The following is a 70,420-nucleotide window of genomic DNA, read 5'->3' as shown; positions in this document are numbered from 1 at the left end:
CCCCAGTGCGTAGTGAGTAATTAACTATTAATAAAAGCATTACTGAGTTAACCAGGGGGCATGTTTAATTCATGGGGCAGCCCAGGAACAGGACAGGGAGGCTTGGGCTCTGTGGGGGATTCCTCCCAGAGCAAAATATTGCCAGCAGGATGCTGCCCCTGCTGGACCCTCTGGTCCCCTGAGGACGGCCATTCTTTTCTCAACCCTAACTAGGGGAGCCTAATCCTAGGAGGGTAGTGAGACCAGCTGGCATCCCAACTAGAGGGCTGCAGACTGGAGAAGTAAGGAGAGCAGGGACAAGGAGGTGTGAGCCTCTGGTGGGAGGGCTCCCAGCTCTGTGGTAATGAGCTGTGTGACCTTGGGCAAGTCACTTAGCCTCTCTCAGCCTGTTTCTTATCTGGAAAACAGGGCTGCTGATAATAACGCCCTCCGGAGGTGGACTGCAGGAGCATAGGAAACCACAAATGGAGGAGGACATAGTGAATGGCCCACTGCACTTCACTTTTATGGTTTCCTCTTTAGAACATTCTCCCCAACTTAGAGATATACACACAATTGTCGGGTGTTGTGGTAGGAGAGGAGGATATCTGCTTGTTCAAGAGCAACATGGTGGAACAATCTCTATCAGGATACCTCCTGGGGATCTGAGGGCTTTTCAAAGGTGGGTCCCTTGGTGTCCATCTTCTTTCCTCGTGTGCACCTCTGGCCAGCCACAGTGAACATACACTTACAGTGCCCGAAACATACCACACTCACTCACCCATACCTCTGTGCCTTTCCATGTGCTCTTCCCCTGCCTGGGGTCCCTTTCTCCATTTGTGTGATTGGAAAATTCCTATCCAGTTTTCAAGACTCAGTTCAAAAGGATCATATCTCCCTGGAAGTCTTTGCTCTTCTACTGCCCCAGGCAAAATTGGTTGCTCCCTTTTCTGTGCCTCTCATTCATTCTTCTATTATAGCATCCATCCAGCCATCCACCCACATAACCACCCATCCATCCACTCATCCACTGACCCATCCATTCATCCACCCACCCATCCACCCATCTATCCATACACGCACCCACCCACTCATCCACCCATCCATTCATATTTATTGAACACCTACAATGTGCATCTCTGATCATGCCATTTGGAGGTTTTGCACAAGTCAAGCTTTCCCAGACCACTGGTTTTTAATCTTTTTTGGGTCAAGGACACCCTCTTCCAGAAAAATGCACATTTGCACTTACGTGCCAGATGTTGCTTTCCTATTCAGGGATCTATGATCATCCCTGAAGCCAGGACCCTGGGTGTGGTTGACCCAGTGACATCCTGCTCAGTTTCCCCTTTGGGAATGAGGACTTAATCCCCAGCTACCGGGAGTGTGGCTAGAAGACAGCTCTCAGCTCTCGGCCTTCTTTGGGAATTTTCTCACTTTGAAGAAAACTGCCTCACCCAAATTCTTGCCTCCATCCAACAGGAGGTGCTTCCAACAGACCAGTTCCTAATGACAGACGAACTTGTGATTGTAAAGGCCCGAAGCCCTCACCTGACCTCGGGACAACTTTGAAGAACTATCTTGATCCAGAGTTTCCTCTGGGGCTGGCTGAGGCCTTTGCTGGGACTGCCTCACAGCTTGGCTTCTGCCTCTGCTCAGTCCTGCTTCCTGTCTTCTCTTCCACTGGTGTTTTCCCCAATAAACATCCTACTGGATGATTTCTATCTGAGTCTACTTCCAGAGGGGACCTACTGGGTTAAAAGTCCTGCAGAAGTTTCTTGAGGACAGGGACAATGTTTAATCATTTCTCTATCTCCAGGAGCTAGCACTGGGCCTAGCACAGCGTAGATGCTCCGGAAATATTATCTGAACACATTTTAATGCATTTTCTTCTGGTTCTCTGTTCTGCCCCTCTGTTATCCCCAGTCGGAGAGTTCTCATCAGACAACCAGAAGATGGACAACCCTGGCAGTAAGATGCAGCAGGACCGGGGCTTGGGGTCTGTTTCTGGAAAAGGTACTCATTGCCAATGAAGCTGTAAATAACCATGGGAACAGAAGTCAAGCTAACCGGTTACAATAAAGGAGGGGCCAAGGGTCAGCTGCTGTCAGGGCTGTGTGTTTAAGGTGGAGGCTCCATGAGATGGCTGGAAGCTGGAGGCTAGCAGCCATGGGTGGTGGTGGTAATGCAAGGAACAGCCTCTTCTTACAGGGAAAACCCTTTAGAAGTCAGACTATCTCTGGAACCTGTAAAATCCCCATTTACTCTATGGGGAATTATTCCTTCACAGAACGAGTATCTATCGTGTCCTCTATGCCAGGCACTGTGGTAAGGATGGTGGCCTCAAGAGGCTGAGGTTCCAATGCTTCCTCCTCTCTCGTGCTTTGTCACTTGGGCAAGTTATGCTACATCACCATCGCTTACATTTAAAACCCAAAATCAAACCCATTGCTGTCAATTCCGACTCATAGCAACCCTATAAGACAGAGTAGAACTGCCCCACAGGGTTTCCAAGACTATAATATTTATGGAAGCAGGCTGCCACATCTTTCTCCCGTGGAGTGTCTGGTGGGTTTAAACCACCAGCCTCTTGGTTAGCAGCCAGGCATTTAATGATTGTACCACCAAGGCTTACTTCGTTTACACTAAAAAAAAACAAAAAAAACCAAACCCATTGCTGTTGAGTTGATTCTGACTCATAGCGACCCTACAGGACAGAGTAGAACTTCCCCATAGAGTTTCCAAGGAGCACCTGGCGGATTCAAAATGCCGACCTTTTGCTTAGCAGCCGTTTGCTTACATTTACTGAGTGATAATTGCTATGCGCCTGACACTGTGCTAACTGCTCCACGTACATTACTTCATTCCATCAACATTTTCATTAGGAGATATATATTATTGTTATTATTCTTTCTTCGTAGATGAGGGAACAGGCTTGGGGTGGGGGGGATTTGGCAACACGCCCAAGTTCACACAGCTGTTAGGGGACAGCGAGGAGATGCCAATCATGCCTGATGGAGCCCAGGGTCTGAACCACTAACCTCTAGAAGCATAGTTTCCATAGCTATGAAGAAAGTACAATTGACTCCACTGTACCAAGTTGTTAGGGATTAAACAACATATGTGAGAGGGCCTAAAGGGTATTTAGTGAATGGTCCACCTCGCCTTCTCCTCCCCATTCCTCTCTCCCCTGGCCTCAGCAAGCCCCTGGGCTGGCAGGAAGGGGGGCTCCATTTGCCATCTCTCCAAGGACAAATGTCTCTGTCCCTGAGTCTAGCACAGTGCCCGGCACATGGCCAATACTCACTGACTGCTGTCAACTCAAAGAGATGGGTCTGGGAGTCCCACCCTCAGTTCTCTGGACTGCATATCGGAGAACCCAGCTCAGTCCATCATTAGTCCCTGAAGCAGAAAGCTGCAAGTACCCACGAAGAGAACCCTCTTGGCGCCATGTAACTCCACTCTCAAGCCACTGAGAGTCTCAGATTTTTCTCAGCAGAATGGAGCAGAAGCAGAAGGAGCCAACCCCCTGAGCCCTTGAGGCAGAGAAGGGTAAAGAATGAAGATAAAGGTATTCCAGGCCCTGCCTGGTACCTCAGGTCTCTCACACAGCCACCTCCAGCCCGTTCTCATCCCCCAACTTCACTGTCGATGTCCTCAGATATTGGGGGCCTTAACCTTCGTCCCACCGCAGGCTCCTGGGAGAAGCGGTGGGCATGTCCACACTTAAAGCTCAAACCTGCAGGTCAGCTGTCCTCCTTCCTCCCCCTAGTGCAGAAGCCCTGGAGCTGGAGGCTGCGTGGGGACAGGCACTGCATCCTTCGAGAGACAAGTCACATCCTCTCAGCTCCCCTCAACCTGTGCAAGTGCCGAGTTGCCATGGCGACGCTGCAGCCCTGAGATGCAATGGCTGCAGACAGCACGGGTGTTCCGAGGCTCAGAGCTGAGGGTGGACACTGTCTGGCCCCGGAGGCCAGGCGATTTAGCGGCCAGGTGGGGAGAAGGAGAGGGAGCCCTTCTCTAGCCTGGCTGGTAATTGCCGCTAAGTGAGGGGCTGTCACTGAACCCAACATGTATGCAGCGAGGGCCCCACTCTGTACCCTGTCATTACTGCACCAGACAGCAGCCGCTTGGTCCTTGTGCAGGGACCGGTGGGGGATAGACAGGAAGCGCTCCACCACCTGAGCAGTGGGGCTCTGGCAGGCTCTCCACCGCCCCAGCATCCTGCATCAAAAGCAGCTCTCAGGCAGAGGTGATGAGGCCCCTCCTTGCCGCGCTCCCCGTGTCATCCAGCGTGGAACTCGAGCCGCCTTTAATCCTGGCCTCTGAGCTTGCAGAATCCAAGGGGGGCAGAGGTGCAGGAGCCAGAAATGGCGCTGCTTCAGACGAGGCCTTGGTGTTTCACCCCCATTTGCTGAAGAAGTCTGCAGTGTGACTGAATCACAGGCAAACCCTGGTCCTAATTCCGCCTGAGCACCAAGACTCTGAGGACCTTAGACTAGTCCCAGCCCCTCCTGGGCCTCCGTTTTCCTATCTGTAAACTTGGGAGCAGGACTCAATACTTTTTTAAGGATTCTGCTACATCTGAAACCCAAAAAACCAAACCCATTACCGTCGAGTCGATTCCAGTTCATACGGGGTCAGGCCAAAGCCTGTCTGTGTAAATCAGGCTTCACTGGAACCCCATGCATGGAGGAAAGAGGCCTGGATTACAACCGGTTGTTCCCACACCCGCCCTCGTTTCTGTGTTGTCTGTGGCTGCTCTCACATACAACGGCAGAGTTGAGTAGCTGTGATAGACACCACATGGCCCCCAAACCGAAAATAATTACTATCTGACCCTTTGCAGAAAAAGTTTGCCAACCCATTCCTAAAGTATTAAGTTCCCTAGGCTTAACCGAGTAAGCTCTGGTGGCGTCAATCTGATTAGAACAATTTTTAACAAGCCGCATCCGGGTCCCCCTAACGAACTCCTGCTGCCCCCTTCCCACGACCCCTTTTCTCAGCAGGAACCCGCCTGCATTTAGGTCAGGTGAGCCCCTGCAGGCCGGGTCTGGGTTCCCTGAGCAGCAGTGGTACAATGGCGCCACCTGCTGTGAGTGCCTGAAATCACCCTTGCCTGCAGACTTCGGTCCCAAGGGCCAGGATTTCCCATCCCAGGAGAACCAGCTCAAAGGGAGCAGCCAGGGCTCAGACCACAAGCCACCAGAGCCGGGGTCTCCCCCTCCCCTTCCCATTTTAGGGAGGACTTGTCTGAGATGGGCAAGCGGAAGGCCCAGGACCCAGAGGCCCATAAACCCAACTAGGAGGCAGCGTGGACATGGGATATACATGGATGCTGGAGGCAGACAGACCTGAACTTGAATCCCAGCTGTGCCACTCGTTTAGGAAGTTCTTTATCTTTTTTAAGATTTCTTGGTTGTTGAAAAGATTTTAAAGATGAACACCTAACATTTCATCTGTTACCAGTATTGACTCTCTTAATCTTCAGAATGACTGAGATACTATCATCTCCATTTTACAAAAACTGTGGCACAGAGAGGTTAAGTAACTTATTTAAAGTCACACAGCTAGTAAGTGACCGAGTCGAGATTCAACTCCAGATGTGAGAACAGGTAAAGTTTCCAGACTGTGGTGCTCAGTAGCCACTCCTTTTATTCCTGCCTACAGGAGTAGGGGGCCCTGAGAGGGCACAGGGCCTCAGACAGGAGTCAAGATGCTGGAGGCCTGGATTAGGACCGCTGCTTTCCATGACCGCCCTCCCTGCCCCTACACCTCCAGAATAAGTGAGAATGGGTTTCAGGCAACTCAAGGTGGCCAGTGGAGCATAAACCATTTATTTCCAAACTATAAATAAATCTGCTCTTTGAGCAAAGACGCTCTCCAGGTGATGAGGCCGCAGTCTCTCCATCTCCCTTCACAACTGCTCTGCAGTCCAAGCGCAGGGCCCTCGGAAACCTGCTAGGCCTCTGGAACCATGACCTTGGCTGTCGGGCAGACACTGAAGAGAACCGGCCGCTCTTTCCCCCGCAGCAACTACAGCAGAGATCGGGCCCAGCCCGGGCAGGTCCTGGACCACCTGGCTTGGGGCTCACCCCGTTTGGCCAAGTTCTACAGGGAAGCCCTGGGTCCCTCTAGCTCCACCACATGGTGACACACTGTCCCTGAGGCCCAGCCGAGCAACTCTCCACCCCAGGTTCCCAGCTGCCGTGAGGAGCCATCAGCCCAGCTGCCTGGCCGACTGTGAGCTGCAGCCCAGGCAGGAGGTGAGGGGGAAGCCTGCTTCCAGGGGCTCCCCCTGGCTGGTCACTGCTGCCCCTGGGCCACAAAGTACTGTTCCTCCTCGTTGTCCTCTTCGTCCTGCTGGCTGCTCCGGAGCAGCAGCTCCAGGTCGGGGCTGGAGCCCAGACCCTTCAAAGGTTTCTGGCCACCATCACCTTGGGATAGAGAGGTCGCAGTTACAGACCAATCATGGTTCTCTTGGTCTGCCCCGATTCAAGTGTGCTGAGGCACAAGGACCCACCCACCCCTCTCTGGAGTCGACCTGTCTTCCTGAAGAAGGTGGAGGCAGAACCACCAGGCACGCTCCCTGGGCTAGAGGCACGGCTAACACAGAGGTAGCTGAACTGTGGAGCGACCGGGCCGGACCACCGTGGGGCAGCCACAAGCCACCAGGCTTGCTCTTCCTGGCGAGGCCCAGGGATGGGGTGAGGGGAAGTCTGAGGTCACAGGGCGAGCACATATCATCAGAAAACCAGACTTCAGGAAGTGGCCACGGTTACCTCTGGTGTGCAGGGCTTTCAGCCCGACGTGCAGGGATATTCCAGAGAGGCAGAGGGCAAAGCCCAGCCAGTTCAGGAGGCTGATCTGGTCGCCCAGCAGATGTGCCGCCAGCAGCAGAGTGCAGACTTCCTGGGGCAGAGAAGCAGGAAGGGAATGTCATCACAGGAGGAGCTGGCTCCTGTGTAGGAGGGTGGGGGCACTGGGCACACTCAGAGGACAGGGCCAGACCCGCCAAACGCCCAGGGCCCAGGAGGCGCAGGCTGTTCTCAGTGCAAAGGAAGGTTCTGTGAGCTTGGAGGACCTGGTCTGTGTCACTTTCCTGCTGGTTTCCCTCTGTGTTACTGAAATGCAACAAACAAAAGGGGCTTTTCACAGAACTCTGTCAGGAATAGACGAGGCAACCCAGAGCCAGGGCTGGGAGCAGTGGGTCCGGCCCACAGCCGTCCCCCAAAGTAAGGAGAGCTGCCCTTCCATGGGCTCTGGCCCATGGCAGTGCACATTACACTGCCCTGCAGGCTACATACAGGTCACGTGGCTCTTCAGAAACAGTGACTGTCAACGGGACTAGTGAGACAATTCATTCCGAGAACCACAGCTTGTGCCTGACTCGCTTGGCTGGCAGCCAGAAGACCCTTGAGGACCTGCATTTCTGGTTTTAGGCAACGCTGCACTAGTCTTGGCGCCTGCCTAGTCAAGGAGAAAACCTCTCCACGACACTGAGCAGGTAAGGGTGAAGAGGTGATGGGGAGGGAAAGGGCAGAAGTGAGGAGGGGGAGGAAAGCGAGAGGGGAGAGAGGAAGAGGAGAGGCTGCTAGGTGGCAATAAAGGCAAAATGTGCAGATACATGGCAGTTGCACTGGTAATGTAACTACCCATTTCTGTACCCATGGCAGACATTGCTAATCAATCATGCATCTCTTTTATGCTGAGTCTGGATGGGGGCTTCTCAACCCATGGCTGCAAGCCACTGCTATATGATCAGAGTTGGCATTCAAGGAAATACGTAAATACATCCCAGGCCTAGTGGAGTCAGACCTGGCCTTGAATCCCAGCTCAGCCATTCTGAGCTGCGTATCCTTGGGTAGGCACAGCTTGTGGTGTCTGTTCCCCTCTGTGAAACGGGGGCGATCACCTCCACCTCACAGGCTGCTGTGAAGACTGCGGGGAGCATGGATGTGGGCATGGCACTCAGCTCAGTGTTTGGCACCAACTAGGCACCTCAGTTTCTTATCCACAGGGCCCTGGGATGCAGGAGCTGAACAGAAGCTGCTGAGAAACACCCTTCAGGGATGCCCTCTAAGACAGGACGGGGGTCGCCTCCAGGTCTGTACCTTAAAAATGCCAGCAATAGAGAGCGTGAGGCTGGAGGTTCGGGAGACCAGAAGGAACTCGGAGAAGCCCAAACCGAAGGCGAGAATCCCGCCAAGGAAGAGGCTCCCAAGAACCCGCAGAAGCAGTCCTGTGTCCTGGAAACGGAAGATTTTCTCAGATGTGGACAAATGGAGACCTGGAAACAACAGGGAGAGAGAGCAGGAGGCCAAGTCCTGGGTGTGCCTGCCTGGTGGCCTGGTCCAGGAAGAGGTGCCCCTGCCCTACCCACCAGCCAGATGAGGCCTGCCATCAACAGTGACCACTTCCTGTGCACCTGCTGACTGCAAGGCCTGAGAAGGTGGGTGGGAGGGAGACTAATCGCACACAGATGGCCTGAGACATGGGGAAACCGGGACGCGGTGACGGCTGCCAGAGAGCCCCAGGGCAGAACAAGGCAGCGGTCCTGATGGGGAGTGACAGGAGGGCTTGTGGAGTCTCTGGGCTTGAGCAGAGGTGGGTGGTTTTCTGCTCCACTGGACGGAACTTTCTACTGGTCTTTGGGGAGGGTGCGTGGGCGGTGGTGACCTCGTGCAGCCTTTACAGAGGTGACAACTAGGGGGCTGGAGAGAAACGGGGCAGTCCGTCAAGCGAGGACAGCCCAGCCATGCAGGAGTCCCTTGGTCTAAATTTCTGCTAGGCTACCTATAAACCAGGGACAAAACTCCATCCCTGCCAACTTCCACTGCTTTAATCCAGGCCTTGCCAGCACTGTGGGACCCAGGCTGGGTCTGTCCCCTCCCTGGACCTCAGTTTCCCCACTGATAACATGAGAAGGTTGGGGCTAGACCATTGTTCCTCAAATAGGCACCAGAATTTGATGAATAGTTCTCAAAAAGAAATAAACATATACATATATACATTCTTAGTTATCTAGTGCTGCTATAACAGACACAATTCAATCCTTAACATACGCACACATCTATAAACATCTGATAAAAGCTCTGGCCCCTTGCTCCAGAAACATGCGCGCGCGCGCTCGCGCACGCACGCACGCACACACGATTTAGCTTAGACTTTCAGAAGATTCACGGGCTCTCCAATGCTGTCCATCAGGGAGAACAACCCCTGGGGTGTCTCCCAGCAGGAGGGCTCTGACTCCCCACTGTATGGATGGTGTGTAAAGGTGAGCCCGGAACTAGGCACACGGAGAGGCCTCTGGTGGCCCAAGGCTGGAAGAGCACTTGCAGAATTTTGGAGGGAAGCACCAAAGAAATGCTGAGTGACAGCTCCCCTCAGGCACACAGGCGCATGATGTAGGACATCTTGTTTGGTGCTGGGCTCAGCGGTACTGCAAAGGCATCGGCAAATTGAAGGGGATTCGGGCAAGAGCGACATCAGTAATGAAGGCGCTTGGGGGGTTAATTTACCAGAAAAGATTAAAGGAGCTAAATCCATGCAGCTTTGCTAAGTGATGACTAATATGCTTTCGGACAAGGGTTTGCAGAGATGGGGAATGGTGTCAACACCCCAGAATGAAGGAAGTGTGCTGTGTTTGGTGCAACGGGGTACACTGAAGGAATGGGGACAGACTTTTAAAAGGAAAAAACGAGGCTGCAGAAGAGCAGTTTCCTAGACAACGGGCTGCGGAATAATTTTCTCAGGGAGGTTCGAGATGGTTCACTGCTTGAAACTTAAATGGGTGTGGGTCAGGCTTCTCTGTAATGACCCTGCAGACAGACAGGACTGGGCAGAAAGGATAACTGAGAGGGGACGAAGACTAATCCCTAAACATCGGAGGGTGGAAGGTGGGTCTGCATCTCTCAGCCTTGGCACCCTGCTGTCGCCCCCTCGCCTCTCCTCTCCTCTAGGAAGGGAAGATGAAGGCGGGACAACAGATGCCCACCTCCCCAGGCTCTTGTGCCCCAGCCCCACACCCAGCCCCAGACCCACACCCTCAGCCAATCCTGAAGGGCCTATACTCCCCAGAAGACATACTTGCTGTGACATGCCTCGAAAAGTCTAAGCCTGTTCCCACTTCTTGGGTGCCCGGCCCCCATCAGCCTGTCCAAGTCCTGTTCATCTTCCAGAACACTATCTGGGAAGCCTTTTTGTCTTGCCCTCCCCATCCATCATCCTGAAATAATTCACAACTCTCTGCTCCCTCTCAGAGGCCACAGAGCATAGTAAGAGGAGGGACTCTGGAGCCAGGCTGCTCAACCCAAATTCTAGCTCATTTACAAGCCAGGGAACCTTGGGCAAACTATCTTTACTTCTCTCGGCCTCGTTTCTTCCACCTGTAAAATGGGGGCAGTAATGGTACTGGCACATGAGGGTTTTTGTGAAGATTAAACAAGTTTGTATGTTTAAAACAATCAGAATACTCTAGAGTATCTTTGGGGCTCTGTAAACATTTGCTGCCACAATATTTTCTACGTAGCATTTATCATGCAGATCCTAGCCATTTTGTTCAAGTGTCTGCCAGCCCCACGCTGTGCCTGCTGCCTGGGAGGAAGGCCTGCGGCTTTGTGGGCTCAGAGCAGGGATCTGGATCTGTTGTACTGCAGTGTCCCTGAGGTGGATGCCCCAGCATACCTTCAAATACAGCAAAGAGAGGGAAGAGCCCCAAGAACATGAGCGGCTGCAGGTGGAACATGGTGTCAATGGGGTTCTGGAGTCCTGCAGGGTGGGGAGATGGGCAGACTGTCAGGGCTGGCCAGGTCGTTCTTGCTTCTCTTCTGCACACTGCAGCCTCCACCCTGCCCGGGCCCCTCTCTCTGGCACAGCAGTCGTGCTCACCGAGCTCAGCCTTCTGCAGGAGGATCTGGGTGAGGGTCCAACGAATGCCACCGATGAAGGAGGCCCCCAGCACCAAGGCGAAGCCCTCGACGTTGAACTGTGTGGACTTGTAGGTGAACATGAAGAGGCCCCCAGCGATGAGGAGGACTACCAGGACCAGTGCCGCTCGCTAACAGAAGAGAGAGAGGCTGCAACTAACTTGGGGGTCTCCAGGGCTAAGCGCTCATCATACCCAGAGCTTGGGAGTCAGCAGCCTTCCTGGCTGTCCCTGGAGCATGAAACCCTCCCACTGCCTCTTGCCCTGGGGGTCCGGGCCAGGCTCTTGTCCATCAAGGGCTGATATTCAGCCAAATATACTCAACAGCTCCACCTGCTGTAATACTGAAATGCTTTCCTACAACTGCCCTAGGACCCAAAGTGGCTCCCTCCCCTAGACCTAGTCAACAAAGGGTTAATGCCTCCAGCAACAGGGAGCCCCCAGAACCCTGCTCTACCTCATCCCCATCCTTGGATCCTTTCTTCTCGGGTCATACCCTGCCACGCCAGTTCTCAAATAGCCTGAATCTTGCCCCTGTGCCTAGGTCCCTTCTCCGAGAAGGGAACTGCTGCCCCCTGGGCTGGGCATGTCTCCTCTGTCACACACAGTGACAAGCCACTGCTCAGATGCCCTTTTTTGTTGGGAGCCTCTGCGGGGACAAGGGGGACAAGAGGGGAGCTGGGGCCTCACCAGCTCCTCCAGCTTGAAGACCAGGGAGAAGACCAGGATGAAGAGGACGGCTGAGGATTTGGTCATTGTGTACCTGGAAGGGAAAGTTACCCACGATGCACCATGGGAGCCCACAGCGCCGCCAGTGGGCCGGCAGAGAAGTTGGGGGAGGTCCCGGCTTCCCTGAGGAAGCAGTGCAACCTGGATACAAAAGGGTGGAGAAGCTGGCCTGAATCATCTGGGTTGATAAGTCAGTTTTTTTTTTTTTTGGATAAGTGACCTTTAATCAGAAGAAATCTCTGGCTGAAAGGCCTCTGATTATCGCCAGGGAGAAAAGGCTGCAGGTCTGACACTGAGCTCACGGAGGCCTATTATTTACCTACCCCTCTGTTGAGATCAGGCTCTGGGAAGAAGATCAGAGAAGAGGAGAAACAGAGAAGGTGGGGATTTTGCTGTCTGAAACAAAAAGCCAGAGATAAGAAATAACGATTCCGTGTGCCTCTATGGACCCACACGGGCTAATGCGGCTGTGAGCGTTGCATGCCAGTTTCTCTTCCCTGTGGCTTTTGCTGCCTTTCGGCCGCCGCAACTGTAACCACTGGATCTGAGTCCTCTGGCTTTCCCCTCCTGCCGGGCAGGCAGCACAGATCCCCTCTGCGCTGGGCTTACAGGAAGAGGCTGGTGATTTCCCAGGAGCTGCTGGGTGCCAGGGAGGAGCTGAGAGAGAAGGGCTGGTCCCAGAGAGCAGAGGAGTGGCTGGCCCTTCTGTGAAGCGCAGACAGCCAGTTGGACAGAGAGCGTGAGCCTGAGGGAGGTGGCGGGTGTGGCCGGTACTCACAGAGAGACGGTGATGTACAGGAAGCTCCAGTTGGACAGGCCCACATCAAGTGCCGTTGCCAGTGCTGTGGAGACAGGAGCCCCCACCAGACAGTGCGAGCACGGTTACCATCCAGTCAGGGTGGGCCGGGAAGGCTGTGCCGAGTGTCAAAGACTGCCTCTCCCCCACCTCTGGCCCTTTCTCTACAGCCCTTGGGACCTTCCTCTCTACCCAGTAACTAGAGGATTAACTCCTGGCCAAAAAGAAGGAGAGGGGCTCTGTACAGCATTAGGGCTAGAGCCCATTCTGACTGGTCTGATATTCTCCATATTCCCCAATGGCGTGTTATCTCATCACGTCAGCCTGGTGGCCTGAGGTGGAGACCGCTCAGCTCATTCCCCCACTTCCTCTCCCCGGCCCTGGGCTCTCGGCTTACTGACACACTTTCAGTTCCCTTTCAGACCTAAACCCCCTTTGCACACTGAGGTCTCCCCTTCCCAGGCTGCTCCTTTTTCGGGTCTCAGCACATGCTCTGGGGAATCCCCGACAGCACCCACCCCAGCCTGCGCTAGGCTCCCCTTCTAGCATGCCTCCTGGAGGGAGGGACGCAGCTTCAATCCCCACTGTGCCTCCAGCCTAGTGCCTGGCTCAGGCTGTCTGCTGACAGGGGAGCGGACTACAAGGCCACTGCCATGTTGGGGACTTTTCTGAAAGTGTGGGGGGCAGATGGGGATATGTAAGAAGCAGAAGTGAGATAGGGTAGGGCAGGCAGAGATAAGTGAGGAGGCCCAGAGTGGGAGGAGAAGGGTGGCTGAGCTTCAAGGCCAGGAAGGCTCTTGGCCTAGGGTTTTTCAAGCAATGCCTGCCCCCCGCCCCCCGCCAGGGCACACACCTGTGGGAGCCACTCTCCTGAGGTAGTCGGTCCAGCTGAGCACCACACGGGCCCTGTGGCTGGAGCACTGCACCAGTGCTCGGGACAGGGCGGAGAAGAGGAAGATCACAGCCAGGTGCAGCATCGTCATGAAGAGGGGGAAGTGGAAGCTCTGCATGGAGCCAAAGCACAGGACCAGCCTGGTCAGACGGCCGCCCCCAGCTCCCCACACCTGGCCTCTCTGTGGATGGTGCTTCTCGGTGCGTGAGCACTTTGCAGTGTGAGGGCCTTCCACCTGCAGTGCAATCACTTGGAATGTGAGATTATGGTCCCATTCTAGAGGTCGCACAGATCCCAGCTTGATGTTCTCTCCACTTCCGCTACCTGCTCCAGCTCCTCCCCACAGCCTATACCCAGGAATTAATAGTTATCCGGTGTGGGCTAATATAGCTGTACCATTACTAAAACACTGAAATACATCTATACCACCTGGTAAATAGCTGCTGCCACCGGAGCCACCTAAGCTTGCCTGCCCATCCCTCAGCACCACTCCCCAAGTTCCTGCGAGGCAGGCTTTGGGGGTCCTGGTCCACCCCTAGGTGTGGCTGGTTTCCAGGGGACTGGCTGGAGCCCAGGCCTCCCTGTGGTTAAATATCAGGAAGCTCCAGCAGCTTCCTCACCACCCCTGTGCCAGCCAGGCCTCCAGTTACCTTTGTCAGCCATTTGTTGTAGAAGGTGATGCCGATGGAGAAGCAGTAATAGAGGAGGACCAGCCCCAGGGTTAGCACTGCCTTCCACACAAAGGCCACGTCGAGGGCCCACCGCCCCATCCAGGGACGCCGAACGCCGGAGCTGGCTGGGTGAAGACGGCGCACAGGAGCCAGTGGAGCTGGGTCCCAACTCTCAGCAAGAGCACTTCCTGGCTAGAGCAGTTCTCTTCACTTCCATGATTCAGAAGGGTCAACGGCGCCCCAGGCAGGGTCCTCCCTTATGGGGCTGGTGGCCTGATCTTACCCCTTCCACAGTGAACTGGAATGCAGGGCTCACAGGGCTTCAGGTCAATGCTAGAAAAATGAAGAGGCAGCTCTGGTGACGTGGGCAGACCATGCCTCTCGACTCTGGAGCTCCACAGGAGCAGCGTCACCACAGGCACTCAGAGAGCTCTGAGCCATGTCCAGTCTTGTCCCCTCAAGCTGTTCTCCATGAAGTGCCACCAAAGTGACCTTTTAAAAACACAAGTCTGATCTTGTCAGACCACTGCTGAAGATTCTGGATGCCTTCCAGTGGTTTATGATATAGACCAAACCCTGCCTGTGGCTAACGAGGCCCAAACCAAGCCCTGCGCCTCTCCAGTCTCAGCTGAGTGGCTATCAGGGCCCTGGTCCCACTGGTCGCCTTTTTAGTTCCCCAAACACACCAGGCTCCTTCCTGCTGCCTGAGGGGACTGCATACCCTGCCCACCCTTCATTCTTTTCTCAGAGAACCCTACTTTCTTCAGCTCAAATGTTGCTTGGCCCCCAATGAATCCCCCTGAGCAACATGCTGCTCTCACGACCCCTCTATTTTTCCTTCACAGCACACGTGTCAGGTGTGACTGTCTGGGTAATGGCTGTACTCCCTGAGAGACTGTGAGCTCCTTGGGGACAGGGACCCCTGTGTCCCCACTGGTGTGTACAGACCTGGAATACCGCAGTTTTCCATAACCGTCTGACGACTTAAGGCACGAGGGCATGCACCTCATGATTTTCAGGGGACTGGTCTGGTCTGTAAAGGGTTAAAAATGAACCAAGAACCCAATACCTACCTTGCCCGCCTCTCACAACTACTCCAACAGAGACCACTGCCCTAGAGTCTTGCCAAACAATAGCTCCCTGCTTCCCTTCAACCCTGCCAACCTCAGTGAGAGCGTGGGGGTGCTCCGGCCCCATGTAACCACACTGGCTGCTTCATCTGTGTGTCCCCCCGTACCCCAGCTCCTCCTTTGAGACTCACTCTGCTGAAATGCCACTTCTCGAAGCCCTCCTAGAACTGTCTGATGAGACATAACCCCGAGCCTCCTTCGCCCCCAATCCTTTCTGAAAGGAGTAATTACATTCTGTCCTGTACTCTGGTACGTGTGTCGTCATTTTCCCTCCCCCAAGGTAAACTGAGAGCTGGCACAAGGCTCTGTCCAAAGGATGCCCTAGGGCTGAGGTTCTCTGCAGGGGAGCTTTGGCTACCAGTGGGGGTGCTTTGGGGGGACACTTCTGGTGTTTAGCAAGCGGGGACCATGAGCGGGCAGTCCCACATAACCAAGGATGGTTCTGCATCCTGTATGACTCTGACATTCATGTGGGTGAAAGATCAGCTTACAATGACCTGATCCTAGAACCCAATTCTCCTTTATATGTAAACACAAAGCCGTTTTCTATGTGGTTTTACTACACACTAAAATTTCCAATGTACCCACCACGTACACTGAGGGGAGACTGAACTGTTTTTGTCAGAACCGTACCAAGAGTTGTCATTCTGGGAAAACCACGTCATTGACAACAATGGCACTCGCGGTATTTGAGCTGCCAATCCATAGGGCTGTATCCGTCCACATTTGTGGCTATCACATCTCTGGTGACGCTACTCATAGCTCACGGCCATCGACTTCACTGTGACTTCTAGTATCACTGTGCTGAGGAACTTACATATTAAGCACATTTATTAACTACTTTTCATGTGTTTCTCTTTTATATATAGTTAAGACATCGTCATTTTTTAAAAAATTATGTGTAGGTAGTTTTTAATTAATCATAAATTTCACTTCAGGATGATAAGGGGAGTTGTTACAAAATATCTGTTATAAATAGAGTACTGTATCCAGTGGGTTGAGAACCACTGTGCACATGAAAGGAGCCCTGGTGGCCCAGTGGTTAAGCACTTGGCTGCTGGCTGAAAGGTCAGCAGTTCAAACCCACCAGCTGCTCCATGGGAGAAAGATGTGGCAGTCTGCTTCCGTAAAGATTACAGCCTTGGAAATCCTATGGGGCAGTTCTACTCTGGCCTACAGGGTCGCTATGAGTCGGAACTGATTCAACGGCAATGGGTGCTGCATGACCTAATGCAGTTCCACTGGTTTAAACGCCTTCTGTAAGCCAACACCTCGCAAATGTGTATCACTATCTCTGATCTCCCCTCAAGCCTCAGAAAGACATCCAACTTGTCCTCTTTGCTTGGATGTCTACTACTAGGATGTCACACTCCGTTTGTCCACAACAGAACCCCTGTCCCACACTCACCCTTCGTCCAAACCTGTGACTCTTCCTACTTCCCATTTCAGCTAGTGGCACCTCCATTCACCCAGAGGCTCAGGCCCAAACCTTGTTCTCACCCTTAAGTCCTCCGTCCCTCAGCCCACATTCAATCGACAAACAGTCAGCTCTACCTTCAAAAAATATTCCAAGTGTGGTCCACCACTACCACCTGAGCCAGACACCTTTCTCCCCCCAAACTACTGCATCGTCTTCTACATGTTCTCTCTGCTCCTGCTTGTACCGCCCACAGCCAGACGCCTGCTCACGTGGCTAGAGAGTGAGGACACAGCATTAAACCTACGCCGAACAGACCTCAGCGCCCACACTCTCGCCTCTACACCAGGGTTTCTTCACCCTAGCACTACTGACATTTTGGGTTGGATCAGTCTTTGTTGTGGGGGATATTCTGTCCACTGCAGGTTGCTTAGCAGCTTAGCTTCCCTGGCCTCTACCCACTAGCTGCAGTGGCACGCCCCGCCCCTCCAGTGTGACAACCCAACAGGTCTCCAGACATTGCTATATGTCCCCCAGAAAGTACAAGTGCTCCCTGTTAAGAACCACTGCTTACACCACACACAGGCCCGCTGGCACTCAGTCTTCTTCCTAACACTCTCCTGCTATGGTTCCTACCCATGTTCCAAGCCAGGGCAGTCTGCTCACCCTTCTGTGAACCAATTCCTGCTCCAAAACTGCAATGCCCTCCTCTCCACTTTTCTGCCTGGTCAAATCCCGCCCTTACTTCAGAGATCTAGTCCAGGACCCCTGCCTCCAGGAAGACTCCCTCGACTACTCCAGCCTATAAGGAGCACTGTCTCAAAGTTTAACAACACTCATTATCTTACTGGCATTCAGAAGGTCACCCACTCACAAACCCAAGACCAAACCTCAGCTAGAAGGGCCCCTGGAAATCACCTAGCCACTTACACAATGTGCATTTATTAAGCACCCCTGTATGCCTTGCACTGGAGATACACGTATGAAAGTGACAGGGTCCCACGCCCTTATTTTATAAGGGAAACTAGGCTTAAAGGGGTAAATGCTTTTTTAAACTCTCACTTGCCCAGGAAAGAAACTCCATGTATGCTTCACCTTCCCTAGAGAACAGCGTAGCTGGGAGCAGTACCCATCAGGGAAGAGCTGGTACTCAGGGGAGGGGATGAATCACCATAGTGCCTTGCTCCTGTTGGTCTCCCCAACCGAACGTGGGCAGTGCAGCTTAGTGCTTAAGAGTGTGTGTGGGCTTTGCAGCTACAGAGATCTGGGCTCACATCCTGGCTCCTCTACTTACTATTGTGTGACCCTAAGTTACAAAACCTCTGGTCCTCAGTTTCCCCAACTGTAAAGGGGGATAAATTCATCTGCTCCCTGGGGCATCAATATAGCACTTAATGCTGGCTGGAGGCAGGTGCTCACTCCATTCCCGGATCCCTTATAGCAAAACTTCCCCAGAGCCCCCTACTCTGCCGCCTACACTGCTTCAGAACCCACCCCACTTAAAAGCCTGTCCCCGCTGTGCCACACAGTCACCATGCCCTCCCGTCCCCTCTTGCCCCTTCAAGGGCCCAGTCTCTGTCCTCATCAGTATCTTCCACAACTGACCACTTCCCCCCCTGGAAACATCCCCTCAGATGCCATGACATCACATTCTCCCAGGTTTTTCTCCTGCTTTCCTGGACTATTTCTTGGTCTTCTTTGCTGGCTCCTCTTCCTCAATACAACCTGTAATGACCAGGGCTTCAAACCAGTTCTTTTTTGTTTGAACCCCCTCCTGAGAATTTGTATTTCCATCCCCGGATATAGTGAATCAGAATCTACATTTTAACAAGATCCACCAGGTGATTCTGAAAAGAGTCACCTGGGGATCCTGTTAAAATGTAAATGTAGATTCTGACTGGGGATCTTGTTAAAATACAGTCAGAATCTACATTTACATTTTAACAAGATCCCCAGGTGACTCTTTTCAGAATCATCTGGGGATCTTGTTAAATGTAGATTCTGATTCAGTGTATCTGGGGTAGAAATGCAAATTCTCAGCAGGGGGTTGAACTGGAAAGAACCCATTCGAAGCCCTGGTAAAAACTAAGGTCTGAACTGGGCTTCTGTATCTCAATTCTCGCCCTAAGTAATCTCATACTGGCCTGTCTATATGCCAGTGATTTCTACATTCTTTCCATTAGTCCTAACCTCTTCTGTGAGGTCCAGACTAGTACATCTCACTGCCTGTCAGTAGCTCCACTCAAGATATTTAAAATTTAAGACACCTCAGGCAGATTTCTTGATTCTTCCTCATGCTCCCAACCTATTCCAAAGTCATTTAGTAAATTCCAGCGAAGTACATCTGGTTACTTAAGCCAAACACCAAAACTTACAGATGGAGTCAACTTTGACCACTCTTTCCCTCACTCCTCAAATTACATCCCATTAGTTCCACCTCCAATACAATTCTTAACCCATCTACTCTATTCCTATTGCCATAGTACAAGTCACAATTATCTTTCATCTATTGACTTTAACACTTTCCTAAATGGTCTCCCTGCTTCCCCCTTCCCAGCTACAGCCTGGAGTCCAGAAAGCAACCATAACCAACATACAAAAAAAAACCAAAAAAACAAAAAACAAAAACCCTAGTGTGTGTCAGAGTAGAACTGTGCTCCACAGGGTTGTCAATGGCAATTTTTCAGGAGTAGTTCACCAGGCCTTTCTTCTGAAAAACTTCTCAGTGAACTCTAACCTCCAACCTTAACCATCTGTACCACCCAACCAAAACCAAACCAAACCGTTGCCACTGAGTCAATTCCGACTCATAGCGACCCTACAGGACAGAGTAGAACTGCCCCATAGGGTTTTCGAGGTGGATTCGAACTGCCAACCTTTTGGTTAGCAGCTCCACCCAGGGACTCCTAAAGCAATCATAAACCAAAAAAAAACAAACCCGTGCCGTGGAGTTGATTCCATGGAAAATCTTTACAGAAGCAGACTGCCACATCTTTCTCTCTCAGAGAGAAAGTCTGGGTGGTGGGTTCAGACTGTCAATCTTTCAGTTAGCAGGCGAGAATTTACCCACTGTGCCACCAAGCAACCATAGAGATGGCTTAAACACAGAAAGCAGACCATGCCCTCATCCTGCTAATCCCAACTCCTTACCACACCCACAAGGAAGGCCTCACATGACCTGGCCTCTGCTGACCTCTACAAGCTCATTCTCCTATTACTCTCCTCCAACACCTTGCTTCACTGGCCTCCTTGTTCTTTCTCAAACGCAAAGTCTGTTCCCTTCTTTGTACTTGCTGTCCCCTCTGCCTAGAATACTTTTCCACAGACCTTTGCAGGGCTGAATACTTCATTCAGGTTTAAGCTCAAATGTCATTCTTCAAGGTCCCTCCCCGACCCTGCTGTCTCCACCACATCATCCTTGTGGCACTTTCCACCGCCTGACGTTTCCATGTTTGCTCACGTGGGTACTGCCTGACCCGCCCCCACCCCAGGACGCGGCATCTCTGCAGACAGGGCTGTGTCCGCCTGACTCTCGGCTGGGTCCTAAGACGGGCACGTCGCAGGTGCTCAGTAAATATTGGGTGAGCCAGCGCGGGACAGGCGGGCGGCAGGAGGGTGCTCAGAGAACCCTGCATCTGGCCCCTCTGCAGATGGGGACGCTGAGGCCCGGGAAGGGACAGGAGCTCGGGTGTGTCCCTTGCCTTCGCGCGCAGAGCCCAGGCGGGGACCTAACTTCCTGGCCCCAGACCTGGCCCTCCCCGGCCCCGGGAGCGCGCGGGAAGGCCCGCCGAATGTCCACTCACATCCTCCCAGCGAGCTCCGGACCATGTCCCTCCTGCCGGAAGTGCGATGAAAACCTCCGCCGCCGCGTCGGGGAGGGGCGACTTCCGCCGGAAACCACTGAGGACGGGGAGGAGCCGGCCTTCTGATGCTGGTAGCGGGGCCTCGGCAGGACCTTGGTGGTCGGGTGCTTTCACCGCTCTGCGCGGAGCACGAGCGCAGCGTCCCCTCCTCCGGGAACCCCTTGCGCCCAGCGCTGAGCACAACCATGTATTGTAATTGTTTGTGTCTCTCCTGCTGTGGAGCCCAGTGCTCCGCAGACAGCAGGTATCCAAAAGATGTCCACGTGTTTATGAATGGAGTATTTACCTTATGTCCAGTCCAGTGCTGGGCAGCCATGTAACCACAATGATAAATTTCTCATCGCTTTTTCTTCTGGGAGCTCAAGCCAGCTTTTGGGGGTGGTGATAAGTCGGGGGCATTAAATTATGAAACTGTGACTTAGACGATCCACAAGAGAGGCAATAGCATTTTCTGTGTGCCTGGAGTATTGTCTGAATCATCTCTATTTCAATAGGTTGAGTAGAGGGACAGCCTCCCAGACAGAGGAAATGGCAGAATCCTAAAGGAGGGGATGAGAAGGTTCAGGTCTAGTTTGGAGTTGGGGTTGTTTTTAACGAGATTAATAAGAACTATGGCTGGAAAAGTAGCCAGGGCAGGTTGCAGTGATCCCAAAATGCCAGCCTAGGGAGTTTTGTGGGCAGGAGATCCATTCCGAGGCGAGGGCAGGCTGGGGTTGCATACTGAGGTGCAGTTTGGGGCTTTTGCCCTCCTCCAGCCCTCTCCTGGCTCTCTGGCTCTGCGACTTTTGCGGCAAGTGACTCAGCCGGGCCCCCTGGTCCCTCTAAACAGAAGGCTCAAGGCCAGAGTGCAAGCAGAGTTTTATTCAAACTGCTGCCGCCACCACTGCCAGCTGGCATCACGCAGGCATTAGTTCATTCAACATTCACCAACCACCCACAAAAGCACCCATCGCTGTTCAAGGTCTCAGCTTTATTCAGCCCTCAAGGCCTGTATTCCATGCACTTTCTATGCCTTTTGAAAGAGGCAAGAGAAAGTATCTATTTTCATCACCGCCCTCATTCAATCCTTACATCTACCAAGGCTGAGGTTTGGAGCAACAGCCTAAAACACCAGCTGGAAGGCTGGGCACTGAGCACAGGCGACACACAGGGTAAAGAACGTGTCTCTTTGTAAGGCACAAGTACTCGAGCTGTTCCCTGGCTGTGTTCCTGGCCGGGTGGAGAGGGAGGATGTGTTCGCGGGGGTGTACAGTATGCCTTTCTCTGCTGTACCCTGAGGTACCCTGCTGTACCGTTTCCCTGCTGTGCTCGGCAGGCCTGAGCAGAAAACACTTTGTCCTGGGGCAATAATCTGTGAACATCCTTAACCAGGAGAGTTGTGCCTGTGTGTGTGGTGGGGGGAGAGCGAGCTGAAAGGAAGGGTTCTGGAAGGTGGCTAAGGGCCCCAGCTAGAGCTCTCCAGAGTCCCAGACACACTGAAATGAAGGCTCGTCAAGGTGAAATCTCCCCCTTTGGGCAGGGAGCAAGTACAGAGAAACATCTGTCAGTGGGAACCGTAGTTTTGTACATGAAAGAGTATTTATTGAAAACATGGTTACTGACAGGAAGCTCCTGGCTGTTCTCAGGTTACCATCTTGGCTCACAATTGGAAGTGTTACTATTGTTTGGTTTTTTTTTTGCCCCCCGTTTTATTTCCCTCCAAACTTTTGAGTTCTAGGATAGGTAGATCTTATATAAATATATATACACGTCTGTATAAGTATGGCCTATAGTAAAGAAAATATATAGTACACTCTTCATCAGATAGTACCTACCATGCCGGCCTACCAATACTGAATGCCACTGTGTTAACGTGTGTCCAAGGAGAGAGGCTGTGTGTGTAGTTTACAAGTGCTGCAGCACCAGGAAAGCCCCAATGGCACAGCTGTGGCCTTGGCTGGGCTCCGCCAGCTCCCTGAACTCACCGCCAATGGCAGAAACCAAAGCGCTGGGAACGGGAGGAAGGAAAGGACAGACGTCCTGGGGTTGGCAGGCCAGAGGAAAAGCAAACTGGAGGGGCTGCAATTGAGGTCAGTGGGAGATTTCTGCCAAGGAAGGAAGAGATACAAATGTGGGGGGATGGGATCTCATGACCTCATCTGGGCTTTTCCTGCAGAGTTCCTGGAGACAAGAGGGTGGGACTTAGCCCCAAGGCCTTTGACTTGCAGGATGAGAGACTGAGAGCCTGTAGGGGAGAAATTTCCATCTGCCTGAAAACTGCCTGGACAAGGAAGATCTGGTGGCTCCAGAGAGCAGAGATGTTAGAGCCAAATCTCAGAAGCAGCAGCATCTTGGCACCGTGTAAGGCTGGAGTGAGCCCTAATGGAGAAGACAAAAGCAAAAGGCCCAAGGCATCCACCAAGCAAAGGCCAAGGCCCCTACTGAGATCTGAGCCACAGGCATGGGTCACACACAAGCAGTCACTCCAAGGCTCTCCATGCGCCCAGCACACCAGTCTTCTGCAGGCAGCCTTCCCAGGCCAGGTCCTGCTCACCTGGGAGTCCAGCAGACCAGACAGGCTCAGGAAGAAAAGGTGAGTGGCTGTTGTTAAATCCAGCTCAAGAGGCAGTTTGTTAGGCTGGAAGGCAAGGGCCTCTGCTGTTCATTCCTCACGGCCCGATCCCAGGCCTGACGGTGATGGGAGGGCAGAGCACCTGCCTTCGTGACTCTTAGCTGATAGGGACCAAGAGGAAGCTCTGGGTGGTCCGAGGTGGTCAGAGGAATGGCTGGCACTGACTGGTCACCACGGTCACTACAGATTCTGTACAAGCAAAAGACAAGGCACCAGACTGTGAGTTTCTCCTGGGCCCCAAATGCCTTCCTGGGCACTGTCGCCTTCGGCTCCAGGCTCAGCCGTAGTGATAGACAAAGTCATAGCTGCTGGGCTCCTTGGGGACTGGTGGTGGGGCCTCGGGAATCTGGATGTTCTCCAGGTCCAGGAGCCGCAGCTTCATCTCCATGCTCAGCAGGGTGTCCAGGTCACTCTTGGTCAGCTCACTAGACATGTCCTTCCCCAGAAGGGCACTGAGGCCGTCGATCCAGATGCAGTACTGTGGGAAGCAAGTTACAAAACGTCACCTGGTGGCCACGGCTTGGCTGGAGGTGCTGCCAAGGTCCCTTTTCTGAAGGGACTCACAAACCCTAGTTAGTATAGTTAGTATAGGCAAAACCGACTTGACGCAAACCTGACATGAAAATTTGGAATAACAGCAAAGATAAACTGGGAGATGATCATTCACTTTCTGAAAAGATCTGGCTTTTATGAGGAGATTTCTACTAAAACTCCTTAAAGTAATATGAAACGTGATTTTTTAACATGTATTTGATGAGTACAGTAAAACTAAACCTGAGTACGGGGGCATCAGCTGCCCCCCCAAATCAGTAGGGTGGTGGGGGAAATATATATTAAGTGAAAAAGTAGGACACAAACAGGAATCATGGGAGGATCTCAATTTTGTTTCAAAAAAAGTAAATTAAAAAAAATAAATAAACCCACTCAGTAAATGTTAAAAATAAATCCTAGAGAGACTGAACTTGAGGGTCTCCTGATAAGAGGGAATAAAAACTCTTCTCCACCCATTTCCCTCACCACAACTCCTCCTGTTCCCTCTGCTGAGGTTTGCCTTTTCCCATGCCTGTGCTCACCTGTTTCCCCACCTGCTTGTCCTTCGTTCCTTCCCAGTAAAATTCCACCAGCAACTCAGGCCCAGTCTAAGTGTCTCCTCTTCCAGAAGCCTTCTAGTTCCCACCCATTGCCCTCAGAGCTCACCAGGCACTTAGGGTCTCAACCACAGCTACTCATTTACTATCTAGTAGTTCCCAGTGCTGCAGGTGAACTATAAGCCCCTTGTCAAAAGGGCCAGCCAGATCCATTTGGTTTCCAAGCCCATACTGATCCACTACAACATGCGACCAGGAGCCCTGCAGAGGGAGGGATCTGTCAGGTTCACTTGGGTAGGTGCCATGGAGAAATGGAAAGGAGGAGACTTTTCCTAGTTCCAGGCAAATAAGTGGTTCCTAGCTGACCTTACCGTTGTAATGACAACCTTACAGCTGCTGCTGAACAGTGACCTGGAGAGCCCAGCTCAGGAGGAAGGGCCCACAACGTGGCAGGTCCCTTGTGTCACCTAGCCTTCATGACACGCTGTGGCCATCTGCCTAAAGGCTGACCTTCCTGTTCTGCCCACACTTCCCTTCCAACTGAAGAGTCACAGAGAGGGCTCTGCGGTCCAAGGCACTGCCACACTGCTCACCTCGTACTTGTTAGGTGCAATGAAGTTTAAGGTCTCATCAGGATCATAGAGGATGGAGAAAGCCAATTCCAACACCTCCTGAAGGAGAAAGGTCTTGGTTACCCTAGAGCAATGGAATGGCCTGGGTTCTGCACACCAAGATCTTGGCCAAAGTCCTAGTAACTTGGCACCATCACCAAAAGCCTCAATTCATGGCCCTGGGCAGGCACACAGATGTGGCTGGAGATGAGGTTCAGTGGTCATCAGTCTTGACTCACCCACTTCCCGCCCAGGTCACGCCTCAGATATGTTACTTTTAAAATCGGAGAAAAGTCATTTTTTCAACACTCAGGGCCCTTTGAATGTCAGAGTCCATGACTGTATATTACCCTAAAAGTTATATTCTATATTACAAAGATGACTGCCTTTCTATTTCTATCATGCTGTAAATGGCATAAGAAAGTCTTAAAAGTTTACAGATAAAGACAACAAAAACGTATTTTGGCCAAACACGAGACAATTTGAGCATCAGTGAAATAATAACTGTAATGGATTGAAACAAATATGATTTGCTTAAATTCATGAGTTCACAATACCAAAAAGTCAAACAAAACAAAACACACACACAATTGGTCACTGCTGGATGAGATCAGGGAACCAGCTCATTATGTTAAAAACAGGAACACAAAGGGGAAGAACCAAGCATTTGTCCCGCCTTTCTTCTAGAAAACGTCCAACTGGGAAGCCAATGGTAGATGACGGCAAGTTTCTCTTTAGAGAAATAGTTCAGCTAATAAATGAAAAGGAATGACTGAATTAGAATATCACTGTTTTGCAAACCTTAATTAAATGGAAAGAGGCACTGAGCATCAATGCTGACATTACAAAAAGAGAGACAACCAGACATTATGTGCCTCCTGAGAGAAGAACAAAACACCATCCATGAAGCAGTCTTGCCAAAAAAAAAAAAAAAATTCAGACCTAAACTGGTTCATGCCTCTCGATCCCACTACCAATTTACAGAGCTGGGGCAGAGAACAAGTTAAACTGTACCGGGGGATACAATCAGCAAAATCCAGACTCTGGGAAAGTACCAAACAAGCAACCTGGTTTCTTTACTAGTAAGCTGCAAAGGAATAAAACAAAATTGTGGAGAGAGAAGACTCTCAGAAGACATATCAACTCATCACAATGTGTGGACCTTAGTGAATCCTGGTTTAACAAACAAAACAGTCGAGAGCGAGAAAGAGACAGAGAATGTGTGTGTATACAGACATTTTTATATAAAGAACTTATGACACTCATAAGACAATTGGTGGAAATTCAAACGTCGATGGAGTATTTCATGATATTAAATAGCTATGTTTTATTTCTCTTTAGGTGTGATAATGGTTATGTTAAAAGAGTCCCTATACTTTAGAAATACATACTAAATATCTGCAGATGAAACAATATTATACTTGGGATTTGCTTCAAAATAATGAGAGAGACAAGTGGATGGGGCAGAATTTTCATGGTTGTTGAAGGTGGGTGATGAATATATGGAGGCTGTATCTGATGTCCAAAATGACTCTTAATAAAACATTCAGGAATAATTTAAGGGGGAGGGGGAGACGACACACCTACACCACCACCACCGACTAGACTCTTCAGACATCACTGTGACGGCGCCTCTCCACTCACCTTGTTCTGCTTCAGAGCACTTTTCTCTTTCATGTGGGGACAATCTTTCCCAGTGACAATGGCCTTAATGTCTGCAACAGGAACTGACATATGATGGGAATTAGTCTCTGGAGGCTTCACGCTGCACATTGGTCCTTGCATCAGTGCTGGGAGGGAAGCCCTGAGTCTAAGGGCTAGATTAGCTCAGGGAGGGTAGCCTTTACTGTTCTCTCCTCCTTTGTCACTTCCCGTGGACCATGGTCTGGTGGAGCTGTGTCAAAGCTAACTGGGGTCACTTCGGGGCTTTTGGATTTGTCTCCCCAAGGAATGGGGCCGTGGGCACTCTCCTCACTTTCACTCCACAGTTATGAGGATGACAACGCCACAATAATGTAGCAGTGGTGGCAGCTCCAGTTACACTTACTGTGTGCCAGGCACTGTTCTAAGTGCTTTACATTCACTACTCAGTCAATCCTCCTATGAGGGAAGTGTGGTTATTATTCTCATTTTACAGAGAGGAAACTGAGGCAGAGGGGAGAATTAACTTGCATAGGGAATTAACGGCTAATTAGGAGCAAAGTCCGCATGTGAATCCACGCAGTCTAGATTCAGAGCTTATGGTCTTAATCACCAACCACTGCCTTCCAACTTAGCCTCGGACCATCCTTTACAATCTACAAATCACATTGACACCTGGGAAATCATTTGATTCTCCAAAACAACCCTGTGAGGTAGGCCAGCTGGAAATGATCTCTGGCAGATGAGGAAACAGGTCTTGAGACGTGACTTGCCCAAGGTCATATAATCTGTTTGAAACCAAGCTAGGGCTAGTACTCAAGCCTCCTGATGAGTTCAGCTATGATGACACATCAACCGAGAAATGAACCTACTTTTCTCCTGCAGGGACTCGAATGTCACCTCCCCTTGAGGGTTGTCATCCAGGTCGCCATAGTGCAGAACCTTGTGGTTCAGTGCCAAGCGGCAGTACCAGAAACGTTCTGGAACACAAGGGGAGGCAGAGCAGGTGAACAAGGGCAGTTCTGTGAAAGGCCCAGCACACAAAGGGCAAAGGAGGACTTATTTCTGCCTGCTCCCAGCAGGGCACAGAGACAGAGGGCAGGCTCCAACCAGGCAGCCCCATCCTGGTACCGGTGACTCTGGTAAGGACCAGCCCAGCAGCCCACATCCTCCTCTCACCTTGCCTTCGGCGATTCCCAATCTTTCGGAAGCTGCTACCCTCACAGAGCCGGTTCAGGCGCTGCTGCTTGATCAGCTCCAGGATCTCGGGCTGGATCTTCTCCCTCAGTTCCCTGGGGTGCACAAGCGCCAGAGTAAGGAGAAGGTCAGGGGGACAGCGGAGCTCTTGAAGGAGGGCAGGGCTAGCTGGCAGCCGCCTTCCCCGCCCAAGCCCTCTGGAATGGCACTTACACGATTGGCGGGGACTGGAAGTCATCCTGACTCATCCTCTCGGACTGGCGCAGCCGCAGGATCTCGGAGTAGCTCAGGCTACGCAGTTTGCTCTTGAACTGATCCAAAGAGTTGGGTTTGGAGGGCAAAGCTCGAGTGATTTGCTCTCGGACTACTTGCATAACCTAAGAGGACAGGAAGAAGGCAGCTGACTTAGGCCACTGCTCTGATTAGTGGACAGAGTGATTCTGGGCACCAAGGCTGTGTCTACCCCAGTGTCCCCAGCATCGCAGGCTGGACAAGTATCTGCCGGGTGGATGAGAGTACTGACTTTCTAAGGCAGGCCTTCTTAGGTGGGTGTTTAGGTCAAATGACTGATGGTAACAAATGCTTTACTTCTCAAACACTTCACTTAATCAGCGGTCGGCATCAACTCGATGGCAGTGGGTTATGGGTATGGGTGATATAAAGAGCAGAGGCTGTTGGAGTCAAGAGAAATGGATCCAAATTTTGGTTCTCTGACCCTTAATCTGTTCCTTGAGCCAGTCACTTCACATCCTCAGGCCACCATCTTTAAAGTGGGAGAAAGGAAGACCCATCTCCTGATATATGCTGCCATAAGGAATACCAGATGATATACGGAAGGCAAACACAGCATCTGGCACGCTGTCGTGTGTTCAGTAAATGTGTTAGTTCCCTAAAACAACTGCTAAAGCAAAAAACAGGCTAACACACTGCGTACAGTATGATCTCACTAATGAAGGAAAGATCTAGAAAAAAACACAAGAGGGAAAGACATAAAAATGGTAACAATGGCCATTGCTGGATGGTGGAATTACAGGTAACGTTTTTATACTGCCCAAGCTTGTTATGAGATGACAGAACACTCAGCTCCTAGACTGTCAGCCGAGCACAATGCTCTACAGACAGTGGACACTCAGAAAGCATTGAGGAATGAATATTGATTAAGTACCCACGAAGATGCCATGCATCGGAATCGGCTCAATGGCAACTAACAAAAACACCCACGACCAACACACCGTGCCAATCCACTTCTACCTCCCTAATGCTTCCAGTCCAAGCTACAACAGAGCTGCATGAAGTAAGTGCTCAGTCAACCACAGCTATTCTTGTTCAGCGTATTCTGCTCCCTAAGGAAGATGGGGGTGGGGGTGAGCAGATACTGGCTCCACTGGGCAAACGAGGGGCGCCCAGCGTACTGAGGGGAAGCAGCTTGGTCCGCAGTGCCGAGAGCCTTAGTCCTACCTCGTTTTGCTCAAGATTGCAGAGAAGTCACAACAAGATGGGACCAAGGCTCTTGCACCGTGGACCAAGCTGCTTTCCTAGCTCTGGGATTGCCAGGCTCTGGCCAGCTGTGTGACTGCCACATGACAGGCTCTGCCCGTGGTTCTCAGAGAAGCTCTGTGGCACTGACCTTGTTGAAGTCCTCTGCTGTCGCCCGCATCTCTTTCCATGTCTTGTTCAACAGCTGGATGCAAATTCCAAAGAGCTCTTCAAATGCTCGATCATGGGTAAAGAACATGGGGTGGTAGTCGTTGCGCCCTTCATTGGCTGTGGAAGGACAGAAACGAGAAGAATAAAGCCCTGCCCACAGGGAATGGGAGCTCATGTCTGGAGACTCTGGAACCTCTGCTGTAGAGTCCTGAGGCACAATGCCAGCTCAAGGCCTGTGGCTAACACCACTGCCTTGGTGTTCTCCTCCAAGGCACTTTCTCTTGGTCTGGCTCTACCCTGTTACAGACCCAGCTCAAATTACTAGCTCAAACAAAGCAACAGCCATGATTCCCATAAACCAGGATAATGTGGACTATCAGCTCACGCAGTGATAGAAAATCAATAAGGGTGTCCAGCCCCACTGACATCTAGCTGCTTATAATCTCATGTCTCAGCAGGCTCTTGATTGCAAGGAATGGCAGCAGGAAGAAGAGAAGCTGCACAGACTTACGTAGTTCCCCAACCTGTAGGATTTCACAGAGCATTTTGGTGAGCTCAATGGCACTGCGGCCAAAGGGACACTCATGTTTGTCTTCTCGGCTGCTGTTCTCCAAAACAATCTGTGGGGGAGGGAAACAAGAGGAAGGATCAGGGACAGGGAGAGGAAGGCAAGGGATGGGCTACCAGAACAGAGCGCCATCCCCCCGCCTTTACCCGGATGTAGGTGTCCTGATGGACTTTAGCCAAGTACAGCATGTTGTCCAAGGCCAGCATTCCAGGAGGAGTCTGGGTAAAGTCCATTGCTGGGTTGATATGGTTCTGGAGAATAAAGAAACCCAATTTGAGACTGGGTAGACTCCCCGTGTGGGTATCACCTGAGGGGAGGCCCCTACTGACACCAAGCCCCCCATATGCCACTCTCGCTTTGTACTCCCCTCTCCTGGAGCCCGTCTCTACTACTCAACATGAGCTCCTCAGGCTCTGCACCATGGCTGCTCACCTTGTACCCCAGTCCCTAGCAGACTGCCTGACACTTAGTAGGTGTGCAATAATTAATGAAATTAACCCCATCCTCAGGCCGTGTTCTATCATAAGATACTCCATCTAGTTTCTAAAAGAACTTAGCTATACCGGTTAGAGGACAGAAGGGTCTCTGCCCGCTTTGGTTGACTGCTGGGCCCTTCTACAAATGGATTTGTTTCAGAGGGCTGGATGTGACACATAAACGTGCGTACTTGCCACCACTAAAGCAAATCAAGCATCCAAGCCTCTCTAGCTTTTCACTGTCAATTTTTTCAGGGCCACCACTATGAAGGAGGGGACCTCATGGACCTGTCTGGGCAGGTTCTCTGACTACCTTGTCAGGGGAGAAGGCCTACAAAATTTGCACTTCGGTGTTTAAGATCAACTTAACTCAAAGAATATGGTCTTTGTCCTTGGTTCCTGAGAGAGAATGCTAAAACCCTAGAAACTGCCCAGTAACTGAAGTGCCTTTGACGAGGCTTCCAGACTACACCTGAGGGTTTATGCTAATGACATGACTCAGGTAGGGGCTGGCCAGGCCAGAAAGAACTACCTTGTGGTTATCAGCTGACCTAGGGGATAGGGGCACAATTCCATCAATCATGCTTATGTAATGAGAACCCAATAAAGGCTCTGGACACGGGAGCTCCACGGGCTTCCTGGTTGGTGAGAAACATTGATGCATGTGGGAAGATAGCATGTCCCTTTTTGGGACATGGAAGCTCCATGTTAAGAACCCTGCCAAACCTTGCCCTGTATGTCTCTTCATTTGTATCCTTTTTACTTAAAACTGTTAATTTTAAGTACAGCACTTTTGTGAGTCATTCTAGCAAATGACTGAACCTGAGGGAATAGTGGAAGCCAGCAGGTCAGAAGAGAGGGGGGCTGGGAACCCTTGAGCTTAGTTAGAGGAAACGTCCAAAACTGTAACCAACAGGTCAGAAGTGAGTGAGCTGGTGGTGCCGCTGAGCTTGTGGCTAGCATCCTGAAGGGGTAGTGAGAAAACCCAGAATTTGGAGCCAGCAGGTCAGAAGTGAGGTGTCATGGGGACTCCCGAACTTGCAGCTGGCATCTGAGGTTTTGGAAAGTCTTGGCCGTCTGGAGGACTGTGCCCTATAACTTGTGGGTTCTGACCTGGCTCCGGGTGGTTAGGGGCAGAGGAGGAAGTGCTGCCTGTGCAGCTGGTGTCAGAAGAGAAGTGGACCAGAATTGAACTGATTTAAACTGATTAACACAATTTGGTGTCAGAGAAGTGAGATGTGGGGTTTTGATTTGATTTGTCATGTAGGTACTTACAGTGAATCCCAGCATTTTGTAGTCCTTGGTGTACATGGCTTTGCGCTTTTCGGTCCCACTCCCAGTGACGCTGCTAGGGTCTGACTCTGCATCAAATGCAATCCTCCTTAGTTCGAATATGATGTCTCTCTGAGCCTGAGAGGCGAAACAGACAGTTAGCAGGTCACTCAGCTAACCAAGGGGAGCACGGAAAAGAAATGGTAGGCCAGGCTTTTCCGGACAGAATGCTGGCCCCGATCGATCTCCGAGGAGGGGTCACCACTACCACAGCAGGACAGAGATGGTCCTGGCACACAGAAAGCCAGCTGGCAGGAGCCGATCATGGGGAGGCCCAGGTTTTCCAGAGCAGGCACAAACCATTTTGCAGACAAAAATCAAGCACAGGCCCTAGTACACAGCAGGTGCTCCATACATGTCTCTGAATAAACCAGGGGTGGAATGCCCCACATTCACAAAAAAACATCCCACAACTTAAGCCAGGAGAGCTCTGCCCCACCTAGCACCTACCTGGTCATTGGGGTCCATCTTGGTCATCATCCTTTCCTCCAGAAGGTTAAAGGTCAGGACTTGTAAGACATACAGCTGATGGGCCATCTCAGTTTTGATTGGGCGGTTCCCTCGGATCACATGCTAGAAAAAGCAAAGGCAGGGAACAGAGGGTTGAACTGAAGAACCAGATCATGCTAACCAAACCAAACTTACTGCTGTGGAGTCGATATGCTAGCGAAAAGGAAAGTATACTAGGCAAGGAACAGAGCTTTCCTCCCCCACACAGGGACTTCATGTTCTAGGAAGGGGACGGCTAGTGAAGGAGCTGGATTCAGGCAGATGATCCCTGCAGACCCTGAGGGCACCACCCCTCTCCTGCACTCCTTGGAGAATGGAAGGCAGATGCCTCACCCTCCCCACAAGGCTGGGGGAGGCTGCCCTGTTAAGATTATGATAAGGGAGATTATGATAAGGGAGACCTTATAATCAGGTCTGGACCTTTCTCCAATCAGATACCTCACAGGACTACTGAATCCAAGACAACAGATAGTTTGCATGGAGGAAGATTCCGCTGCAGAATTGGACAGAACAGGTCTTTTATTTTTCCTTACAGAAATGAAATGTCTTGGATGGCATCACCACACAGAGGCTTCAGAAAAGGTCATTTTCTTTAAGTAATACTGACACATCTACATGAAGGGGGAACACCTAACTCCTCACCCAGCTCTGTCACACTGCCCTCGTTCCCTCCATCTCTCGTATGCTGTCCCCCTCCTGTCACTCTGTGTATGTCCTCCCCACTCTCTCTGTGCCCTCCTCCACAGTCCTCTCAATCTATCACCTCCTCCCTTTGTCCCTCTGATACCCGTTAGGTCCCCTCCTCTTCTCTCATGCTCTGTCTCTTGCATGCTACATCTCCCTCTGTCTCTCCTGGTAGATCAATGTTTGATTATGTTCTTGTCTCTCCCTATCTTGTTCTCACTCCCACAATATCCTCCTCTTTCCTTCTTGCTCCACTGTATTTCTCACTCCCTGTCCGTCTCACCCACCACCTTAGGTCCTGTCACTGTTCCTTGTCACCTAAACGAGACTCCTGCCCAGTTTCCCTCATGTTCTCTTATTCAATCTAGCTTTATGTCTCTAGAGTTGTGCTGTGCAATATGGTAGGCATTAGCCACATGTGACTATCTGCATTTAAATCAATTAAAATTAAAGTAAAAAAATTAAGTTCCTCAGTTGCACTAGCCAAATTTCAAGTGCTCGATAGCCACACATGGCTAGTGGCTACCATATTGGACAGCGCAGCTACAGAAAATTTCCATTATCACAGAAAGTTCCATTAGACAGCACTGCTCCAGATCTCTCTCATTTGAGATCATATCTTTCAGAGCACACTCCAACTTTAGATCAGCTCTCTCTGGACTTGCTCTGGCTCTAGGTCAATCTACTGAGACTTGCACTGTCCAGTATGGTAGTCACTAGTCAGTCACCTGTGGCTACTGAACACTTGAAATGCGGCTAGTTCAAATTGAGATGTGCTGCAAGTGTAAAATACACTCAGGATCTTGAGGCCTTAGTATGAAAACAGAAAATGTAAAGTATCTCATTAATAATTTTTTAATATGATGACATGTTGAAATGATAGTACTTTAGATATACTGGGTTAAATAAGATATACTGTTGAAATTAATTCCATATATTCCATTTTACTTTTTCTTACTGTCACTATTAGAACATTTACAATTACATATGTGCCTCGTTATATTTCCACTGGATGGCACTGCTCTAGACCGCTTCCTCCCACTGTGTGACTCCAGAGCTCTCTCCCTTTCTCTGTCTCTTTCTTTCTCTAGATCTGCACTGCCCAATACAGTAGTCACAGGCCACAGGTGGGTCCTTAAGTATAAACTGAAATTAAATAAAATAAAAAATTCAGTTCTCACTAGACATAGTTCAAGCGCTCAACAGCCATTCATGGCAAGTGGCTACCATTTTAGACAGCACTTCCATAACTGCAGAAAGTTCTACTGGACAGTGCCGCTCTCACTCCGTCTCTAGTGTGTCTGAATGCGCTTGAGCTCCCTCTCTGCCCTGACCTCCCTCTGAATCTGGGGCTGTTGCCAGCCCTCTCTAGCTGCCCCCACCAAGCCCGCCTCTGCACTCCCTCTCTCTAGAGCATGAGTGCTCTCTTCCTAGCTCAGTCTCGGTATTTCTCTCAACCTCCCCACACCTGCTTTCTCATTCTCAGCTCTCAGCCCTCCTCCTCCTCCCTTAGTTTCCCTTCCCTTCCTCTTCCTCACTGCCCACAGTCTTTTCCCTCCCATTGTTACTGCCTTTTTTTCAATTGTAGTAAATATACATATAAGTGTATATATATACATGCACACATACATACATATACATATACACCTTTATATATAAGTATATATAAAACATTTGCCATTTCAACCATTTTTACATGTACAATTCAGTGACGTTCATTACATTCTCCATGTTGTGCAGCCGTCACCACTATCCATTTGCAGATTTTTTCATCACTCTTAACAGAAACTCAATGCCCCTTAAGCAATAACTCCCCCTTCCTCCCTCCCCTCGCCCCTGGTAACCATGAACACACTTTCGTCTCTATTCATTTGCCTATTCAAGATATTTCATATAAATCATATAATATTTGACATTTTGTGTTTACTTTATTTTTATTTCACTCAGCATGGTATTTTCAAGGTTCATCCATGCTGTAACATGTATCAGAGTCCATTTCTCTTTATGGCTGAATAATATTCCATTGATGTATATAGCATATTTTGTTTATCCAGTCATCTGTTTCCATTTCTACTTCTTTCCCCTCCTCCACGCTCCTGCTCTGCCTCACTCTGAGCTGTTTCCTCTGTCCCTCCCTCTCTCTGCGGTTCCCTCTCTCTGCCACTCCCCGATCTCTGCCTGCCTATCTCTATTCCTCCTGCCTCACCTCTCTCTATAATTCATAGAACAGCTTTGAAGGGAGGCTATAAGTTAATGTGATACCAGTTTTCATTCACTTTAATCTCCCTTTCTCAAACTTACTGACATCATGCTGGAAGGCAATTAATTACTCTAGCCATCAGTGGCTTAGAGAAGTACAGCTCCAGACAGATAAGCTACAGTTTCAGAGGTGTTATCTGAAGCCTTACTTGAGGCCTCAGTTATCTGGCTTGACTCAATTAAATCCCTGGACTTAACCGAGCATGCATTAACCATTTCCTGGCAGGCCACTGAAGTCCTGACACTGAATTGTCTTCAATAGTGGGATCTGCTTGTTTACAAGGCTTGTCCAGAAATGAGCCCAAAACTTCTAGCCCCATTAAAGTAAATAAGTCTGAAATGTAATTAAATTTCCCCCAGAAAGGCGGTGTGCCCCGCATATGCATAGGACAGCTGCTCAGGTGTGTAGACAGGAATGCATGGGAGTCTGGGCACACCCCCTGGGGCTCAGGCTCTGACATTTGCTCAGGGCCCCTCCTGCCATGCTGGCAGTTGGCTGTGACCAGGGAAGTGACCAGTGGGGAGAGCCAGCTCTGCAGGGTCAGGTCTGGCAGGCTCCGCATGTTAGAGCAGCTCACTGCTCAACTTCACAAGCACGCAGAGCTGACTTCAGGAATCCCATCACCTTTGCATCCTGTTCACAGTAAAAGAACTGCCAATTTGAGTGGTGTGCTCACCGAGTGCCAGGCACCCTGCTAAGCAGTGAATATATATTAGCTCATTTAGTCCTACATCCAGATGAGCAAATCGAAGCCCAGAGAAGTTAAGTGAATTGCCCAAGATTAAAGATTGGTAAATGGCAGAATGGGGGGTTGGCTGACTCCAGAGTCATATTCAGAATTAATAAGTCTTCCAAACTTGACTCCTGATTTCTCATTCTATTTCTTTCACTGTGGTCTCCTGGATTTCCCCTGTTTTTGATAACTGATAAAATGGTTTCCTTTTAATCCAGACCTTGGGTCCCTTCCCCAGCTGCCCTCCAAATTTTGGAGTTGTGGAGCAACAAACAGTATAACTGGCCTGAGTACCTCCCTGGAAGCTCTGCCAATTCCTGGTGGGATGGCCTCCAGAAGACAGCTCTCTTTCAGGGGATTATGAAGACAGCTTTCCAGCTTAAGAACTGTTTAGAAACTAATGGTAAATTCCCTCTGTGTGTCTTCCCGAACCTCAATAGTCATTTCAATAATAATAATAATGCAGTAAGTATAATAATAATAATTACGATTAATAGTAACAATAACTATAAAATACAGTGTGTTCCAGGCACTTACATTCAGGATTATGGACCGAAGGTGCTTCTGTGCAAATGCATTGGCCATATCCTAGAGAAAAATGAGCAGATATAAGACAAGCGGCAGACACACTTCTTACAGTGATCAAGAGGAAGGTGACGTTATAACCTGTGGGCTTTTTCTCCTTCTCAATTGTTTTTTTTCTTTCAAATAAAGGTGGGCAAAGGGAAGAATATCCACTGACCGTCAAGCATATTTATACTCTGAAAAATTCCCTCACATTTTCTATGAGTGGGGTTTCCCTTCCAGTGCATCATCTTCAAAGAGAGATGTCTATTCCAGGACTAGACCCTCGTGTCACCAGGGTGTGGGGTGATGGACACTGCATGGTGAGCACACAGAAGCACGATGGTTCCAAGCCACATGCACCCTTCCAGGTAGATGCCCAATGCCAGCGCTGGGAGAGGCTCTTAAAAAGCACTCGCCTCAAACTGAGGAAAGGGCTTTGGCCCCAGCCACCTGCCCTTGCCCCCTGCACCACCCCATTACCCAGAGCTGGGCACGGACACTCAAACAGTAAGTCCGTGATTCACTTCTAGCAGGGCTAGAGAACAGCGTGTTGGGTGCTTTTGGGTAATTTTTTCACAATAGGTTCACCTTTTCAATTACATTTGGCTCAGATTTTGACAGTGCTGCTTTATTTATGTAGTGCACTCGGGAAATAAAAGTATCCTACGTAAGTGAATTTGCCAGGGAGTGAAGCTTTAAGGGTCTTCTCAGAACTAGTCATTATTTTGACTATTCGTATGCAAATATTTTAAAAATATGTCATACACATTTCTTTATTTCTGGAGAGATTACAATGATTATAATTTAATCACTGCCAAGGGCTTGGCTTCATCAAAAAGAACATCAGTTACTCTTCTGTATTGTGAAATTGTAATACCCTGAGGAGCTATTGAAACAGGAAGCTATTTCCCCTAAACAAAATGGTCCCAGATTACTACACTTTTAATTTTTCTGACAGCTTTTCATAATTCTTCTCTCTTCTCCTTCTGATGTCAGCCATCATTTCTTACTAACATTAATTAGTATGACTTCACTTTCTAAACTGCTGTCTTAATTCCATTTTAGAGATAATTCTAAATCAGTGGGCCTGAGGGAGCTATTCTCCTCCCCCCTGGAGTAACATCCACAAGCACTGTCATTTTCCTCTGACAGGCCTTTCTCTTTCACTTCTAGATTTCTAGCCATAGTCCATTAAGTTTTACTTTGCATTCCCTGAGCACATACTGCTGGCAAAGGAAGGTGGCCTAGAAACTTCTGTGGTAGTTATAGGAGGCCAACCTGAGATTAAATCTTGCTGTGGACAACTCACAAAGTGGAAAACTAACAGTGGTCTCTAGCTCTAATATAACGGCCTCAGACCAAAAGCTTCTCTGTGGTACCAGGGGAAAAGCACTTATCTTTACATCCTCACAAAGGTGACCTCTCTAAAACACCCTCTGACCAAGAAATGAGCATCCAAACTCTCTTTTATCAATTATCTAAACCTTTCAAACTGCCACGGTCTAGCAAGAGTCCAAAAAGGGCCTGGATTTACCTTACTCTTTTGCTATAGCAAGTTGAAAGGCGAGGCATCTGTGGTGTCATCAAGATAAAAGTCACAGGCTATTTCTGAATCTGATCTCCACTGGCTGAACCACAGACCCATGTAAAAGCAAGTTACAAAGGGAAGACTGGGCCCCGTTCCTTGGGAAAGGCATCCCCTTCATCCTTTACGGGACTCTAATCTGTAGAACTTCCCTAAGCATCCTGACAGATGAGATTTACCGCATATAACTTTCCCTGTATCTTTGGTCCCCTGAACATCTACGTCAGACTGTGAGATTCTTGCCCAGCTCTGGACCTCCCCACCTGGAAGGGAGCTGGGGCCCTTTTCACATGGCGATGCTACTTACAGTGACAGGCAGGTCTAGAGGATTAAGGTGCTTGTCCTGCCAGCAGAAAGCAAAAGCACAGAGAGAAGCAGACGGAAGGATGAGCTTTCAGCTTACGTTCAAACAAGGACGGGGAAGGAAGAGATTAACAGAGCAAAGCTATCCAAGAAAGACAAGGACAGACAGAACCACAGACGCTCCTGGTCCTCCCACCAGAATCTACCAAGAATTTGGTACGTGAACCCACATGGATTTCAACTTACAGAGCCCATGATAAAAAAAACCAAAACCAAACCTGTGGCCATTGAGTGGATTCCGACTCATAGTGACCCTACAGGACAGAGTAGAACTGCCCCTTAGGGTTTCCAAGGCCGTAAATATTTATAGAAGCAGACCACCGACCTTACAATTGGCAGATGAGCGCTTTAACCACTGTGCCACCAGGGCTCCCTCATTATCCCTCATCATCAGAGCCCATGATACGGACAGAGAATTAAGAAGCCTTACTTTTGTACATTACTTGGGCTTTTATCAGAGAAATATGGAATGTTAGTGTTAGAAGGACCCTTAGAAATCACTCAGTGTGGCTCTTTCCCTTTACAGAAAGAGAAACTGAGACCCTGAGAACGTAAAGTACCTGCCCAGCCAGTGGCAAGAAAAGGACTTGACCCTAGGCCCCCTGACTCTTAGATCAGTGTTTGTCCCACTGCCCAGCTGATGCCTAGTTTCCTCATTGGTAAAATAGGGGTCTGGTTTTTCCTCGTGATATCCTTGTGAGGTAAGCAGGGGAGATGTTGTTCCTTCCATATTACAGGGGAGGAAACTGAGGTTCAGAGAGGCAAAGCAGTTTACCTAACATCACAGCTGATTAATAGGAGAAGACAGAAGATCAAAACCTGAATCTGAGCACTTTTATACATAAAACTTAGTGCTCAGTCCCTCCACTCTTGCTTCTGCAAGTAAGGACCTCATTTGTTTTGATTCCTTTAGATTCAACAGTGATGCCCAGAGGTTCTCCTCTCCCTTCTTCTTGATCCTCTAACCCAGGGATTGGCAGACTATGGCCACATTAGGCCGTTTTGTATATAAGGTTTTACTGGAAGACAGCCATGCCCATTCCTTTATGTATTGTCTATAGCTGCTTTTAGCTACAATGGCAGTCTTTGCCCAGAGACTGTATGGCCCACAAAGCCAAAAATATTTACTACCTGGTCCTTTAAAGATAAAGTTTTCAGGCTCCTGCTCTGCTCTAAGACCCAGCTGGTCTCCCCTCACAGGCCCTCCCCTGATCTTTCTTAACAAAGCTACCCCACTGGGCTCTGACCACAGAGGGACAGGAGGAAGGAATCTCAGGGAAATGGCTGGATTTCAGCTGTCTGCCCAGCAAAGGGGGTGGCGGGGGGGGGGAGGAGGAGGGAGGAGAGAATTCTTCTCTTAGAAGAGCCCAGATGAAAAAGCTTGAAAAGGCAGCCACAGACCTGTCGCTTGTCCTCAGGAGCCTTCAGAAAAAGTGCGTTAATCAGTGCAATGGCGTAGGTCTGAATCTCCTGGTTGGAGCTGTGTCAATGCAGAAAGAAGGCAGAGGGAGATTAGAAGACTTCACAACCAGCTGATGCTTAGAGAGGGTTTACAAAAACCCCTGGCAGACTGGAATCATATAGTGCTCTGGGGCTGCGTCTCAAAACCCTTAAAAGTGGGCGTAATCTTTGACCCGGCAATTCCACTGACAGGAATTTATCCTAAGAAAGTCATCAGAGAGGCATGCAAGATTCATTGACAAGGGGTTTCACTGAAGCACTATTAAAGAAAGAGCAGTAAGTAACCTAAATGTTCACATTAACAACTCTGTTATGGATATTAGAATCCTAAGTAGTTGTTAAAAATCATGTTCTAGGGTAAAGGGTTTTAACCGCGGATTCAGGGATGGGCTTAGAGGATCTTTGAGCCCCAAAAATGGTGCAGAAAAGTTTTCTAAGGAGGTCTATAGCTGTCACCGGATTTTCAATTTAGGATTCCTTTTAGAAGCAGCTTTGACATGAGGAAATGTTTAGGATACAGTCAGTAAAAAATCAAGGTATACATAATATGGTCAGTAAGATTCCAATTTTGTTAAAAATATGCATAGAAAAACAGATGGGAGGGATATTTAATTTAATGTTAACAGTGACAATGTCTGGAAGTGGGATAATGGGTGACTAACCGACTTTTTGTGCTTTTTCTGTGTTTTCAAAGTCTTTGACTACTAACTTATCTTACTTTATTTTAAACAAACAAATAAAATAACACCAGCCATTCTCTGGAATCCTATAGGCCTGGGGGCAGACACCTAAAATAGCCCTGGCACTTGACAAGATGTGTTCACCTGCCAGGCAGCAGGGACATTCTGAGGCTCTTGATAAAGGGGCTGGTGGATTTCCAGGCCAGGCAGGGGACACGCTGATATCCAATGAATGGCACTGCGTGTCCCTCAGTCCAAACAGCAGAGAGCGTAATTTCCCATGACAGCCGTGGGGCCGAAAGTATTCACTGACTGACTCCTAAGAAATGCCATGTTCCTCTATCATCCTTAGAGAGGTGACTGGGATCATTTCCAATTCAGAGACAAGGAAACAGCGAGGTGGATCAGAGGTCACAGGAGATTAGAACTCTCTCCTCTGTTGTTTATAATGTCCTTCTCAACCCAATCACCCTTTTGGGCTCTTTGGGTATGAAAGCTGAGGTTGAAGAACCCCTTAATAGTGACAGGTAGAAATCAGAGCTGTAAATACAAGAAAAGAAAGTGGAGAGGGCAAGTCTTGTGTTTTTTTACTTGGATCAATGGGAAAGAACAGGTTGGAAGCACTGCTGAGTGTAGAGAGGGCTACCACAGACTCTCAAATCTGAGCACTATTGCTTCCCCTGGAACTTGGCTTTACCTCCAGGATTCAGTCAATGTCCGACACACTAAAGGGGAGCAAGAGTCCGGAGAGAATCACAGTAGTACTACCCTTATTTTGGGAAGTCCAGTCTCCCTTACATTCTGTAGACGGTTGAAAGTGAAGTACAAAGAGTGGAGAGAAGAGCAGTGTTCCAAAGGGTTCATTTGTCTGCCGGTTTTGTTTATTATCTATGGGGCAGTTCTACTCTGTCCTATAGGGTCTCAACAACAAAGTATTTTAGGATGTGATAAGCTTCTTAAAAAACAAACAAAAACAAAAGAAAACCCTGAATTTATGTCTACCCTGTGCTGACCACTGTGATAGGCCCTTTCCATCTCCTCTGTTCCTCATAAATTTGAGAAGTGAGGATGATTACCCCAGCCTACAGATGAGGAAACTGAGGCCAGAAGAGATTTCATAACTTGCTGAAGGCAGAGAACCAGTATGCAGTGAAGCCTGGGTTTGAACTGGTATCATCCTGAACTTGGGTCCTGTATGATAACTCTTGCTACCTTCCACAGCATATTGTGCAGAAAACATTCATTCAACAAACACGGATTGAGCTTCTACTTAATTCAAAGCAGTGGCTACAAAAAAGAATGGTCCCGGTCCTCAGGGAGCTCAAGGTTTAACATGGGAGAATGACAATGAAAATACAGCATTTCATACAAATAGTATACTAGATATAAACAGAGATCAGTGGTCCCAGCAAGGAAAAAGCATTTGGTACCAGGGTGGTATGAGAAGGCTGGGAAAAACTTCACCTTATCCTGCGGACCAAGGAGACTAGCTGAGTTGTTAAGCAGGAGCATGACTTGATCAGGTCTGAGTTTCAGGAAGAATCTGGCAGTGGTGTGGAAGAGGTGGTGAATGAATGAGCAAGCAGACCAGCTGCTTGGAACAGAAACAAAGCAGAGGAAGGCCTGCGAGACTTAAAATAAGAGCAGAGACAAGTGAAGGGAGGTGGGGCAGGGTCCTTACTCACACCTGAAGGTGGGAGATGAGCTGTCCCACGGTGATTTCCTCTGCTATCTTCTGGTACAGACTCTGGCTGTTCAAGACCATGCTCTCCAGGATGGCCAGGGACCTCTGAAGGATTGACACGTCCACCATGGGCTGGCTTACGTACCCTGCGATCTAAACCCAGAGGGAGCAAGTCAGCTGGGGAGCTCAGGGCCCAAGAGAGCTGGATGGCTGGGGAGTCTGATGTTAGCCCTTGAAAGCTCCCTCCTTGTAGACCTATGCCTAAATTTGGACAGTTATCCACTAGGTCAGTGGACAGATTATTCACTGGCTTCAGTTCAGTTTTCTGAATTGACACTGCCCCTTGTTGTAGAAGAAAAGACGGCAAAATAAGACGTACTCTTAACTCTCTCCTGCCCACTGAGTTCAGTCTGACAATTGAAACAGGTGGATAGTGGTAGCTGGTTTATGGCTATCCTGGCCAGTGTGCCAGAGATCCCCAGGCATTGATAACTCAGTTTCAGATCACAGTTTCCAACCCACATGCTTCCTCAAAATCTAAGGGTTCAGGTGTGGAAAAGCTGAGTGTAGAAAGCAGAGGATTTCACTGATACTGGGATTTTATTTCACCTACATGTACTCTATTCTCCTAACACACACTTTTGCCCTATACACATCCCAGATTTTGAAAGGTGGAATGCACCTTTAAGTCTTCAATATAATCCCTCTTCTCAGTCACTATTATAATAACCTTGACACATGGTCATTTCACTTATGCTCAAATATCTCCAGTGTCAGGACATTCCCAATGTTGCAGCTCAATGACAGGGCAACTCAAGGTCAGTGGATACATAATTTACTGGCCTTAGTTTAGTTTTCTGAATCAACACTGCCACTTGTTGCAGAAGAAAGAGGGCAAGATTAGAAGTACCTTTAGCCCCCCACCTGCCCACTGAGTTCAATCCGATAATCCAATCAGGCTACCTTTCAGATTGGTAAATAGGGAGGCAAATGAAATTGATATTCTTTATCTGATGAGAAGGGGAAGCTTAGAAGCAGGCCAGAAGACTTAAGGGTGGTGCTGGGTGACTGGCTGGTTTTATTCCAAGTCTCGCTAACAACCCAATCCTGCTCTGAGTCTGGTCAGTCCCAAGAGCCCAGATCCATTTTCCGAGTGCAGGCCTGAGAGTGTAACGAAGTGGAATGCTTTCAGGAGCCACAGGAAGGCTAGAGGCTGAGGATGAAAAATCTGGCCCCAATGAATATGAAGCTGACCCTCACTAGAAAGGCTGTATTTATTGCCCATATCTCCCCTTAAACCCAGAGAACAAGTGGCAACTGAAAGAGGAGGGAGATAAAGAATGTTGGAGGCCTCACCTGCTTAATAAAGGTGATGGAAACCATGTCCCAGGAGACAATGCCATGGTCCATGAGCTCTAAGAAGGCAGTCAGGGTGAATGCCAGCATCTCACTGTAGCTGAGACACGTGCAAAATACACACAAAACAATACACAGATTCAGAACCAGGAACCCAGGAGTGAAGACAGTCACAACTGGGACGTTTCACCTGCGAAAAGTCAGTGGAGGACCTGAGGATAGCTGCCTGCAAGCACACTGAGCCTGAGGTGGATCCAAGTCTGCCCAGAGGAAAAGGCTGCTGGGTGAAAAGGCTTTCCTCTTCCATACTGCCTCGTCTCAGGGAAAGAGAGTCACTTACCTATTTCCTGAGGTCAAAAAAGGTACCAGACCTTTGTCAAACCCCAGCACTTGTTAGGGGTACCTATGGGAGCTTACGTCCACACAAACCTTTAGTCCAAGAGGCAGCAGGTGCAGGAGAAAAGAGTGCAAGTTTTGGATGTGGGTTCAATTCCTACTCAACCATTTACTGACCATGCGAATTTTACCTTTTTGAATTTCAATTTCTTCCTGTGTAAAACGGAGTCAATCTCACAGAGTTAACCTCAGGTGGCTGTGGTGAGGGCAAGATGATGACAATGTATGCAAAGCCCTCAGTGCTGGCAGAGAGAGGGACTAGATAAAATGTTCTCTCTCCTTTGTCTCTCCTGCTTACATATATCATCCTTTTATGTCTGTACTGTGCTCTATAATTAACAAACCATACTCCCATTTACAAAGCATGTTTGGATACACTGTCTTACTAACAAAACACCTCACAACAACACCGCACGGTAGGTACTATCATCCCCATTTTAAAGAGGAGGAAACTAAGGCCAGTCCACTTGTGTACTCTCAGGAGACTGCACAAATCCTGCGTCAGTGCAGGCAGCAGCCCGAGGCTTCAGGACTTCAATGCAGCTCAAGGATCCAAGACTTAAAACAAATAGCCGCGATTAGTTGCTCAGGTTGGCTGAAAATTTCAATAGCTGATGCATCAACTGAAAGAAGATTTCTGACTCCCTCGCTGTCAGCTCAGGCTCCACATGCTTAGGTGGGAACCTAAGACATCTGTTTATTCACTGCTGATCACAAGGCATAGCTTCCCATCTCATTCTTCTTAACACTCCGGGGTATTGTAAAGATGTCCTTGGTGTATAGCAAAGTTCTGAATCTCCTCCTCCCTGTGAAAATGTGTGGCAGGGAGATGGGGAATGGGTAGGGGGGTAACTTGCGGTAAATACAAAGGAAGGCTTGTGCTTGTTTGTGTGTGTGTGTGCGTGTGTGTGTGTGTGTGCACACGCGCGCGTGCGCGCGCGTGCATATATACGGGGTGGGGAGGTGATGGGGAGGGAGGGAGTCGCTAAGAAGAGATAGACACCTATACTGGTAGATAATGGGCAGGCAATCTGCTCACTAACCTCCACTGGGCCAAACATCTTCCACAAATTAACAGGTCTGTCCTGGATGACCTCTGTTCCCTGACTTGGATAGCACCTATTTTTACTACTCACTTGGCATTTAGTCACGCGTTGTATTACTTAATTTGTGAGAACCTGTATTGTCTTCCCAACAAGACTACAAGATTTAGGACCATGATAGTGAATTATACCACTCTGTGTAGACCCTAAGGAGCCCCAGTGGTGCAGTAGTAGGCGCTCGGCTGCTAACTGAAAGGTCGGCAGTTCGAACCCACCAGCTGCTCTGTGGGAGAAAGATGTGGGAGTCTGCTTCCGTAAAGATTACAGCCCTGGAAACCATATGGGGCAGTTCTACTCTGTCCTATAGGGTCGCTATGAGTTGGAATTGACTCAACAGCAATGGATTTTTTAAAGAGTGTGGACACTAGTCCACTGCTCTGTATATACAAGGTAAGCATTCTTGTTTTTGACTCAGTGGAAAATGAGAACAGGATGCCCTGCGGCATGTGGTAAATCTTTGAAAGCCCCAGGGACATAATACTTACTGGGACAAAAGCTTGGTTCCACTCTCCACAAGCCGTGTGAGCATGATGATGCCATCCATGTTGATGAACTCTGTAGCAAAGGTCACGTCAGCAGAGAGCTTGGCCAGCTCCTTCATGGCATCCAGCCGGGTCTCCATGCTGGATGACTGGGTCCTTTCCATCAACTGGCGTGCGGCCCGGGACTGTGAAAGCAGGGACAAGATCTATGCCATCTGCTCCTTGTGGCAGGTTACCACTCTGGGATAGCTCAGAGGGGCCATTCTGGGGATAGCCAGGCCTGAGGCAGAACTGGTTTTTCACATTGCTTCCCAACCCAAACCAAACCTACTGCTGTCGAGTAGATTCTGACTCACTGCAACCCTATAGGACAGAGCAGAACTGCCCAATAGGGTTTCTAAGACTAATCTTTATGGAAGCGGACTGCCACATCTTTCTCCTGCAGAGTGGCTGGTGGGTTCACACTGCCGACCTTTTGGTTAGCAGCTGAGTGCTTTAACCACTGTGCCACCAGGGCTCCCTTCACACTGGTTAGGAGTTGCTAATATTTATTAAATCATTCAGGGAATTAATTACTGATGTGCCAAGACCAATGTGTAGTTATCTGTATCCTTTCTGTACCACTCTGGTCTATGGATTAACAAAATTCCCATTAAGGGAACACAAGAGTGACCTGAGAGATGACACTTCCACTAACTATGGCAAGTCACAGAGAAAGATATTGGTTCAATATAGGAGAGTGTTCTATTAATTAAAGCTGCCAGACGGTAGAACGGGTTGCCTCTTGAAGTACTGAACTCCCTATCACTGGAAGCAATCAAGTAGAATCTGGACAACCATCTGTTAAAGATGTTATAGAAGGGATTCTTGCACTGGATGGAGAATTTAATAGATAACCTTTAAGGTCCTTTTCTGTCCTAAAACGTGATAAGCCTAACAATTTTTTTTTTTTTTTAACTTTCTCACAAAGGCCCTATCAATGTTCCTCAAAGTGAAAGCCCTGGGGGAAACTTCAAGAATATCAAGAAGCCTGAAACACTTAACTTCAAACAGTTTTTTGAAAACGTTGGTTGGTTAAAGCAAAACCTCCTACGACAAGAATTTTTCCTAGCCAGGAGGTCTGCCTCCTTTCTGCAAACTGCAGCTAAAATCCCTCTGCTAGTGTTCATCGATCTTTCCTTTTGCTGAACTTAAAGTCGTGCCTCACAATCTACTGTTTCATCATTCTCTACTTTGTGTGTGTTAATTGAAGGTTCTCAGTGAGAATGGAGGAGCAAAAAGGGCACACACTGTTTACACTTGACTCCAACCTAAAGGTTGGCAGTTCAAACCTACCCAGAAGTGCCGCGGAAGAAAGGCCTCGGGATCTGCTTCCATAAAGATTACAGCCAAGAAAACCCTATGGAGCAGTTCTACTGTATAACACAGGGGTTCATCATGAGTTGGAATCAATTTGACGGCAATCGATAAACCAGTAGAGAGCAAAAACGCTACCGCAAGCTTTATTTTTTCTCACATTGCTTGAGTGTGACTAGAGCCCAGTTCCTGTTCCTGGCCAGGGAGTCAAGGCCTGCCCATCCCTTCCCCCTCTGCCTTTCTCTTCTCTTCCACCATTACAACAAAGGCTCTGAAGAGCACACTGCTCTCGATGGTGCAGAAGTCCCCCGGTATCTCTAAGGTGAGAAAATGTGCTGCATGAGGAAAGGTCACTACACAGAACGATTGGAAGAGCACTGGTCTGCATCTCACTTAGAAACTTCCAACTCCAAATGTCAATTTTCCTCCTGAGACAGCATTTCTGGGCTGCTGCCTCCCGCTCCGGGAAAGATGTGGTTCGGTGAAAGTCAACCATTTCTCGCAAGAGGTCTGTAAAATGCTTTGGCGCTTCTGTAAAAATAATTCCCAGGCTGTCATACTAAATCAGCAGAGCTTAGGAGGGAAGAATGAAGTCTTTAAGATGAGAAGAGGGAGGCAGAAGGGTATGATGGCGGGAATACTGGCTTAGAGTCAGACAGACTTGGGTGGGAGAGCCAGGTCTGCCACTTTTTAGTTGTACGACAAGTGGCAAGTTATTTCACCTTCCTAAGCCTCAGTTTCCTTGTCTGCAAAATGGGGATATCAAGAGTATCCATCTCATCAGGCGTTTGTAAGGATTAAATGACATAATATACGCAAAGTACTTAGCGAAGTACATGCAAATGTTAGTTGTTATTAAAGAACGAAGCCCTTAAAGCCACATCCTGGCCTGCTGTTAGGTACCGTCAAGCTGATTCTGACTCATAGCCTCCCCATGTGACAGAGCAGAACTGCCCCATAGGGTTTTCTAGGCTGTAATCTTTATGGAAGCAAATTGCCAGGTCTTTCTCCTGCAGAACTTCTGGGTGGGTCTGAACCGCCAACCTTTTGGTTAGCAGCCAAGCACTTAACCGTTTGTGCCACCAGGGCTCCTTACATCCTGGCCTAGGAGCACCTATATTCAGGCCTTTCTGGAGAAAACTTCATAGCCAAGCAGAGCGGGGGCCGCCATGAATTCACGGTAACAGCTTCTGCAGGGCGAACGGTTCTCGTTTCATTCTCCTCCAGGGTATTCTAAACGTTTACCACTTTCTAACACATCTTCACTTCCCTTCCTCTCAGATGACCCTGGCTTCCTCTTCACCGAGGAAACAGGGGCCACCATGTCCTTACTTTTCTGGCAGTCCTTCAACAAAGTAACCAAGCTGCACCACGTCCATCTTCTTCCTTAGGGGCTGAGCAGTCGAGGAGAATCCCCCCACCTGGGCTTGGGGTCCCTCTGTCCTGAACCAGTAAGGTCCTGTTCCATTAACCACCCCTTCCTTCCCACACCTTCAAGCTTCCCCTCTTGACTGGCTCTTTCTTATCATATTTTAAACAGACGCAAGTCTCTTCCATCTTAACACATTTTCAAGGACACATGAAAAAAACTGCAACAGAAGTTACCAACTGTGAAGGGTGGAAGGACTAGTTAGATGGGGACAGGAGTGGGAGGGAAACCTCTCACTATATCTTTATCAAATATTTTGATTTTTGAAACATAGTAATGTTGTATCTATTTTAAAAAAAAAAAAAAAAAAAGCACATCTTTTCAACTCCACTCCCTGCTTGGGTTAGCACCTCATCTACTTCCTTTTATCAACAAGCTTCTTGATCAAGTGACATGCCCACAGTCCCCACTGTTTCACATTTTTTTTTCCTCAACTCACTGCAATCTGGCTTCCACCCAACCACCCCACGAAAACTGTTTTCACAGAGATTACCAGTGAGCCCTTGACTTCTAGGGTCAACAGACAGCTTTTCTGCCTTCAGTTTACTTTCTCTCTCTGCTCATGAGAAACTGCAGACCACATCTTCCCCAGCCTGCAACTCCGTATGGGTTAGCTCCTGAGCCACTCACACTCCTGGTTTTCCTCCTGCCCTGCTGGTTGCTTCCTTGGTCACCTTTAAGAGCTGTTCTTGCTGAAATCAGGCGTTCGTCTTGGACTCTCCCTTTCCTTCCACATCCAGTGTATCACCATATTCATCAAGTTCTCCTCCTAAATATTTTTCATGTCCATCCTTTCATCTCCATTGCATTTGCCTTGAACTCTTAAATGGTATTCTGTCACGTTCCTTCTTTTAGCCTTTCTCCCACACTGTCACTGAAGTGGTCCTTCTAAAACATAAACCTAAACATGACACACCTTCCTACTTAAAATCATCCAATGATCCCACATTTAACTTCAGGATAAGATCCAAACCCATGAGCAGACCATCTAGGAATTTTCACTATCTGGTTTCTCGATGACTGCTCCAGCCCCTCAGCCATCCAGCACTCCTGCCTTCCCCAAACACAGCACAGGCCCCACACCTCTGTGCTTTTGCACATGCTGACCTCTCTGCTTGGAATACGTTTCATTTTCTTCTTTCTCCAGCTAATCCTTGCTTATCCTTCAACATCTGGGCTAAGCATCTCCTTCTCTGGGAAGGGGCTTGATGGTCCCTTTTCTGTGTTCCCCTAGCACCTTAGCAACTTTTTCTCAAGACCCTTGAGAGAGCCCTTGTATAGTATTTGTTTAGTCCCCACTAGACTGCGAGATCAAAGACTGACTTTTTAATCTCTATAGTCCTAGTTTCTAGGAGCCCTAGTGGCACAATGATTAAATGCTTGGCTGCTAATCAAAAGGCCGGTGGTTCAAATCCACCAGCAGCCCCGCAGGTGAAAAGACCTGGCAATCTGCTCCCATAAAAATTTATAGCTTAGGAACCCCTACGGGGCAGTTCAACTCTGTCCTATAGGGTCGCTATGAGTCGGAATCAACTTGACAGCACACGACAACAGCAAGTCCTAGTTTCTGGGCTATGGTAGGTACTTATATATGTTTGTTAAATGAGTGAACTACTAAAGAAGCAGAATACCTACCGGGGAGATGGCCAGCTGTAAGATTGTCCCATTCTTAATGTCACTGCGCGTCTGAGTAACAAAGAGAAAAAAGAATAACATAAAATATGAAAATTGTACAAGCAAGTTGAATCAATAAGAACTTTCTGTCCTTTTTAAAGTAGATGTAAGTGAGACTCTTCAGTCAGGCCTCTTCACCTGCTTGTTCCTTGGCAAAGAGATTCTAAGGTTCTTTCCAAGTGCGCTGGGCTCTCGGGGTAAAAGCCACATTTTTCCAAACAAGGGAAGGCACTGCCCAGTCTGCTCTGGGAGCAGCTCTTTACTGAATAAAGGGAAGCTACCTGGGTGCTAGGTGAGATAAATAGCCGTCTCCTTGCATGGCTCACTTCAAAGCAAGGCCTGGGTCGATTTTGCTTCTCCCTGTACTAACCTGTTCGGTGATGTAGAGCTGAGGACCATCTGCATACCGGAGGGTGTAGTATTCTGGGTTTGGCAATGACCACCTATGCAAAAGAAAAAGCGTACATCCCATTCAGCCATTCCTCTTGGCCTGCCCAGAAGCTGCAAATAAATCATTTTCAATAGAGTTGCTCAAAGGATTAGTGGCCTATACTCAAAGGATGAGTACCCGGGGGAAAAAGCAAAGTTTTAGGTTGAGATGTTGAAGAAATAACCAACTCAGCCTTTGGCAAAGATTAGCACCAAAAAAGGAAGTGCGTACAATTGCGTGTGGGTCTCAGTTCCTACCAGGACCTCAAGCAGGATATTTCTGAACTTAACAGAAAAAAAAATGAAGATTTATAGGAGGTCTTAGGGTCATCCTCATCAACTGTACTTCCTTCTTAAGACCATGATCCATGAAAATTTCACATTCAGGACCTGATCAACTAGAGATCCTTCCAAAGAATTCCCTTCAAGTGTTCCTCTAATCTTTAGCTGCTGTTGTCCAAAATGAGGTAGTTTCAACCTACCCGTCACAAACTTCCTTGATAATGGATGTCAGGGGCAGTTTCTGAAAGACAGAGAGAGATCTTTCATCAGCAATCACATCCTACTCATGCCCAGGTTCTGCCAAGCAGGATCAACTTGGGACCTAAGAATGGACTTATCCCCTGATAACTCTGGTTGAAGAGAAAGCCATGGTGACTGACCTTCCCTAGAGGTATGAGACCCAAAGCTCAGCCTCCTTGCTGCTGGCTCTTAACTCCTGATACCGATGGTCCCTGTCCCTAAGGACAACCTCTGCTATGTTCTCCTCAGACCCCTCCCCCGCAAGACTGCTTCTCATCTCAGGAGCTTACCTGATCGATTTCAAGGAGCTGAGCATTGGCACCTGGCCACTCGATGGCCACTTTGACGATGTCTGATGGTGGTGGCATTGCAGTTTACAATGGGCCCTATCTCTCCAAGACACACACAAACACAGACAAAGCTGCCTGTGGAGAAAGAATCAGAAAGAAAGGAAAAAGTCACAGAGTCCGCCTTCATTTTTCACTCATATATTTTGGAGAATCTGAAGACAGATACTGTCCAAAGTAGCATATGGAACTCCTTGGTTTGAATTTTTCTAGATCCTGACACAACTTCTCCTTGGGCTTTTGTCTCTTCAGATTAAATCAGCAAGTAGGAATGGGACAAATCTATCATCTGCAGATTAGCCAGTAGCAAGATTTGCCAATGCAAGGCTTCAGTTTAAGGGCCAAGAGGCTTCTGCGGTGGAAGAGCATATTTGCTGTCTTGGGACCCCGAGAGGGAGAAGCATATGCTTGGAGACAGAGGAATAGAACAGCCTTTCCCTGGTTGAGCAGTTAGCTAAAGGAGCCAGCCTACTTTCATTCTGCAGTCACCCAGGAAGATCCTGGCGTCAGCAAAGCCCAGCCGCATGATCTCTTGCCTTCTCCCTACTCATTGCTGCCACTCCCTCCCCACCAAAGGACAAAATGTGGAGCCTCCTCTGCATGGGATGACGCAAAGTTCAGAAAATGGGGAAGGGAACTGGGGCAGGAAATGCTATTTTAGTCCCTACTGCCAAGGGCAAGGGCTGTCAAGGGCTGAGAGCAGGGAGGTGAGGATACCCACACACAAAGGGCCTCTATAGGAGGACAAGGCTTTGCAAGGACCCGACCCCCTCCTCCACTTCTCTCCAAAATAAAGGAAAATAAATCACTTTGAGCAAGTCTAGAAGATGGGCCCACGTGACCAGTATCCTAGGCAACTCTGCTAGCTTAGTGGTAGCTAAAGCATTCTCTCTCTAAGATCTGATGAAGGGAAGTCACTCGACTGATGGATTATTTCAATATATATTTACTTTCCTTGCCCACAGGTGCAGGAAAGGCCTCTCTCTTAATGAGAAAGACCTTACTCCTGCACCCTCCAGGTTTAGCCACTCACGCCAGCAATCCACACCTCACGAATGAAGACTGCCTGCCTCTCCAGGCATCCATGGCTGTTGCTAAGCTGTTATTCATGTGTGCTATCAAGTTTTCAGGCCAAACACAGATACAGATGCCAGTTCTTACAGCCAGGGAAGTACAAACCTTTTTGGTGGAAAGAGGTGAACTCTCTGTCCCTACAAACCCACAGGCCTCAGAAAGAGGAAAGCTATCACTATCATTTCCTGATCAGGGTGCGTTGCTTCAGAAGTCAACTGTCAAAACGCCAACACTTCCAGAACACAACAATGTAAAAGTAATGATTTTCAAAGTATTCTCATGTATTTTGTTGAATCTTTCTAGCAGCCCTATGAAGCAGGCAGAACAGGATTATTACCTCCATTTGAAGTTGACAAAGTGAAGCTCAGAGTTGGTATAAAAATGGCATGGGGCGGGGGGGAGGGGAACGGTGTCTGACCTCCTGTAACTTCACAAGAGGGAAGAAGGATCAAGACCAAGATTAACAGCCCAAGGCTGATTCCTATGAGGCAGAGGTCAGACATGCCTCCATCCTCCAACCTTTTTACCAATTCTGACACCATCTGACCCTCCCATGGCATTCTCTACTTCTCTGCTGGGTTCAGTAATTTGTTGCAATGGCCACACAGAACTCACAGACCTCACACACGATTATGGGGCTTATTAGGGAAGTAACAGGTTACAGTTCAGGATCGCGAAATACTCAGGATACAGTTCTTTGATCAGGACAGCCTTTTCTCAGCTGTGCAGCAGGCAGGTCTCTCTCTGGCCCTCGAATCCTTGGCTTCACCTCTGCCTTGCTTGGGCAAGTGTTACAAAGGTCTTTTAGCTTTACTGATAAGTGCCCAGAGGCACCCCACTCCACCAGCAAGCCTCCTGCCTGAAGGCACTCAGCTTTCTTGTTCCGTGGGCTGGGAAGCCTACCACGCCAACTCCTGCTGTTCTCTTGGTTCTGCTGCCAACGTTTCTCTGCTGTGGCTTCTCGCCGTCTCTGTTATTACAGCTCTCCCTCTGTCTTGGTTCTGCTGCCTCTGCTGCCTCTCTCTGTCTTCCGTGTTACAGCTCTGCTCTCTGTCTCCTGGATCTCGGAGGTTATCAGTGCAGAGATCCCAGGTCCAAAGGATGCACTCCACCCCTGTCTCTTTCTTGGTGGAGTTGAGATCCTCTCTTCCGGCCTCTGGGATGGCTCATTTTAAGCCTAGCAGGATGGCAAAACTGACCAATCCCCTCATTAGGGTTTTACACACCTTATTTGCATGGTCCCACCCCCACAAGGGTGCCATGCACCTTATTCACATTGTTAGTAAGCTATCTAATCCCTTTGGTGGGCCACAAGCACCTCATTTACATAGTTCTACCGAGTCATTTGCTGGGAGTTAGAAAGACTATGGCTAGAAGGGCCATATTAAGTAATTCACTGCACCGCAGTTGGGTTAAATACCCAAGTTCACCCAGCTAATAAGTAATAGAGGGGCACAGGACTCAGAGCTGACTCTGGCTGGTCTTGTCCCCTCTCCCTGAGCTAGCCTGAATTTCTGTTCATTGTAACTAAATCTCACCTAAAAAGATCGATTGAAGAGGGGTGGCCTGATGGCCCCTAAAGCTTCCACAATGTCTGCAGCTCTAGGCAAGATTTTCCATTTGTGAATTTTATGTGCCTCCACACATAACAAATGTCTGAAAAGAAAGTGGCCCCTTAAGGGTAACTTCTGGATGAAACACTCTGCCCCAGTGATACAGCAAAGCAGGGAGTTCCCATTCCGGGGTGGTACCATGACTCTCTGGATGTTGTTGCTGTTGTTGGGTGCTATCGAGTTGATTTCAACTCTTCGTGACCCATGTGACAGACCAGAACTGCCCCATAGGGTTTTCTAGGCTGTAATCTTTACTGGAGGAGCCCTGATGTTGCAGTGGTTAAGCACTCAGCTGTGAACTAAAAGGCCAGCAAACCTACCACCTGCTCCACAGGAGAAAGACGTGGCAGTCTGCTTCCATGAAGATTTACAGCCTTGGAAACCCTATGGGGCAGTTCTACTCTGTCCTTTAGGGTCACTATGAGTCAGAATTGACTAGACAGCAGCAGGTTTTTTTTTTTTTTTTTGTAATCTTTACAGGAGCAAATTGCCAGGTCTTTCTCCCATGGAGCCACTGAGTGGGTTGGAATCACAAACCTTTTGGTTAGCAGCTGAGCACTTAACCATTGCACCATGAGGGCTCTTGAGTCTCTGGACGCCTAGGACAGATCACTTAACCTCCTCCAACATCCTTATCCTTTACTGGCAAATCTGCAGTAATTAGGAGGTCTGACTACACAGTTGTGAGATCATTTTTTAAACTGAGATATAATTCACACACAATAAATGCCCAGAGCTTAAGTGTTTGTATACGTATGTGTGACCATCACCCAAAATAAGATATTGAACATTTACATCACCTCGGGAAATTCCCTCATGTCTCTTTCCAGACAATCCTTCAGCTTCCAGCCTTCCAAGGGGCAACCGCTTTCTGACTTTCATTACCATAGATTAGTTTTGCCTTGTTTTTGTACTTTAGATAAATGAAATCAGTACAGTATGGCTTTTTTTGCTCACCACGAGGAGACTGATTTATTTTTAGATCATTTGTTTTTTAGTTTGGTTTCTTCTTTTTAAAATAAGTAGGCAGTATAGATACAATGGAGCCCTGGTAACGCAGTGGTCAAGAGCTAGTGTGCTACAGCTGCTAACCAAAACGGACGGCAGTCGACTCCACCAGCTGCTCCTTGGAAACTCTATGGAGCAGTTCTACTCTGTCCTACAGGGTCACTATGAGTCGGAATCGACTCGACGCTAATGGATTTTTTTTTTAATAGCTACAACAGAAAGAGCAGTGGGCTGGGATGGTTTTTCCCTACTGGAATTAGAACCAAAAACGACTCAGGACCCAATCCCAGTTCTGTCACTAAGTATCCAGCTGATTGTGTACACAGCCCTTCTACCCAAGTATCAGTTTTCTTCTACTGCAGGATGTGAGAGTTGAACTAAAATAAAGCATGTCGAAGGTACCTTCTAAATCTAAAAGTCCATGACTCTAAAAGGCAATTGAAAAACACCTAAATGAGTACTGACCATTTCAAACTTCTCACCAAAAGAAGCTACACCCTTATATTGATGGTGTGGCTTTGAAACAAACACTTTAGGGCGTGGAGGGGGAGGACTCCTTTCTGGATACTCTTTGAGGATACACTGAAGCTCATCGCAAGCCAAAAAAAACCAAACTCATTGCGGTGGAGTCAATTGCGACTCACAGCAACCCTACAGGACAGAGTAGACCTGCCCCATAGGGTTTCCAAGGAACAGCTGGTGTATTCAAACTGCCAACCTTTTGGTTAGCAGTGGAACGCTTAACTACTGCGCCACCAAGGCTCCCATTATGTTATAGTTACCCTTTATTTTGACCCCATATGGCATTTCCTAGGTTGACTGCCTCTTTATCAAATTTAGCGCTGAATGACTCTTGGCTGTTTCCCAAAATTCATATCAATTTTAAAGCATGGGGATTTGCAACCACCAAGTCTATTCAAGAGATCATCAGCCCCCACCTATGCACCCATTCTCAGTGACTCTGCCCTTCCCCAGAGTCCAGGCAGCCAGATTTGTAGTAGATGAGCCCCTCCCCAACCCCACCAAAGCTGATAAGACCGGAGTGAGAACCCAATCTTAGCTGGACTAAGGTCCTCTCTCTTGAACTAAAAGACAGAAACTAAGGGAGTTAGATGACCATGGGCCCTGAAGCAGTAAGGTCATGGTCAGTGTCAGAGTAGGTACCATGGCAATTCACAGCCACTCACAAGACAAAGAGATGGAGGAGCAAAAACCAAAAGCCTTGCAGAAGGCGATTCTGCAGAAAGAATCCAGAAATGCGGAGACAGAAACCACAAAGTCCTAGAAAGAGCTGGAAACAGCCACTGCCTGGTGACTTCCCAGATTCCATGCTATACTTCCTACACATGGGGTCCATGAAATTCATTCCCCTGTACCTTTTCAACAACACTCCTTTAAATTGAGCTAGCCTGTATTTCTCTGTTCATTGCAACTAAATTAAGCCTATGACAAAGACTGACTCCAAGTTCTGGAAGAACTCTAAAATGGAGGTCTGAACAGATAACAGCATCACTGGCTTAAGACGATGGCACAGAGTAGCCCCTTAATTAACACTGGCTGAATTAATGGAGAGCAAAGCCCACTTAGATAAGTCTGGTTTGTTGAAAACAGATCAGTTACATGGCTTTGTAGTAATTACCTTATATAAAATAGTAATGCAGAGCACAGCCTCTTTATAGTTGTTTGCTTACTTCAATATGCATTATTATAGCTGATGCTCACAACATCATTTTACAGGTGAGGCAACTAAGGTCTGGATGAGCTTAGAAACTTGTGTTCCCTCCTCCTTCCCTCTCCCCCCACCCCCAAAAAGTAATCACATATCAGAACTGGGTCTCAAGTCTGGGTCTTCTAACTGCAAAGTTAGTTCTTTTCCCTATTCACAATACTTTGTTGTTGATGATGATATTAACAGTTGACAATTACATATGTAAACAGTAGCAGGCACTGTTCTAAGTGCTTTATATATATTAATTCATTTAATCCACATAGCAAACCTGTGTGGTATGTTATTATCCCTGCTTCACAGATCAGAAAATAGAGGCACAGAAAAGTTAAGTAGCAGGCTCAATGCCACACAGCTAGTAAGTGGCACAGCAAGAATTCGATCCCAGGCAGTCTGGAGTTCCCTGAAAGCCACATGAAAGTAGGTAGTGCTATACCTGGCCCATAGCAAGTGTTTGGCAGAGACTGAAGTTAAAGCACACCGAAGCTAAGAGATCTATAACAGCAAGAGCTCACTATTGTAACAGATAATGGTATCCCTCTGTCTAAAGAAAGTGATCCATACTTTCTTGCATGGTATTTAGTTCTTCACAATCTGGCCCAGGCCCTCCTGGGACCATCTGCTATTTCCACAGCTAGTTGGGCCATGCTCTTTCATTTCTTCAGTATCCTTGCACATTCTCTTCCTTCCTTTGACTGTTGGAAGAGCTTCTACTCAAACTTCAAAGCTCAAATCAAATGTCGCCTCCTCTCCGTACCATACCTAGTTTCATCCACCTTTCCCTGCAAAATTAAATATCTCCCTTGTTTTCTCTCAGCATCTGTTCATACCCCTCTGAAGGCCCTTGGCAGGACTCTGTAATAGTCATGTATTTACACATCTCTATTTTCACTAGCTCTTCCTCCAGGGCAATGCAACCCTGTAGTCTCAGAACCTAGCACAGTGCCTAGCATACAGTCAAGGTTCAGTTAGCACCCATATCTGCTCAAATCCAAAGGCTCTGACTTCCTCAACTCCTGTGAGTCAGGGATGGCTCCAAGGGGAGAGGGACGGCATGGATTGTTCAGGTTGTTTGGTGCTCCCTCCGTGTCCCACTACCTTCCAACTACCCAACCACAGAGTATCTCCATTATTTAAAATTTGTTCCCATATCCAACACCAGAAAGTATCTCACTGGAAAATCAGATTTAGTGGCTCTGACTCCAGTTAAAAGAAAAGGGGAAAATATCCCTTTGCTTTTCTCCCTATGAAAACATCAGGAGAGAGGAGAACGGAAGCAGTAATGTTCTCCAGATAATATTCCCAGGATAAAGGATCTCCACATTGGGAGCCCTTCCAGCACATGCTTGCTTACTCTCTTCACTTTTATTTTAGAAAGGAAGTAGAAATTAGGTCGAAGCAATTCAATACATTTCGAAATTCTCAGGGTTATAAATAGCCTCTTGTTGTGCCACTCAGCAGCACTGGAGAGTTCGAAAGAAAACAGTCAGAGTGAAGAAGCGGTGGTTCCTCATCCAGGCCCAGGGGGCATAGGGGTCATTTGCCCCTTCCGGATTCAAGAACTCTCCAGCCCTCTCCTCCCACGCCCTTTGGAGCATTACATACACAAAGAGGATTTGGAAAACTCAAAATGTCACAGAACAGGAGACAGGCACACACTGATCTGAAGACGATAATTCTACTCTAAGGCATGAGAATGAAAGCTCAGGTCTTCAAAGGCAAAGCTGGGAAATAAGAGGAAAATAGCCACGTCGGCGTCTCCAATGGAGGGAGCACTTTCTAAGTGGCTTCTGGAAAGTGCGCTAATAAAATCAGCACCATTACAAAGGGCTCCATGGAGCATTATCAATCACCCGTGCAGTGACTGCTACAAGGAGCAGGATTTTGACAGCAGGGTTGGAGAGCCCATCTTAAGAAAGGAAGTGAAAGACGATCCCTTCCCATTACTAAGGAATTCAGAAAGGCGACAGCCAGAAGGTTTCTAGCTCCCTTCCCGCCCGCCTTCACTTAGGGATAGGATTGATGTGTGCTTTTTGATCTGTTCTTTTGCTTTTGATACAGCGGGGGAGGTACGGGCAAGCTTGGTTTACAGATTTCCCGCAAGAGAATGAACTCCCCCAGGAAGGCCAACTAGAGGTCACACCCACTTTCTAATCAAGAACACAATCTCAATAGTTGAGGCTTCCCCCTCTGAAATCTCCTGAGTAGTGACTCAACTTCCCTTAGTGCAGACCACAGATGAGGCTTTAAGGTACTGAAGCGGGGCGGGGCGGGGGTGGGGGTTGGTTGGCAGAAATTCAGGTTCTCAGAGTTATTGTCAGAAACCCTGGGCAGGGCCATCATACCAACGGCAGCTGAAGTTTCTCCTCTTTGTTGAAATTTGTTGAACACAAGGACTCACCCAAACATATGGTTAGAAGACACTAATATAGGCAGAGACAAAAGCGTGGTGAGGAGAAGTGTGGAGACAAGGTAACTGGGCTTCCTCTTAACACCTACCCCAAGAACTGCTAGGTCTCTTCTTGTCCTGCTTAGAAACCTTCTATGTTTTGTTGTTATGTGCTGTGGAGTTGATTCTGACTCTTAGTGACGGTACATGACAAAGCAGAACTGCCCCATAGGGTTTCCAAGGCTGTATATCTTTACGGGAGCAGACCGCCAGGTCATTTTCCCATGGAGCCACTGGTGGGTTCAAACCACTGACCTTTGGGTTAACAGCCAAATGCTTAACCACTGCGCCATCAGGGCTTCTTTAGAAGCCGTCTATAGCGTTCCTACTCTTACAGAGTAGGGCCTCAGCTCCTCCGTAGAGCCTTCAACTTATTCCAGTTCCACCCTGGCTTGCAGACCCACACCTGCCATCCCTCTCCTGCAGACCCTGTGTATGTCACGCCAGACCACCATGTTCCCTCAAACATCCTGTTCCTCTAAGCCTGTACTTTGGCTTCTGCTATTATTTCCACCACCATGTCCAGCTGGCAAACTTCTACTTCGAGACCCAGCTGAGACACTCTTCTCACCTCGGACAAAATTAACTGCACCTTCATCTGGGTTCCTGCAGTCTTTTATACATGTCTTCACAACCTCCACCCACTAAAATCCACTGCTGTCAAGTTGATTCGACTCATAGCGACCCAACAGGACTGAGCAGAATTGCCACAGAGGATGTCCAAGGCTGTAATCTTTATGGAAGCAGACCGCCACATCTTTCTCCTGAGGTTCATAACTCCACTGATTTATAATTCTCTATTTGCAGTTTCTTCCCTTGCTACTCAAAGTGTGATCTGCACCCCAGCAGCATCAACTGGGAGCTTTTAAGTAATGCAGAATTACTGGCTCCACCCAGGGGCGGATAACCCAATAAGCAAGGTAAGCACGGGCTTACCTGTGCTTACTTACTAATCCGTTGTGAACAATTCCACATAGGTTGTTCACTACAGATTAGTAAGTAAGCACAAGTAAGCCTGTGCTTACCTTGCTTACTGGGTCATCTTCCCCTGTCAGAGACTGTAAATTTGAAAAAAGGCTTTGATTTTGTAGAAAGGTGCTATGGGGTTGGGAGAGAGATAGATGCCAGCCATACCTAGAAGCAGAACCTCTGATGTGAAAAAATGTGAAATTGTTGTTGGTAAGCAAGGTAAGCACCGTGTTGGATAATCCACTCTTGGCTCCACCCCAAACCTACTGAATCAGAATCTGCCTGCAAACAAGACCCCCACCCAGGTGGTTCACACACAGGTTAAGGTCTGGGAAGTGGGCTCTAGACCAGTGGTTCTCAATTCTGGTTGTGCATCATGACTGACTGCTCCGGAGCATTGAAAAACTCCCTCAGGTGATTCGAATCCACAGCCAGAGTTGGAACCACAGCTCCAGGACCATTAGTAACCTGAGGGCAGGGACTCAACAAGCCTGTATCCAGTTCGCAGCACAGCATCCAGCACACAGCTGTGCCTGTCCAATTCCACACCAAAAACACCCTCCAGCAGGCCCTGTTTTTCAAAAAGAACAAAAACACTACCAACAGAGAATTACGCCTTGCCTAGAACTTTCCAAATCCCTCGTTTCAATAACCGAGATGGAATTAGAAGGGCTCAGCGCTCACGGATCACTTGCCTCAGCTTTTTGAGAATGAAACAGAAACTGAGATGGAAAATACAGACGAACTCCAGGACACTGTTCCCTTCAACAGACACCCATGGTTGCAGGAGGGAGGCAGAGCTCGCGCAGGAGGGGTGTGGTCCGCTAAGAAAAGCCCTGGGTTAGGACTGAAATCCCAGGCTGCAGGCCTGACTCCTCTGCCACCCACCGTGACCGTGCAGTATTGTTCCAGTAAAATCGGTCCAAGCCCTCCCATTTTATAAATAAGGGAACTGAGGTCCAGAGAAGCTGGCAAGGCCATGCCACCACTCAGAGACAAAAGAAGCCCTAGGCCCGTGAGTCCTGGGTCAGCCCTCCCAGCTGCAGCACATGAGCCTGACTGCCCAGCTTCACCACAAGCACGTGTACTGGAGCTAGTTACTCAAAAAGCCTCTCTGGGCCTCAGGTTCCTCATCTACAAGAGGGCTTGGACTAGATGTTTTTGAGGTCTCTTCTAAACTTGACCGTCTAGTGAGGCAGTACAGCCTAACAGTTAGGAGCTTATGTTCTGGAGTGGGACAGACCTGGATTTGGATTCCAGCTCTATTTCCTTATCTGTAACAATTTCTTTATCTGTAAGATAGAAATTAGAATCAACCCTACCCTATAAAGTTGATATAAAGATTGTTATTGTTAGGTGCCCTTGAGTTGATTTTCGAGTCACAGCAACCCCATGTGATAGAATAGAACTGCCCCATAGGGTTTTCTAGGCTGTAATCTTCACAGGAACAAATCACGAGGTCTTTCTCCCATGGAGCCGCTGGGTGGGTTCTAACCACCAACCTTTGGGTTCACAGTTGAGCACTTAACCACTGTACCACCAGGGCTCTTTATGAAGACTAAATATGTACAGCACTTAAGCATAATAAGTGACAGCATCCAAACTTGGGAAGTTGCAAAAACCCTATAACCACATTTCCTCAGCATAAAAAAAGCCCTACCTGCCAGGCTGAGGTATACTGATGACCAATGACAGAACGTATGTGAAGGCAATTGGGGTGGAAAATCAAGATAAAAGGCATAGCACTGCTACCTATGCTGTCCTATTACCATTATTATTCCCTAGCTGAAGAACCTTGGAGAGCTTTATTGTCAGTTCCAGTACACATAAGAGGTGCTCAACAAATCTTTTCTATAAGACCAGCATGACTAATGGAGTTACAAATTCAAATACCTTCAGCAGCCAGGCAGGAAAGTAAATAAGGCAAGTAGCCTCCATGTAGGGTCTGTGGCAAACTACAAAGTACATACCCTGCCTAAAAGAATTCAGATTCAACATTCTAAAACATGTCACGTAGCTTGGCCAAGCCAGCCACTCTGCGAGCTCCGGTACGCCACTGATCGTGGTTCTCATCATACCATTCAGTATCTCGTACATCAGTTTATCATGTTATGTGATCCAGTCTTATCTTTCCAAACACACTGTAAACATCCTGAAGATGAAGGCTGTGACTTATACTTCCAAATCAGCTCAAATGGCCTAGAGTGTGCTCACTGAGCAACTGAACTGAACAGCCAGACTGTATTCCCAGCCTTTGAGATACTCCAGGTGTGTAAGTTTTTCTGCCTAGATCCTGGGATAATCTCAGGCAGACTCCAGGCTGAGTTAGTGCAGGCTGGACTCAGGGATGGTGACTGGGTTAAAGAACGGTCTGCCTTGCATGTTTCTCTTCAACTACATCAAATACTTTTGTTTCTAAGCCACCTGGGCGATTGGTACTGATGCATCCAGGCATATTACCTCTGCAGGGAATAAGCTAGAATATGCCCTATACTGATGCCAATGCTTTCAAGAAGTTTGGTCCCCACTTTCTGCACCCCCAAACTTTCTTGGCACCCACAGTGGTAGCATGGGGTACAGAAAGATCAGACTGTGAAGATTAACAGATGGGGGTCCTAATCGCCTCCTTCACTCACAAACTCTAGGATGATTCCTAGCAGGTAATGAAACTTTTGGAGCTTCATTATTTTTATAAGTAAGATGCGGATAGCAATAGTTACCTCAAAAGACTATTGTTGTTGTGTGCCTCTGAGTCGATTCCAACTCATAGCGACCCTACAGGACAGACTATAACTGTCCCATAGGGTTTCCTAGGCTGTAATCTTCATGGGAGCAGATTGCCAGGTCTTTTTTCCCTTGGAGAGGCTGTTGGGTTTGAACTGCCGACCTTTTGGTTAGCAGTCAAGTGCTTAACCATTGCGCCACCAGGGCTCCCTCAAAAGACTCAGTCCAATATGGTAACCCCTACACACACGTGAAGGAGCCCTGGTGGCACAGTGGTTACGTGCTCGTATGCTAACCAAAAGTCGGCAGCTTGAACTCACCAGCAGCTCCATGGGAGAAAAGACCTGGCTATCTGCTCCCATAGAGATTTGTTGTTGTTGTTAGGTACTGCTGAGTCGGGTATTACTCATAGCAACCCTACGTACAACAGAACAAAACACTGCCTGGTCCTGCGCCATCCTCACAATCGTTGTTATGCTTGAGCCCATTGTTGCAGCCACTGTGTCAATCCATCTCCTTGAGGGTCTTCCTCTTTTTCACTGATCCTCTACTTTATTAAGCATGATGTCCTTCTCCAGGGACTGGTCCCTCCTAATAACATGTCCAAAGTATGTGAGATGAAGTCTCGCCATCCTCCCTTCTAAGGAGCACTCTGGCTGTACTTCTTCCAAGACAGATTTGTTCTTTCTTCTGGCAGTCCCTGGTATATTCAATAGTCTTCACCACCACCATAATTCGAAGGCATCAATTCTTCTTCAGTCCTCCTTTAGTTATTGCCCAGCTTTCGCATGCATATAAGGTGATTGAAAACACCATGGCTTGGGTCAGACGTACCTTAGGCTTCATGGTGACATCTTTGCTTTTTAACACTTTAAAGAGGTCTTTTGCAGCAGATCTGCCCAATGCAATGCGTCTTTTGATTTCTTGACTGCTACTTCCATGGTTATTGGGATTACAGCCTAGGAAGCTCTATGGGACAGTTCTACTCTGTCATATAGGGTCACTATGAGTCGCAATCAACTTGATGACACATAACAACAGACGTGGCTACTGAGCGCTTGAAATATGGCAAGTGCAGATTGACAGGTTGTGAATGTAAAATGCACACAGGATTTCAAAGATTAAGTACAAAGAAAAACATAAAAAGAATGTAAAATATCCCATTAATAATGTTCTATGCGGATTACATGTTAAATAACAATTTGGAACACACCTGGTTAAATAAAATACATTATTAAAATTAACTTCACCTGCTTCTTTAACTTTTTAAATGTAGCTTGCCTTATATTTCTATTGGACAGCATTGCTCTAGCATAAAACCTGACACACAAAATGTACCCCAAATACTGGTTCTCTCAACCCACAGGTAGGACATCGGGGACCACAGTTCACACATCCTTCCTCCTGCTAAGGAGTCTTGGTGGCGCACTGGTTAAGAGCTCAGCTGCTAATCCAAAGGTCGGCAGTTTGATTCCACTAGCCGCTCCTTGGGAACCCTATGGGGCAGTTCTACTCTGTCCTATAGGGTCACTATGAGTCGGAATCGACTCAATGGCAACCAGTGTGGTTTTGGTTTTTTCCCTCCTGCTAAATCCAAGTCCTCCATTCATCTGTTTAGTAAATATTCAGAGTGCCCAGCCCGGTGCAAGATTATAGAGATATAACAAGGAGCAGAACCAGACACCATCTTCTTCCTGTGGGCCTCATTCTCTAGTGGGATAGACAGGCATTAACACTTTCATAAATAAATGTAAAACTGCAGCTGTGCAAGTGGTGTGAAGGAGAAGTACTGAGTGATGAAAGCGAGGAAACAGAGTGGGGACCAGGGAGGGCTCCGCTGAGGAAGTGACACCTGAGCAGAGATTTGAAGGATGAAGAGGAGTTTACTAGGCTCAGCTGGACAGGAAGGGCAGCCTTGGGAAAGGGATGTGTGCAGACCCTTAGGAGGGCAAGATCTCGGTATGTTGAAGGAACCAAAAAAAGGCCAGTGCGGGGAGAGTACTGAGCAAGCAGGACTAGTGGGCTTGGGAGAGGTTGGCGCGGACCAGATCTCCCGGCCTGATGAGGTTCTGGAGGTGACCCTGCAAGGGGTGGGACGTTTAAAGCCAGTTTTAAGCAGTGGAGCGTCCGATCTGATCTTCATTTTGAAAATGGCACTCTGGCCATAGTGCGAGGACGAGAGGAGAGCGGCATATGGCAGACCAGTTAGGACGTTGCAACCGTCCAGGCAAGAGGCGAGAGACCGGCACCGAGGGGGAAGCGGTGCAGATGGAAAATGGATGGACTAGGGACTACAGAGCAGGAAGGATTGATGGGGCCGGTGATGGACTGCAGCGAGGGAGGCGATGTCAAGGATGACTCCAGGTTTCGGACTTGTGCCCACTGGCCTCAAACAACCCCCCGGGCTCCTCTCAGATCCTCTCCCATCCCCTCCGTCCTCCCTCCGACCCCTGCCTGGCCCAGCCACCGCTCCTCACGGCCAGGCCCGCCCTCTTTCCCACCGATGCCCCTTCTCCGTCCGGGACTGTGTCTCCGCTCGGACCCCTGCTCGGGCCGCGACCCCTAGAGGGCCTGTCGAACCGGCGCGGTCCAGCGCACGCCCACCCTCGCCAGCCCCTCAGCCCCAGGGCAGAAGCAGGCCCTGGGCCAGCCCCTCCTCCCTCCGCCCCTGGGACCCGACTCCTCTTCGCGTCCCGCGGCCCCCGGACCCCCGTGCGCCCCTCACTCACCAGTGCACCGACCAGGGCCCAGCTCCCGCGCCCGGGTCTTGCCGCCGCGGCTCCTTCAGCCTCCGCCCGCCCCGCCTTCCCGGGACCCCGCCTCAGGCAGGCCGTCCCGGGCTCCTATTGCTTTGTTTCTGCGTCACGCTGAAATCTCTTTCTTCAATTGGGTTGTTTGTCTGTCATCCAAGAAAGGGCGGCCCAGCTGCCGGGGAAATCGCCGGCGGTCTCCGCCCCTCCAGTGAAGGCCTCTTAAAGAAACAGAATGCCTTTTCCCTGCTCAGGCTACCGGGTCTGCAGGAACGTGATTTCTCAACAAACTGCAAGAGGCAGCATTTTTTTTTTTTTAATTTAACTTTTTTTGATACAGCCCGGGAGAGAAGGACAAAACATTGGCTCCTCGTGACAAATCAAAGGTTATGAGTCCTAGAGTTAGCAGTCCTAGAGTCACCTGCGTGCGTGTAACCCACACTCAACAGTGGGGATAACAGTGGTTTGGGGAACTGAGTGGGAGGTGACAGTCGTGTCAGAGGCTGTGAGCAGCCGCGGCTGCTCACCACCAAGATGGAGCTAATTATACCGGTACCCAAGGCTGACCGTGGGCGCTGAGCAGAGACAGAGGGGTACAGCTCAGCTACACTGTTGGTGCAGATTCGTGGGTGGTGGCTTTCGTCACTGCACCTGCGGATCAGAACAAGGCCAGGCACCGAGCCAAGGACTTACTCGTGCTATCTCCCTTAATACTCACAGCGACCCTGAGAGCTAGGTACTATGCTGAGCCCCTGTTACAGGTGAAGAAACCGAGGCTCAGAGAGGCGTCAACATCACAGCAGCTAGAGATGGGCAGAGCCCAGGTGCCAGTCTTTGCCTGTTTGATTCCAAAGTTTATAATTTAATCATTTCGTCGCACAGATCCTTACAACAATCCCGGGGGATTAGGTATTTTGTTGTCCTCATTTTACAGATAAAGAAACTGATGCTCTGCAGAGAGACTAAATAATGACTAAAGCAGCCCTGGTGGCAAAAACGGTTAAGTGCTGGGCTGCTAATCAAAAGGTTAGTGGTTCAAATACACCCAGTGGCTCTGCGGGAGAAAGACCTGGCAATCTGCTGCCATAAAGATTACAGCAAAGAAAACCCTATAGGACAGTTCTACTCTGTCACATGAGGTCACTATGGGTCAGAATCGACTTAATGGGCACCCAACAACAACCACCACTGCCATTTATAAGGCACTTCATAGTCTGCAAGGTCCCTGGGTGATCCAAATGGGGTGGGGTTGCCCTGAGTCAGAATCAACTTGTTGGCAGAGGGTTTAGTTTTGGGTTTTCACAATCTGCAAAGCAGTTTTACTTATATTGTTTTATTTGATTCTTAAAACATTGGAATTGGAGATGATTTTATTATCAGTCCAATTTTACTGGTGAATACAGTGAGGCTCAGGGAGATTGAGGCTTAGTAATAGCTACCATCACTCCAGCCCTTGCAGGGGTGAGAAAACTTTCCATAAAAGGCTAAGTGTAAATAATTTGGCTTTGCAACCACACATTCTCTGTCACAACTACTCATCTCTGCTGTTCTTGTGTGAAAGCAGCCATAAACCAAACCTGTTGCTGTCCAGTCAATCCTAAATCTGCTGGGTGGATTCCGACTGTCATCCTTTTGGTTAGCAGTCTAGTACAAACCATTTGCGCCACCCAGGGATCTGTTCTGATGTGAAAGCAGCCATAGACAATGTAAACAAATGAGCATGGTTGTGTTCCAATAAAGCTTTATTTACAAAAACAGGTGGCAGCCTTTGGCTGTAGTTTGCCAACCCCTGGTCTACAGCACTTTGCTGGATACGAACACCTTTTGAATACCATTGCTTTGTGAGAGCCTCAAAACAACCTTATTATTATTAATACTATGATTGTTTGTTATTACTGTATTTTGTGTGTGTGTGTGTGTGTGTGTGTGTGTGTTATTATCATCCTCACCATTTTACAAAGGAGGAATCTAAAGCTTCGCAAAGTTAAGGATTTACCTGAGGATTTACGCTGCTTATACTCAACAACCTTTAATATTACCTAGAATCGAATATGCTGGAAAGTAAGCTCCACGTGGGCAGTGACTTGCCAGCTGTCCACCAAAATCCCTTCTCAGGAACTGGCATTCATATCCAGCTTTCCTCACTCCAAATTCATTCTCCGGCCACTACACTGCGTTACCTCTAAAGGGTTCTGTGAGGTTCCATGAGAATTCCACCTTGGTCCAGAAGATCTCCTTCCTGCTTCTCTCAAGGTGAATGTCAGGTCATGTTCAATTTCCCTTTCCCCTGTCCCCAGGGGTTTCTCCTGAAGTTACTGTCTTCAGAAACATTCTCCCATTCCTCTGCCTTCCTCATTTACCCCAGCCCATGAATACCTCTCCTTCCCGGAGCCCCTGTGCTGCTTATACTCAACAACCTTTAATATTGTTTAGAATCAAATATGCTGGAAAATAAGCTCCATGTGGGCAGTGACTGCCCAGCAGTCCACCAAAATCCCTTCTCCCTGCCTTCACAGAAGTATGGCTGCCCAGTTAAGCTTCGCTTCCCAGCCGCGCTTGCAATTAAGAGCTGCTGGTAACTAATTTCTTGCTGGTGGGATAGCAGTGGAAGTGATGATGAAACTTCAGGCCAGGCCATCTAGTCAGTGGGCCTGCCTCCTCCCTGCTCTTGCTCTTTCTCACTGGATTCATCCTTGACCTTGTGATAACAACAAGGTGCAGGGGGATGAACCTGGTCCCTGAATGATCACAGGGAACAGAAAGCTGCCTGCTGCCCTGGGGTACTCATTCATAATTTTATGCAAAAGGGAAATAAGCTTCTTTGTCCCTTAAGCCACTAACTTTTTTGAGGGGGGTGTTATGGATTGACTTGTGTCCCCCCAAAATGTGTGTCAACTTGGTTAGGCCATGGTTCCCAGTATTGTGCGGTTGTCCACCATTTTGTGATCTGATGTGATTACCCTATGTGTTCTAAATCCTAACCTATATGATGTTAATGAGGCAGGATTAAAAGCAGTTATGTTAACAAGGGAGGACACAATCTACAGGATTAGGCTGTATCTTGAGTCAATCTCTTTTGAGATATAAAAGAGAGAATTAAGCAGAGAGGAGAGGGACCTCATACCACCAAGAAAGAAGCACAGGTAGTGGTGTGCATCCTTTGGACCCGGGGTCCCTGCACTGAGAAGCTCCTAGACTAGGGGAAGATTGATGACAAAGACCTTGCTCTAGAACTGACAGAGAGAGAAAGCCTTCCCCTGGAGATGGTGCCCTGAATTTGGACTTCTAGCCTACTAGACTGTGAGAGAATAAATTTCTCTTTGTTAAAGCCATCCACTTGTAGAATTTCTGTAACAGCAGCACTAGATAACTGAGACAGGGGGTATGTTTCTAAGAGCCAACCCTGCCCTTGCATAACCCTGAGAGTGAGCGCCTCCTTAAATTTTATGCCCTGGGCACCTCACTTGCCTCACCCTAGCCCTGGCCCTGCTTAGTGCACATTTTTTCAAGGAGTGAATCATTCACTTTAGCTTTATAACACTTCGTCTTTTTTCTTTTTTTCCTGATGTGCCAATGCAGGTCTTTAATTGCCAGCCTCAGGAGCCAACTCTGGCTAACTTTAGGGGAAACGAAGATTGTTGGCAGTCTAGTGGCTCACTCACAGAGGTGACAGGAAGCTGGAGAACCAGGCTGAGGAAAGGACAGAGACAGGGATGCTTAGGTAGCCAAGATGAATCCATTCCATCCTTTTCTCTCCCTTCTTCAATCAGAGCTCAAGAGTGAGGGATCCTGGAGCAAGGGTCTAATCGGCCAAGCTCAGGTAACATAGCCACCCCTTAGCTAAGGAGAAGGAGCCCTGGTGGTGGCAGTGGTTAAGCAGACTTGGAACCCTGTGGGGCAGTTCTACTCTGTCCTATAGGAATGCTATGAGTCAGAATCGGCCGATGGCAATGGGTTTTTGGGTTTTAAATAAGTTGGGTGGGCACCTTGATTGACAGCTCCTCCAAGACTGCAACAGTGGAGAAATAATCATTCCGAATCTCCCACCCTCAGCTGCTGCCGCTGGGCAACAGAGGCAAGGTGCCCTGTTTTCAGGCTAGGATCAAATAAGGGAAGTACTTGGAATTGAATGTCATGATTAAGCAAACCCAACACAGTGTCTGGCACACGGTAAGGCATTGTAGCTAAGATCTTGGGTTTTGTAATCATACAGGCCTCCCTGCCACTTACCAGCTGTGTGTTCTTGGGTAAGTTACTAGATGTCTCTAAGCCTCAGTTTCCTCATCTGTACAATGGGGATAATAATAGTACCAAATATAATGTACTGTCATGACAATTCAATGAGATAAGGTGATTATACAACACTTAGCACTGTGCTTGACATATAGTAAGTGCTGAATAAATTGTAGGGTTTTTTTTTTTAATTATGTTGTTGTTGTTAGGTGCTGTCGAGTTGGTTCTGAATCATAACGACCCTATGTACAACAGAACGAAACATTGCCCAGTCCTAAGCCATCCTCATGGTTGTTGTTATGCTTGAGCCCATTGTTGCTGCCACTGTGTCAATCCATCCCATTGAAAGTCTTCCTCTTTTTCACTGACCCTCTACTTTACCAAGAATGATGTCCTTCTCCGGGATTGATCCCTCCTGATAACATGTCCAAAGTATGTGAGAGGAAGTCTCGCCATCCTCACTTCTAAGGAGCATTCTGGCTGCACTTCTTCCAAGACAGATCTGTTCATTCTTTTTGCAGCCCATGGTATACTCAATATTCTTTGCCAACACCATAATTCAAATTTAAATTTAAATTATAATAGTCCCTTAATTGGAGTCTCTGAATGGTGCAAATGGTTAACATGCTTGGTTGCTAACCAAAAGATTGGAGGTTCAAGTCCACCCAGAGACACCTT

At 48.5% G+C, this 70,420-nt stretch overlaps 2 protein-coding genes across 10 annotated transcripts; both read right to left on the bottom strand.

Annotated features, from left to right (window-relative positions):
- Window positions 1-6,219: 6,219 nt before the first annotated feature.
- Window positions 6,220-14,125, bottom strand: SLC35C2 (solute carrier family 35 member C2). Its single transcript, XM_004370284.3, has 9 exons — window positions 13,974-14,125; window positions 13,285-13,435; window positions 12,414-12,477; window positions 11,597-11,669; window positions 10,870-11,038; window positions 10,666-10,749; window positions 8,094-8,269; window positions 6,762-6,891; window positions 6,220-6,416 (listed from the first exon to the last, which is right to left on the bottom strand). The coding sequence occupies exons 1-9, from the start codon at window positions 14,091-14,093 to the stop codon at window positions 6,286-6,288; spliced, it is 1,098 nt and encodes a 365-aa protein (XP_004370341.1). The 5' UTR covers window positions 14,094-14,125; the 3' UTR covers window positions 6,220-6,285.
- A 7,838-nt stretch (window positions 14,126-21,963) lies between these two features.
- On the bottom strand, window positions 21,964-65,565 carry ELMO2 (engulfment and cell motility 2). 9 transcript variants are annotated; one of them, XM_023743151.1, is made up of 21 exons: window positions 65,489-65,565; window positions 51,140-51,274; window positions 50,810-50,850; window positions 50,269-50,341; window positions 49,860-49,910; window positions 45,443-45,624; window positions 43,459-43,558; window positions 42,104-42,255; window positions 39,679-39,757; window positions 36,300-36,350; window positions 32,026-32,148; window positions 31,519-31,653; window positions 29,914-30,018; window positions 29,711-29,819; window positions 29,180-29,316; window positions 27,766-27,929; window positions 27,535-27,647; window positions 27,228-27,335; window positions 26,359-26,441; window positions 24,697-24,774; window positions 21,964-23,493 (listed from the first exon to the last, which is right to left on the bottom strand). In XM_023743151.1, exons 2-21 carry the CDS (start codon window positions 51,215-51,217, stop codon window positions 23,293-23,295), a joined length of 2,163 nt encoding a protein of 720 aa, XP_023598919.1. In that variant the 5' UTR covers window positions 51,218-51,274; window positions 65,489-65,565; the 3' UTR covers window positions 21,964-23,292. The 9 variants fall into 9 exon arrangements, with proteins under 9 accessions (XP_023598919.1, XP_012414277.1, XP_023598939.1 ...); XM_012558823.2 differs by lacking the exon at window positions 65,489-65,565 and adding an exon at window positions 51,669-52,607; XM_023743171.1 differs by lacking the exon at window positions 65,489-65,565 and adding an exon at window positions 50,560-50,612 and having other exon boundaries at window positions 21,969-23,493; window positions 51,140-51,205.
- Between the last annotated feature and the right edge of the window lie 4,855 nt (window positions 65,566-70,420).

This window comes from Trichechus manatus, unplaced genomic scaffold (genome assembly GCF_000243295.1).
Source record: "Trichechus manatus latirostris isolate Lorelei unplaced genomic scaffold, TriManLat1.0 scaffold00008, whole genome shotgun sequence".
Lineage (NCBI taxonomy): Eukaryota > Metazoa > Chordata > Mammalia > Sirenia > Trichechidae > Trichechus > Trichechus manatus.
The sequence above is the reverse complement of the archived record's forward strand: the minus strand, read 5'-3'. Positions and strand labels throughout refer to the sequence as shown.

Bases quoted from the DNA above. Each gene is read 5' to 3' on its own strand.
- SLC35C2 (XM_004370284.3), bottom strand. From the start codon at position 14,093: ATGGGGCGGTGGGCCCTCGACGTGGCCTTTGTGTGGAAGGCAGTGCTA. The intron at 11,039-11,596 runs GTGAGGCCCCAG...CTCTTCTGTTAG, and splicing joins TCTTCAAGCTGGAGGAGCTG to CGAGCGGCACTGGTCCTGGT. The intron at 8,270-10,665 runs GTATGCTGGGGC...TGTTGTTTCCAG, and splicing joins TCTCTTTGCTGTATTTGAAG to GTCTCCATTTGTCCACATCT.
- ELMO2 (XM_023743151.1), bottom strand. From the start codon at position 51,217: ATGCCACCACCATCAGACATCGTCAAAGTGGCCATCGAGTGGCCAGGT. The intron at 49,911-50,268 runs GTTAGTACAGGG...TTTGTTACTCAG, and splicing joins AGCTCTACATCACCGAACAG to ACGCGCAGTGACATTAAGAA. The intron at 31,654-32,025 runs GTAGGTGCTAGG...TTCGCCTCTCAG, and splicing joins AGATGGACCCCAATGACCAG to GCTCAGAGAGACATCATATT.